The 72,089-nt window shown below is 33.8% G+C and overlaps 2 protein-coding genes across 2 annotated transcripts in view; both read right to left on the reverse strand.

Moving 5' to 3' along the window:
* Nucleotides 1-1,968, reverse strand: part of LOC129233002 (uncharacterized) — a 21,549-nt gene extending 19,581 nt beyond the window's left edge. Inside the window, exon 1 of the mRNA XM_054867082.1 lies at nt 1,865-1,968. Coding sequence (XP_054723057.1) covers nt 1,865-1,873 — 9 coding nt within the window. The 5' untranslated portion in view covers nt 1,874-1,968. The remainder of the gene's footprint in view (nt 1-1,864) is intronic.
* A 10,198-nt stretch (nt 1,969-12,166) lies between these two features.
* On the reverse strand, nt 12,167-36,255 carry LOC129233000 (uncharacterized). The gene is made up of 4 exons (XM_054867080.1): nt 36,200-36,255; nt 30,307-30,404; nt 20,460-20,539; nt 12,167-13,310 (listed from the first exon to the last, which is right to left on the reverse strand). The coding sequence occupies exons 2-4, from the start codon at nt 30,313-30,315 to the stop codon at nt 12,509-12,511; spliced, it is 891 nt and encodes a 296-aa protein (XP_054723055.1). The 5' UTR covers nt 30,316-30,404; nt 36,200-36,255; the 3' UTR covers nt 12,167-12,508.
* Between the last annotated feature and the right edge of the window lie 35,834 nt (nt 36,256-72,089).

The following is a 72,089-nucleotide window of genomic DNA, read 5'->3' on the forward strand; positions in this document are numbered from 1 at the left end:
AGGATTTGAGAGCTGCACCATTCTTCAAAAACTGATAATTTTAACATTCAACAAAAAATGTGGTGAAAAGAAATTTTAAAAACAGTTTAGAAAAAATTCAGAGGAGGTTCAAACCCTAGAAACCCGCCCCTTAATGCGGCCTTGAAAGTATTACATAATATTACATGATATAATAAACCATATTCTAAATACATTCTACATTTTTTCCTATTTTTATTGATGAATGAATCACTTCGATACAATCGAAAGCCCGATTTTACGTCCTCCGAATTTACGTTTTTTCTGCATTTAAAGATTTTTCATCAAATCCCGTCGACAGATTTGCTGCTACTTATTTCCCGTATCACATGTTTTTTAACCCAATCCCTCGAGAATTGTAAAATCGGATTTTCACTCACATCATTTTTAGATAGTTTCTAAAACAACTATCTTAAACATTAGATGTCGTGATATTTTCAAAATAAATATTGGATACATATCATCCTATTAAATACAGTTGGCTCTCTGTTGAACGACTTTCAAGGGACCACAAAAAATTGTCCTTAAGTAGAAAGCGTCCTTAAATAGAATGCTTTTAACACTACAGTGGGCCATTCGGGACCGTGAAAAGCCGTCGTTAAATAGAGCAAGTCGTTAAGTGGAGCGCCGTGAAACAGAGAGCCAACTGTATCATGGTACATATCAATCGATACATATTGGTGATCCCTGGTTTGCATACAAAACTGTGGAATGTGACGTAGAAAAGAAATCAAAGAGTTTGTGTTCAAATTGAAAATGTAAGGGAGGAAGAAAAAGGTTGATAAACTGGAATTTAATTTTCAGCAAGTGTCGTTTCAGCGAGTCTCCACACACAAAACGTAGGTTTCATTTCAAAATACTTTCTAACGCCATTTTCTTTCCTGCTCTGAAGATGCCTGCGTTCCATTCAAGATAATATCTGCACCCCAGAGCCAGACTGAACTAACAGGGGCCAATCCAGGATTTTTTTCTCCGCTACCTATTTTTGTGAAAGTATTGCATCATTCTATTTTTGTGAAAGTTTTTTTTTTCCTCAGCATTGTTTTTGTGAAATTTTAGGCGCATCCTAAATTTTGTAAAAGAAGTAGTGGAACAAGTGAAATTTTAGTTCGAAAAGTGTAAATGTCAGCTAGTATTATTTTTAACCTAAAAAGTACTAAAAATACCATCATAATTTCAGCTTAATGGTCTATGTGCTGTGTACAATATAGGAAATTATGAGAAAAAAGGTTCCTCAAAACAGATGTTTAAAAGATTGCGATAGTCTTGCTTTGGAGTGAAACAGCTAAAATTTAGTTAAAATATTACAAAAAGGTTTCTATTTAAGCAATCGTTCACATAAACCTGCTTATAATTTTATTTTATGAGTACATTTTGTTTTAAACAGAGAAACAAATTTTATTTTAAAATGCGAATTTTTGTGAAATTTTCGACGTTTTTGTGAAGCTACTGATTTTATTACTTGATTTTTGTGAAAGTATCGATTTCAAAATAAGATTTTTGTGAAGGTACCGAAAAATGGTAGCAAAATCCTGTATTGGGCCCTGACTGAGTCTAAAAATTGCGATTTTCCGCTCATTAGTGCATTGTATGTGGAAGCCTATTCGGTATCGAGCCACGTGAACGTCATTCTTTTCAAAAAACTCCTTTTCATTTTTTTACCAATTTTAAAAAAACGCACGCCCCATCCTTTGTATGAGCCAGAAAAAGTTTTTCCTCTCTCCCGTTAAATGACCATAACGTGACTCACGTCCTTCTGAGGTACAGGCATTCCAAAACATTGGCTTACCTTGGCGTCAGTTCTGTTTTTGAAAGAAAAAATTCAAACAAAAGTAGTTTCACTTACGGAGTTCATCTTTCCTTAATTTTATTTCTTCACTCTTTCCAAGAATTAATTAAATATCTTCTTTTGTTTTTACTTCCCAGTGCCTGCAATTGCAGTTCCTGTAATTAGAATCAAAAGATAGAGCATAGGTTATGTATTCAAACAGATTTTAAACAATATACATTATCCTATTCGCAAACATTTCAAAAAAATAAATTCCTCCCAAATCAAACATTTTAACTCAACAGCACACAAAAGTTTCATATCGGGGAGTCCGAAATTTAAATCGGAAACAAATTGCGCAAATGGCACCAACCGCTGCAGAAGGGCAAAAAAGGAGGCGAGATAAAATAAAAAACAAAGGAATGAAGATTACTGAAATTAAAACAAAGTAAAAGCTAAAAACAGCAGAGGCTGAAAAAATAATTCATTCATAAAAACCTAACTAAATTACCAAAGTTAGTTCAGAATAAAGCTAGAAAGAGAAAAATAGAATAAGAGTAGGAAAAAATAGAGAGCATTGAGAAGTTCTGGATTTCAAGTAACAGTTGCATTATCCCCCTTAAAAATAAAACCTCGTTAATTTCTGTTAGTCCAGGGGTTCTCAACCTGTGGGCGGCCACCTCCCAGGGGGTCGCGACATTACCCCCACATTTAAAAATATGTCATTGCACAGTTGAAAAATTCAAATACATAGGAGGAAATAGAGTAGCATCAATTCTCGAACGCAATGGCGAATCAAAACCCTTGTGCCTAAAACTATTTTTTGAGAAACTACGTTTTGTGAGAAAATATCAAAAACAGAACAAAATGTGTCAAAATTATTTTTTTTGACCATTTAATATTTAGTAAGTTACCGCCCTATAGCCAGGGCTAAGGCAGAAATACATGAAATACACCGCCAGCTCAGTCGATTCCAGCCGAGGACAACAGTTTCGTAACCGAACCATTGTTTCGGTCACTCCTCTGGTCAGTGCTTATTCTATATCAGCTACCAGTTTGTTTGGCACTCTTGGCTTCCATGAGAGGTTTTCCACCTCCAGCTCAGTTTGTCCTATGCCGGGCTGATGAGTGCTAGTAAGCACGAAACTGCAGTCCTCGGCTGGAATTGACTGAGCTGTCGATGTATTTCATGAATTTAATATTTATTCAGCGTGACCAATTCAAGTATCAATATATATGTAACTTATTTATGCAGCTGACTTTAATCTAGTTACGTAAAAACTAAATTCTTCATTAAAAATTTCAATTTGTATACAGGAAGGTTTTTTTCCCCATAAATCAAATTTTTTGACATTTGTGCATGTGTGCAAAATAAAGTGTTCAAAATAAAAATTTAAAAAATTGACTTAAATACAATGAATTATAATTTTTTCTAGTTACAGAATGTATTATATTAACAATATGAACTAAAAACAGAATAGCACAAGTTTTATTATGTAAGTGTTTAGTCATCAACTTCTTGTTCTTTGATCCATGATTTGAAAAAAAAATTTTTTGTTAAAATATCATGCAAATATTATTTGCAAAAACTTTTTTAAAAATTAAGCTTTTTTTCTTTTTTGCACCTAAATATTGCACATTTTAACAACATTCCTTTGTTACAAATGGAACTAAAATTAGTTGTCTTAGTAGCGTTGTGAATTTCCCTTTATCATACGTAACCAACTGTTACATATAAGGAAGTTTTTATGTAATAGTTATTGGCAATTTTTTTAAGTAAAATATTTTTTAAATTAAGATTTTGGAGAAAAATATTATCAAATACTCATTAATTAAACCTCATTAATATCTATATTTATGCATTGTGAATATTGCAGTAAATACGAATTGATTATGTTAAAAACCACCGATCCAGTCCTAAACCAGTTTCGGACAGTCCAAAAACCAAGCCCGGTTAAGTTGACCGATACCAATTGAACAAGATTTGTGAAAACTTTTGAGCTTGTCCCAATTAATTAATCAGCACAGAACTGCATACATATGATTACATTATACATTTTACTAGAGACGTACTGAGTAGCCGAGTACCGAGTACTCGGCCCAGTACCGAGTTACCGAGTACTCGGCCGACTTACCGAGTACCGATTATGCTTTAAGAAGAACCACCAACACACATGTGATGAATTTTGAACTTATTGGAATAGTTGTATAGACCTCCTGGTCCATATAACAGTTTTTAAAACTAAATTCCTGCTGAAATTTAATTACGCATTATTTAAAAAATTTTGCATATGTCAAAAATTTTTACAAAAAAAAATTTTCAAAATTAAAAATAAATAAAATAAAAGGTATGATTAATCAAGTTGGAATTAAAACAAATTATACCAATCTATTATACTTCTAGTCAACCAAACATAAATAATTTTTAAAAGCAAATAAAACAAATGTGCAGGAACAATGCAGACACGTGTTTCTGCGTTACAAGGAACGTCTTTTTCAGCGCATAAAATGTGAGCTAAAGAATGTAAAGACATTCGACGGAATAATCCGACTTTTGTCGGATGCCCTTTAAATCAACGAGCTAACATTTTGTGCATTGAGAAAGGAATTCCTTGTAATGCCAAAACACGTGTCTGCACTGTGCTTGTAACATTGTTTTATTTCCATTTACTTTTTAAGCAAAGGTACTTTTATATTTCTTATAACTAATTTTTGTTTGTAGCAAAAATACATTTTTAATATACAAATTCCATGTTTCCTACACTTACTTTCTTTGCACAATTTTTAATAAATAAGTTTTATTAACTTTGGGGACATTGAAACAAAGATTAATTCCATTGAAGTATTACAAACTTTATTATTCTTAAAATTTAAATTTGACTTGTAAATGATTGCAGAATATTATATGTGATTGCATTTTTTTTTTATAAATTTTAATATCTGTCTTAGACAATATTCAACTTTTTGCAGCTACTCGGTATTGGCCGAGTATCTGATCAAAATTGGGCCGAGTACCGAGTACTCGGCAAATTGGCTCAGTAGGCCGAGTACCGAGTAGTTACCGAGTACTCCGTATGTCTCTACATTTTACAATCTACTTTTATTTTTGATTCAACAAAAATTTAATTATTATTTATGAATTCATTATAAAAAAATATTAACATACATAAAAAAGAAGAAAAAACTGATGGCTGAAGTAATGTTATTTATTTATTTGTAATTTTATGTTTTCCTTAAATTTTCTATAATTTTGAATATATTAACTATGTATACAACGTTGCAACAACAACTTCTTTTATGTGTTGATGCTTTTCTCCTTAACCATTAGTGCTTTTAGATAACTTTTTAATTTTCATTGCATTAAATGGCTACTTATAGTTAAAAAACAAATTATAAGTGCTCCTAAATTATCCTGCTGACCAGAGACTACCCTTAATATTTTCATGTTTAGTTTGCATAATGTAATTTTATGAACAATAGTGTGATAGCGGGATAAAAAATTGGAATGAAATTTAAAAATTATTTGAGAAAATAATTTCTCTTAAGTGGAGAAAAATAAATAGTCTCTTAGTAATGAACTTACGACTATTTCTAAAGTCAAAATAAGAGAAAACATATGATCAAGAAATCGGCAGAATCAAAAATAATAATTGTGACTAGCCGATTAATCGGCATATTTACTTATCGGGGCATCCGTACTTCAAATAAACTTTCAGGACTTTGAACGAAAATATCGATTTTCCATATCTGGAATTTGTTTTTTCCCTATGACTATCCAGGATTTACATGACCTGTACGAACCCTGAGCAGAGCTTACAATGCTGCAAAATGTCAAAAAAAAGAAATTTTGAACAGCTAATCACCTTTATGGCTACTACAGGAGCCCAAACTGAGGGCATTCTGTTCTCAAGCATTCTGTTGGTTTTGCTACTTGCAATGCTGCACTGTTGACTAAACTTGAAATCCCGATTTATTAAGATGCCAGAATCAATAACATTTTCTGCCTGACTAACGACCGAACCCTCTGTAAACGATAACTTACTACAGCAGTTAAAAACAATCACTCGTTTAAACATTTGTTATTTGAGGGGAGGGGGGATTAGGAATAATCTGTGAGAAATTTATGGCCTTCTCAAATTTAGCAGCATTAGATTTGGGAAAGTTGATGTCAAAAAAATAGCGCCACACACTTCTACTGAACGGGACACGAAAGCAGGGTCGTCGAGTGCTACGACGGGCCCCATGTCAGTTTTGGTCCCCCTTCTACCATTTAAATTTATAAAGTTTATACTATTCCGATCCCAGATCATCAGCCGGGTCCCTAGTTTCTGATTAGGCTGACATAGCCTCTCGTCGGCCCTTCAAGAAAGGCACGGGAATAATGAATGAACTTTGTTCCAACAATTCCAGCTTCATGGAATACAAACGAAACAAAAAATAGAGTAATTAGAGAGTATTAAAAAATCGTACCTTTGGAACTCCGAATTCGTACTTCTTTGATTTCAAGAGACTACGTTCTTTCTACTTCGATGCAACGCTCGATTTTAGTCCAGACTTCGAAATTTATCGTTCGTGCTGCCATCTAGCGAACAACTATACAAGTAGTCAACAAAAAAATTCTTCTGACACAATTTGGAGATTTCTTTTTTTTAACGCTTATTCCTTAAAACAATATCAATGCTTTTTAAAAAATACTAAATAGGTTAAAAGTATTGTTTACGCTGGAAAAAAAAGGAAAAATATAATTTTGTCTTATATACATGATTATTTACATTAGATAGCGCTACTTAATAAAGGAAAGGTAAGAAGAAATTTATTTTTTATTTTTTTTTTAACATTTACTATAAATGGATGAATTTATTTATTAATATTATTTTTTAAGGACAATAAATTGCGTTGATGATTGCTACGATTCTTAAATTGAATAATGCATAAATTTGATAAAATTCTAATCGCCACAAGTTGTTATAAATAATAAAGTTATTCAAAGAGAAAAAAATAAGGCGTTATACATTATTTTTCATTTGGTATATATTGAATAACTACATTGAGCATTCACATGAAATAAACTTTGCATATGTAAGAGCTATTATTTGAGGGAAAAAAATAATTTTAAATAGGACAAAATGAACAGAAAAAAGTGAACGTTCTTGGAAACGTTCTTTGATGAATTTACGTCTAAGATGAATTTCATCAAAGATTGAAAAGCAGACATTATGTTACGTTTATTTTTAAATGAGTAATTAAATAGCTGAACTCCAAACAGAGAAATATCCAATCCTATTTATTATGCTTAATTTCATTTAGCATCTTGTTGCATATATCCTTTGCTAGTTCTTTTCTTTTTTATCTCATTGCTATAATGATGTTTTTTTTTATTTCTGTTCAGTTTCAATTCACTTCATTTAACAACAATATGTGTGTGTGAATCATTCTTTCTTCTTTTCGTGAAATTGTTAAAAAAATAATATTTGTTTGTTTATGATTTCTTCTGATAAAAATACTCTGACTTTCAAATTAATTCTTCTGAACTTATTTTAAACATCATGATTTAAAAAATTCAACTGATTTAAATCAGGTTGATGGGAAATTTTGACAAAATCTTATATTGTAATATTTGATTATCGTACATACTATATCACTTCTACTTTTTATAATGTACGTTTATTGTAACACTAGAAGTATCCGCACAGGGATGCCCTTGCTAAAAATTTAATGGAAGTCCGATGAATTAAAAAAATTGACGCCCCCTTACCCTCTGATCTGAAATAATCATTTTTCTTTGCATAAAATGCATACACACCATTTCAAAAAAAAAAAAACTATTAAAATTTCTTTGAAATTTCACCAAATAAACAAAAAAAAAAAGACATCAAATAATATCTTTCAAATGCAAAAATAGTTCCGCAACAAGTAATTTTTAACTCCTTGTTCGGGAATTTATGTGAAATTTGGGCCTTATTTGGAATAAAAAAAGAACTATTTATCGGATTTTTTCGAATTATAGCCTATGTCACTCAGTAAGAAAGCACCTTTCACATAGTGAAGGAATTTTTCAATTAGGTGTAGTGGCTCCGGAGATTACCTCGAACATATAAACACACAAAAATCCGCCCTCTCTCTTTATAATATTAGTATAGATAAGGTTCCACCCAGATTTAGCATTGTTTATTAATACGCAAGTATCCAAATATTTTATTGCTTTATTATACAGTATAAGAGGAGATTATGTGTATGAGGGGGGGAGGGGGGCATCTAATAAATTTTGTGTCCAGTGTCTTCAAAAACCATAGTCGGGCTCTGCAGAATTCTGCTTATTGTTATTGAAAGTGTAATGCTTAAAATGACATAAAAACGAACTTCAAACTCAATGCAAAAGTTATTTTATTATTACAAGTTAAAGGTAAACAACGACATATAAAAAGCACAACATTTTCGTTAAATATTGTAAATATGTTAAGGAGCTCCGTTTTTAGCGCCAAAACATAAATTCATTGATGTGAAGAAGATTTGAGAGATACCAGGAGGGTCCTCAACTGATTTTTCCTTGTAACCCTGAAACTCATGTTTACCATTATCTGCAAAATTATGCTTTTTTAATATTGATTATAATTACTCTTCAGCCCAAAAATTTGTGAGTTCTTGATGTTTAAAGTTTTATTTCCACAAAAAAAGGGTTTATGGAATGTTTTTTTCCACCTCTAAATGTTTTATTTTGAATCACATTTCCTATATTTTGAGTGGAAAAACTTTTCCAACCGGTTATGAACAAAACAATCCGAAGTTAAACATAAAATCTCTTGAGTTTAGGAATACTGTCAAACACACCTGAAGACAGGGGCACTTGCCCATAGTTGATTTTATTTTGCTTTTTTGCCCCTAACTTTTATTGTGGAAAAGATATTTGGCCTTGACATGCCGATTCTAAATACATGAGCTATAACACGGATAAAAAATAAAAAAAGTAAACTGAAATGCTCAGTTAGGAGGGTTCCCTCACAAATAATGTCAAACTTTGAGGGTGAGGGTAACAAAAAATGCGACATCACCGTTTTCTGACGTTATTTATTTGGACAGGCCGTAACTTTCAAAAACAGTGCACACCTTGCTGCACTTGTTTCAGATTTTTTTTAGCATCTGAAACGAAAAAATAAAATAGAAAAATCGCAACTCACCATTACAATTTCTTTTGCAGAGAACTCTATAGTCTATTTTTAGAAGGCTTTATTCTTAGATTTCCACCATTCTCAACCGACTTTATTTTTAACAGGATGACAGAAACAATTTATGCTTTCTATCTCTTTCCGCAACCATGAGTTGATACGGAAACTGTTTGACCAGAAAACTCGTGGGGAAGAGAGTTGGTTGCATAATGCCTCAATTTAGTATACTATAATCAAATAATCAAGGCCAGACTAAGGCATGGGCCATGGCACCAATATTGGGGGGGGGGGGGGAGGCACCAAATCTGAAGCCAAAGTTTTAAAAAATGGAACGAATTCAAATTGCACCATAGCCAGGGTTGGCAAATTTCTGCCGAGGCGATTAAAACCACTGGTAGAAACCAGTTAAAACTGGCATGGCAAAAACTACTGTCTGCCACATTTGTGGCATTAACTGGCAAAAACTCACAAAATGCCAAAAAAAAATAGTTGTTGACATTCAATAGAAAATGCATGGAAAAGATAATGAATTTGTTACCAAAGCACAATTTAATTACAATATTAACACAATTCAAAATCAAATGTTACATTGCTTGGCCCCTGCATTTGCCTCTTAGAAAAGATGGTTTCTAAAATCTAAACACTTTCTCGATTTAATATGCGTAAATGAGAAACTTCAGCATATTCTTGCAACAGAAGAGCTAGCAGGCAATGCATCAAGGAACAAGCAATGTTCGTGATAAATAAGTTTGGAGAAATAGGGCCAATTTGTTCCGCAAAGTTTTGACACTAGGTACAAAATCTATGCTAATATGGGCAAGTAAAATTCTGCCACTTTTTTCTTGAAACTCATGATAATTTCAATCACAAAGCAATTCAGATGAAACATATAAGCGAGCAAATTACAATCAGTAATGCCTGTTTAATTCTGTATCGCACTCCTCTTTCCTTGTGATTTTCCGTCCTTTGTTAGACTAATTCAAATATTACGAGCATCTGCAATTGAAAAGTTCCCTTTCCAAACTAAATCGTGGGTACTAGCACAGTATTTATTTTTTTAAAATATGAAAATGTTCAATTCTTTAGTTTACTTAAACAAATATCTTTCAGTAATTACTTGAGGTATTAAAGATGTTTTTAAGTTTTTGCCAGTTTCTGCCGGTTTTTACCGGTTATAACCAGTTCCTGCCACTGGCACGGCAAAAAGTAGTTTCTGCTGGCAGAAAGCCAACCCTGGCCATAGCAAAGCCAAATATTAAGTCCAGCAAAAAAAAAACAAAAAAACTTGAAATTCACAAATCCCGAAACCACTCCAGGCTTAACCAGGGTGTCCACATAAAGGGAGGGAGGGGTCATGGGGTAGACTGCGGCATTTAAATTGCTAGGAGGGTATTTTGAAGGGGTTTTTTTCGGGGGGGGGGGGCGGGGGGTAGGGCTCCCCTAACATTATGCCATATTTTATTGCATTTTAAATGTTTTTCAGAGATATTTTTGATATTTATGTCTTATTGTTACCAGGCAAAAGTTTGACAACAACATACGTATATTATAATACTTTCGTTGAAGCAAACATTCCCCCATTTAGAGTGAAGTATCAAAATACTTTATTAGAAGTTTGTATAAGTACGGGTGGGGGGGGGGGGGGTTCATCGAATGAAGTTCATGCCCAGTATCCTCAAAAGCCTTAGTCGGGCCCCGACTATAATTATTAAAAGGCATTTGCAGAAATATCATCTTCTCTACCCCTAGCTAGATGATGAAAATGACACCAAAAACAGGAAATAAATATTTACAAAAATAAAATTATTCTTTAGAAAAAAAAAGAAAAAGTACAAACACTAACGAACTTAAGAAAACTTATTGACACTTATGAGTATTAGGAATAGAGGATTAAATGCAAACCAAAATTTTACAAAAAAGAAAGAGGAACCAGATTCTGCCATCGAAAAACAATGTGTGTAAAATCAATGGAACACACAATACACTTGTGCACAATCTATTTTTCCAAAACTATGCTTGATATTAACATTCAAACTCCCGCATATTCGTTAGACTTTTTTTTTGTTTTGAGTGTCAATTTCTTGAGAAATTCGGTTTAACAGATAGAAACAGAAACAAAAACAAATATTTGTTTTATTTGTGGCCTGCAGTAGTTATGGCATTCAGCTAATAAAACATGAGCTTTGTGACAAGAGCAAGAATTGTGACACTTTGAGACAAAAGGGGGCAGGGGGCCAAATTTGTAGGGAAAAAATGCAGCACCACCTATGGACAGCCCTTTTATGGACTTAATAGGGATGGTTGTTTCTGCCAGATGGTGGGAGAAGGGGATACGCTAAAAGGCAGGGACAGTCCCTGCCACTTTTTGCAAATATGGAAAAAATATTTATTTGGCACGCAAAGGTTTTGTTTTTACCACATTTAACTCTATTCTTCAGACGATAAAATTTAGCTGCGAATATCTAATGCCTCCTTGAAACGGTCATCTATAAGTCAAATTTATACTGTTTGATTAAATCTCTTTTTCTAGTTAGTACTATAATTGCAAAACATTAGAAAGGATAGAGCAAATAATAACAGGTTCATACTGTTTCAAATTAAAGACATCAACAATTAAACAAATGATAGTCTTAAGGATTAAGGAAAACAATTATTTTGTTTCAGAATGAAAATAACTCTATTTCTTATTTAAGGCGACCAAGCCATAATCAAAGCTATGAGAGGACAGCTCCACTAGCTTCAAAAGCCCTCCGGTTAGGTACATCACAGTTAAAAGCTGCGAGGACGTTCTGCATATCTCGTTCACTCAAATAAGCTAATATGTCGTTCAGGATCGTTCCCGGCAAAGGAGGGAGACTCCCGAACAACGTTTCAAAGCATTTCAGACAGGGAGCCCTCACGATTCTCCTCCTTTCAGCCGTCTTCACTTTGAAGTCGATGAAGTCTGCATAATTGGGGAAGTCCCGCGCAAAACCACCCCCGAGCAACGCATCCCGGAACTCCGGGCTCTCCAGATAGTCGGCCACCTTCCCCACATGCCTCGCCGCAACATCGTAATAGGTGATATTGTGACTGAGCACTTTCGTCTCTTTCATTCGCCGGATCTCCGAAAAACATTCTTCCATTCTTTTCTTGCAGATCTCGACTCTACGGGCATTCCAATCCTTCCAATCCACCGAAATGTCCTTCCAGGCAATAAAAGAAATGATCATCTCAGCCATGCTATTGTCCCCGCAGTTTACGAAGGCCAACTGCAGAGGAGAACTTCCTCCCTTATCTATCGTGTGAGGATGCTCGCCGTTAAACAACAGGTTTCTCACAGTACGTTTGGATTTTCTACTCGCAGCGTAATGCAAGGCGGTCCTTCCATATTTATCCTGCAGGTGGTTTCCATCCTCAGCACCACATAAGAGTTCCGCAGTGTCCTCCCGGTGATAATCGATAGCCAAGTGGAGCGCCGTTTTGCCTTTTTTAGTCTGAAGAAGGGGATCTGTCCCTGCTGCGAGCAGCAGTTCAACAATCTCTGTGAAGCCACCTTGTGCAGCCTCGTGTAGGGCAGTCATTCCGTAGTTGTCCCGTACGTCGACCAGGTCCTTCTTGCTCGCCGAGAGAGCAATTCCTTCCCGTTCCGCCGCATTCGAAGTCGATTCCTTTCCCGAACGAAGAGTTTTCCGAAGAGGCCCCGAAGACAGAAGTTTTCTAACAATAGTTTGCATTCCAAATTTCGCAGCAAAATGCAACACAGTCCGTCCATCGTCATCCCGAAGAACGTTTCTATCGTCGGCATCGCAGATGACTTCTGCAATCTCCTTCTTCCTTGATCTAATGGCGATGTGAAGCGGAGTCCAGCCCCAGTCATCCTGAAGATGTCATTAGCCCCTGCAGCCAGCAGCATTGCCACCATCTCTGTTAAATACCCATGTTCCGCATGATACCCAAATGCCGCCTTGTGCAAGGCCGTCTTCCCGAATTCGTTCTGTATGTCTACGAGGGGCTTTCGTCCATTGGCGTCTCTTGGATTAATGTCAGTGCGAGCTGCGAGCAACACTTCGACCACTTCTAGGAACCCATACTCCACAGCCACATGTAAGGCAGTCCACCCTTCATTGTCCTGTATCTCGAGAAGAGGGTGTGTGGCTCCGAGGTGGCTGCTGGACCAAGCTGCCAGCATCATTTCAACAACTTCTGCAGATCTCCGCCCGACAGCCTCATGCAAGGCGGTCCGCCCTGCCTCATCTCGCATGCCAAGGTCTTTCGGTCCAGCCGTTGAGATTGCCAGAGTTGCGCACCGGTCACTGCATCGGACGGCGCGAAGGAGTTTCATTTCCCCAGACACATCGTGACAAGCTTCCACTCTTTTCCTAAAGACAAAATGGTTGTTTTTAGAAAGGATTGAATTCAGCTCTCTCACTTTCTTTTTTGATACAAAAGCAATTTATGAAGTTGTATGGTTGAGAAAATTAGAAAATTCCAAAAAAGAGAGGCCCCGAGGTAGAACAAAAAGGTTTCGTTCAAACCTTCGACACTAGAAAGACGACGGGGCCCCGTTGACCTTGTGCACAGATTGTTATTCAATAAATCGAACAATAATTAACTGAAAGGAAAGGAACTTTCTATAATATGACCGTATTTGATTGCTTATTTAATCATTTAGTCTTAGCCCATTAGCGCAGCCAGAAATATTTTTGGAGGGGATTTTTTGACCAAAAATACCTTCTGGAAAGGGTTTTTTGATTAAAAAATAACTTCTGGAGGTTTATTTTTTTTAAATCAAAAATTGTTTCTGAAAGGCGTTTTTTGATCAAAACAACCCTTTCATATGCATAAACTGCGGCACAAGAATTTGCATTTATGTTAAAAGCAATAGGTGAGGGTGTTTTCACCCCAAACCTGCAATCTCCCCCCGCTTTGCTGCACCACTGACTAGCCTCATAGAAGTGTAAATATTGAACCTTGTACCTAGAAGGACGAAAGGGGACATATTCGCCCCTGACGTATTTTGCATTACGAAGAGAGAAAAGTTTCCTCACTCTTGCTTACTGTAGCATGAAAAATTGTTTTATTCCTTTTAGTTTCATTTATATCTTCCTATTATTGTGGTTGCATGGAATCCAAAATGCGAAATCATAGCGACTGCCTGCACACCAAAGGGTGGGAATCTCTTTCCCAAAGAGATACAGTGGAACCTCCATACAACGAACTTCCACACATCGACATTTCCTATATATCGAAATCCCAGCAAATTTCTATGTTCATTACATAGAAATCTCTATAAACCGAAAAAAATTTCGAGACATTCGTAGATTTTGATTCAATTTCAGGCTGCTTGTCTCGTGAAAAACGAAAATTAGGGGAGAAAATTATGTTTACTAAAGGTTGCTGCGAAATTCATAAGGAATCTGGGGTTGAGGGCTGTGTAAATAGGTCGTTGTTCTGTTCTGGAGTTCTCAAATTCCCTCAAGTTTATTTCAAATCTAAGTTGTGACCAGTAACACTGTAAAACCTGTTTCAAGTTATTTCTTTTGTCTGTTGATTATCATTCCCAGTCTTTTTAGCTTCAGTAAAAATCATTCAAGTTAATATTTTTTTTAAAACTTTTCTCTCGATTACATTGTCAAAACGAAACAACCCTAATGTTCCGAATCAAGTTAATTACCGAAGAATGACGATGTATAAAGGCGCAAAAATGTAATTTTTGTAAATATTTTAATTATTAACTTTCGTTTAATCCGATGCCCTTATAAATTAGAAAATTGGGTCTCATAACATGAAAATTAGCTTTAATCTTAGTGTTTTAGGAGATTTGTACGATAAAATAAGATTGTTTCTCTAAGTCGAAATTACTATATATCGAATTTTTTTCGGCAATTTGTTACTTCGATATATGGAGGTCCGACTGTACTTACATTTTACATCTTGGCATGCACAGTGGATGCCGGTTAGTTGAACAACCAGTTAATTGAATCAACCGCTTTAATCAGGGTGTAAACCCTAAAAAAATTTTTAAAACTTCCCTCACTTTTCCAGGTTTTCCATGCCCCAAACAAAATTCTTCCATGTCATTTTTTAGAGGTTAGTTTACGTATTTTCGCTATTTTTTTAAGGGTTGACTGTGCTTATGTCACATTTTATACACCTTACGTTTATATTACTGTTTAATGTGAATTTCAATTACATCCATCCATCTTTAAAACAGACTTTGTTTCTCGGGAAACTTTTAAGCTTTCGTTTTCTGAGAAAATTTCAGATTTTTTAAGAAATTGCTTCATTAAATTGTTAAGCATCAAATACCTCTCATTATATGTATATTTTTTAGTTATTTCAAATTGCATGAATTTTTGAAGAAATTAATTTTACTAAACTGCAAAAAAGGAAAACAAATCCTTCGAAACTGGTTATCATTTTTTAAAAAATTCCAGGTTTTCTACATACAGAAGTGAATTTACCTGACATTTCCAGTACAAAAAAATTCCTTAACATTTCCATGTTTTCCAAGTGGATAGACACCCTGTTTAATGAATCAAATCGTCAAAAACAGAACAAAATCCAGCTTTATCGAATCGGCCGCTTTATGCAATCAAAACTGTTTGGAGCAAATGGGATTCATGTACGCGGCGGCCACTGTAGAGACAACATCCAGGGGCAAATCCAGGATTTTTTTCTCACTACCTATTCTTGTGAAAGTACAGTATCAATAATCTATTTTTGTGAAAGTTTTTTTTTTTTATTAGCATTGTGTTTCGGATCTTTCAAAGGCACATTCTACTTTTTGTTAAGAAAATTAGAGCAATTTAAATGGTTGTTAGAAAGGTTCAACAGTCGTTTACTATTATTTCAAACTTTTTTTTGGGGGGGGGGGGGGCAGGGCTAAGAGGTAGGGAAAATACCATTGTATCTCAGCTCAATAGGCTTTGTACTGTGTACAATTCAGGAAATTATCATCCCCCAAAACTGCGTAAATGCTATTTGGCGAAAAACAGCAAAAAATGAGTGTAATACTATGAAAAAGTTGTTACCTAAGCGATTGTTCATATAAATCACCTTAGCATTTCATTTTATGAGTAAACTGTTTTAAACAGAAAAACAAATTTTATATTTTAAAATACAGATTTTTGTACAATTTCCAACTTTTTAATATTGTTTCTAGAATGTGCGAATTTTCAAAGTTAGTTTTGTCACGCTGCTGATTTTATAACTTGATTTTTGCGAAAGTACCCATTTGAAAATAAGATTTTTGTGCAGGTACCGAAAAACGGTAGTAAAATCAGCCTGTGTTGGGCCCTGACATCACAGAGATTTTTATGCATTCGGTCCTTATTTATTCATTAGATGAGATGTATGGGGGGCTATGGACTCATTCAGGAAGAAATTCACCAAAAATTTACTGGGAAATCAGGACGAGGGCACACTGGCCCCTTCAGTCTTTTCAGGTGTACCGTCATTTTCAATCTTTCTAGCAGTGTTGCCAGATGGTCAAATCCACATTTCCCCAATTCCCTTCCAAATTTTCCCCAAACAGTGATGCTTTCTATCAAAATTCCCGAAATTCAAAAATTATTTTTTCACTAATATTTTCATAAAATGAATCGACTTCCTCTGATATTTTTGTCTCTTGAAAAAAATTTTTCTCCCCAAATAGCCAAATTTTCTTATAAAATTCTCCAACTTTTTTTTCTTCCCATTTCTGCCTTTTTTTTGTCTTTATTTTTATCTTTTTTTATCTTTACTAATAATAAAGCTGAAAGTCTTTCTCTCCGGATCTCTCTCTCTCTCTGTCATTATCTCTGTGACGTTCATAGCACCAAGACCGCTCGACTGATTTTCATGAAATTTGGCAAAGAATCAGTTTGAAGCATGGAGGTGTGCACTTCTAAGTGATTTTTCACAAATTTCATTTTGTTCTTTTTCTATTCCAATTTTAAGAACATTTTCCCGAGCAAAATTATCATAAGATGGACCACTAAGTGACCAAGTTATCATGATGTGGAACTATAACGTGGGCAAGCCAATTGGCGAGAAGTTCATCCTGCATTATTTGTAAATATACAGGGGAACCGAAATACCCTTTAATTTTCTACTACGGGCAAAGCCGTGCGGGTGTCACTAGTCATAAATACAAGCGCCTGACCGAGAGATAAGAAATAATCAAATATTTTTTCTACTCGCATTTACGACTCTGCTTCTGTATGTGCATATAAACTATGATTTTTGTATATATTTATATATATCCAAGAACATTCTTCATCACACTTATTTTTGCCTGTTTCACTTATCAACTAATAACTCACGCAAAACTATTAATGCAAATTCCGTAGCATAATATTCCACTTAATACGAAATGCGAACTCCAAAGTTGAGCAAAGCTAAACCAACGCTGTTTGAATGTAACTACCAGACGTCAAGACGCAAATTTAATCACAATTATTTTTTTCCCCGAGGTTTTATTTTTCCCCCCAGGTTTTCCCCAAGAAAAAAATTTTCCCCAACAAATTCCCCTCAAAACCCATTTTCCCAAAATTTCTCCAGAGAGCACCAGATTTCCCCGAAATGGGGAAATTACCCCCAATCTGGCAACACTGCTTTCTAGTGTTAAATGTGAATTTCTGAAGAAAAAAAAAGAAAGAAAGAAAACGCTCAGCTGAAGGGTTGATTTCCAGCCCCTCACAGGAGGCTATCGCAAACGAGTAATGTGAGATCAGAGCCAGGATTCTGTTTCAGAGGAGGAGGGGGGTGGGAGTCCTTACACTAAAAAGACTGTCACATTTGTCAGTTTTCATTAAACCGCAAATAGAGTCGACTTCATTGAAGATTATGCTGATTTTTGAGAACTATGATTAGTGATCATATAATACCGATACATGGGTATTTTTAAAGGGACAAACAACCTCAAAATTTATGCTTCATAGTAATACAAATAAAATGTGTGTGCTTAATTAGAACACAGAAATACTGATGTGTTTCTACAAACAATAGTGCTAATAATTCCTTAAAATTCAAGCAGAAAAAAAGAACAACATTGAACTAGTTACTTTCACAAGGGTTCCCAAATCCTCCCCCCCCCCAAAAAAAAATCTCAACGCCTTTTCCTTTTTTCATTTTTAGCTATCGTTTTAATTTTATTTATTTTTTAAAACAGATTGTTTTCTTGAGTATTTATTTATTTTTAGTTACTTTATCGTTATTTTATTAGAAAAGTTATGAGCTATGTCAATAACATACACACACAAAACCTAAATAAATTAATGAAATAAAATATAAACAGATAAGAAAATAAAATAAACAATTTAAAAATCAATCAATAAATAAATTTAATAAAATCAATAAATAAAAATAAATTTAAAATCCCAATGTGTGGGACTTGACTAAGATCAGGGTTCGAAATATGATATTTTTTGAAAATATCCGATAGTTTGATATCTATCGGATATTTTGATATATATCCGATATTTTCAACCAAAACAAACTCAAGTCTTCAAAATAGTAAATGCATCGTCAAATCGCTCTTTATTTTCTTATATTATTATTACAATATGTAGACTTAAAATTAAGGTTTCTTTCATTATTTATGTCTAATATTTCATTTTACATTTCCATCCATTTTAATGGAGTTCATTTAACATCTTCTATTAGCTACTTTTACAGTTGTATATGATTCAGAAATAATAATATGCATTAGTCGGTGCACAGTGTTTAGACATTTTCTTTTTTTCTGAGCAATGTTTAATATTTAATTAGGCAATTTTACTATGAATTAAAATTATTACATTACTAATAATTTTTTGAATATAAAATACAAGTAAAAAAGGAATATTATATTACTTTGCTATATTAATGATGTATAAATACATCATAAAATATAAAACATAATTTTTTGGTTATTTTTTAGAAAAATGAACAATATTAATATGATTTACGTACTTTTTTTATTGAAAATGTTGTATTTGGAAAAATAAATATAGAAAATGTCAAAATATCATTATATTTTCAAAATAAATATCGGATATACAGTAGAGAACCAATTATCCGGGAAGTTTGGGACCATCGCTATCCCGGATATCTGAATTTCCAGGTTTTCTGGATCGCTAAAAAGCGCTATTGGCCGTTTGTTTATAAAACTTAAATTACTGTAATAAATAGTAATGCAGATTAAAATAAGAAGAAAACAGTTCAGAAATGCTGTTAAATATCGAAATATTAAAAACTATTGGGAGAGTGCAAAAGTTCGTGCGGAGTTGCAATAGATGGCGTTAGAACGGGCGTAACGTGTTGTCATTAATACCACTATCTACGTAAGTCAGATCGTTGGAAAGGTGACATGTGCAGCTTTCATTCCAATCAAAATAATTTGTGCAGGTACAAACTGCTTCGAGAAAGATTACTTTTAAAATGAGTGTTGATAAAGTGCATTTACGGCATGTCATTCTTTACGAGTTTCGGAAGGGAATGAACGTTGCAGCAGCCGTAAAAAACATTCAAGACGTTTATCAAGATCAAGCACCAGCTAAACGAACTGTGGAAAAATGGTTCGCAAAATTTCGTTGCGGAGATTTTAAGCTGGAAGACGAGCCACGCTCAGGTCGACCTTCCGACATCCATGACGACGTTTTGCGTTCTTTAGTTCAGAATACTCCGCGAATTTCAACAGAGGAAGTTGCTACAGCACTTAACGTTGACCGATCAACCGCTTTTCGGCGTTTAAAAAAAATCGGATTTGATTTTAAGCTCGATGTATGGGTGCCTCATTTGTTGACCGAGAGCAACAAAATCCAGCGAATTTTTGCTGCCGTATCTTTACTCGGGCGGCGCAAAAACGAGTCGTTTTTGGATCGATTAGTGACGGGCGATGAAAAATGGGACCTGTACAACAACGTTCAGCGAAAACGCACATGGAAACAGGCAGGTGAACATGGTGACGCAATGGCAAAGGCCAGTTTGCACCCGATGAAGGTGATGCTCTGTGTTTGGTGGGATTGCAAGGGTATAATTTATTTTGAGTTTCTCCCCGCCGGCCAAACGATCGATTCGGACAAGTACAGTCGTCAATTAACTAATCTGAACCGAGAAATCAAACAGAAACGTCCGAGTTTGTCAAATCGCAAAGGCGTAGTCTTTCAACAAGATAACCCTAGACCACACGTTTCAAGACAGACGCTACGCAAACTGAACAGCCTGAAATGGGATGTCCTAACTCATCCACCGTATTCTCCTGATATCGCACCATCGGATTATCACTTATTCCGGTCATTGCAAAATCATTTAAATGGAAAAAAACTGGACTCTTTGAATGCCTTACAAAACGTCGTGTCTTCGTTCTTCCAATCTAAACCACGCAGTTTTTATGATCGAGGCATCCGTATGCTGCCAGAACGTTGGAAGAAGATTATAGACAACGATGGAAAATATATCATCGATTGAATAAAGAGTTTTACTTGCCTAATCACTGTATGACTTTCGTTCACAAACTCCGCACGAACGCGATACTTTACGAGGATTCATCGGCAGATATTTACCTGGGAGGTTCTTTCTCCGAATCTTCGGATTGCCGTTTCGACGTTGACGGCAGCTCGCGATTCGCTCCACAGCCATCTCCCTGGAAAAAAGAGAGCTCTTAGGACAGACAACGTGGCTCACAAATCAAACCCTAGTCGAAGGGGTAGTCGGAAAAGGACAGTTCCTTTCGCTGTAATAGAGAGTTGCCCTTTCTTGGGCGGAGGATGTGTCAGTGTTGCCAGATTGGGGGAATTTTCCCCATTTTGGGGAAATCTGGTGCTCTCTGGGGAAATTCTGGGGAAATGGGTTTTTTGAGGGGAATTCTTTGGGGAAATTTTTTTTTCTTGGGGAATCCTGGGGAAAAAGATGTTTTTTTCATATTTAAATTCCCATCAAGAAGTAGTTACATTGTTTGTATCAAACAGCGTTGGTTTTGCTCTGGTCAACTTTATGGAATTCGCATTATGTGGAATATTATGCTACGGAAATCGCATTAATGTTCTGCGTGAGTAACTAGTTGATACGGTAAAAATAAGTGTGATTCTTGGATAAATATATACAAAAATCATAGTTTAAATGTACATACAGAAGAAGTCGCAAATGGAGCCCACAAAAACTTCTACGTGTTCTGCACGAAATGTCTTCTTGTATAGCCAATTATAGTAGGTATCTGCAGGGGCACAACCAGGGGGGGAGCACAGGGCCTGTGCCCCCCCCCCCAGAACGCAAATTTGAACAATTATCAAAAATAATCTTTTTTTTTATTCGAACGAAGATGGACGCGCTTTGAGAAAACGAAGTGGTTCTGAAGTAAGCAGGGATTGTAGACAATAAGACAATTTTATAAGTGTACATATGCAATGTGGGAATTTAGGACTCATCAAGTGTAAGTGATTTTATTGACTATTTTTTTGTATTTTTAAGTGATTTCATGCCATTTTAAGGTGTTCCTTTTTTTTTCTTTCCTAGAATGATTTTAAAAATGTGAATAGTTTAGAGCTTTTGGTGATAAAAATTCGTGTGCATTTTGATTTATTTCATTAATATAATAAATGAAGTAATAACAAGTATTGATTTCCATTTATTAATTTGAACATCTTACCGCCCTACTGTTGTTTCAAGTACTTTAAAGTTTACTCTTAACGTGATTTCAATTCTGGCATAAGACCAATTCATGTTTTTGCAACAGTTTTTGAATAAATTGCAAAACTTACACAATTTTAAGGAATTTTACTAAATAATATTAATACAAATACAAAAGTGACGACCAGCAACAGGCTCTCGGCCCAGCTAGACTGGTCCTAGTCAGTTTACAATCCCCAGTGAAGATCAATGGCCCTCTTAAAACTATCTACTCCCTCGCTCATGACCACCTCTTCCGGTAAGCTGTTCCCAGGTTCCACTACCCTGCTAAAATGATAATTTTTTCCTAACGTAGATGTTAACCTGAGATTTAAATACAGTCGACGCTCGATATAACGACCATCTCCGTCCCAGAGAAAAAGGTCTTTATAACGAGTGGTCGTTATAAGAAGTATAATTTTAAAAAATATACACAGTCATCATGCATGCCCTGTTGTTCCATAAAGAAATGGTACTTTTCAAACATTCCAGTTAAATGCCCAAATTATTTTTATCATAGGAATTTTTAGAAAAATCGTGTGCAAAATACTATGACAGGATATTAAAGAACTTTTTAAGTAGAAAATATAGAAAGGAAAATGTTACACACTTACAAATCTGCTACCACTACACTTTATGAAGATAAAACCAGAAACAGACGTTTGCCTTTTTAGCAGACGTGATTTTTGCAAAACATTACTTTCCGTTTCAGATATAGGTGATAAATTGTGTTTTTTTTTTTTTTTTGCCTTTCAAAGAAACATTTAGGAATCTGGAAATTTCTCGATTTTTCCTCCCATTATTTCTCTGTGCTAGTTGTGGTGAATGGTAATCTCTCCCCCCCCCTCTCAAAGTTGGATTTGACATACATTGAAAACTTCAGGCAGATGTCCGTAAACAATAAACAAGGTCATTTCAAGCTACAAATTTGTTTTATTGGAAAGAACACCAGAAATAGCGTCCGCTGAATTCGGTCGTTGTATTGGATTAGACGATACAGAACGGTCGTTATAACGAAGGCGAATTAACGTAGAGTTCATAGGAACAAAGTTGGGACTTTTACCACTGGTCGTTATAATGGGACGGTCTTTATAATGTGTGGTCGTTATACTGAGCGTCGACTGTAGCTTAAAACAGTGACCCCTCGTCCTGTTTTCAGTGCTGAACTTCGGCCCCGTAACATCTTTCATTTTAGTAAATTTAAACAACTGAATCACGTCCCCGCGATCTCTTCTTTGCTCAAGACTGTACATTTTAAGCCTTCTAAGCCTGGAATCGTAGTCCAAATGAGAAAGTCCATTTATTAGTCTTGTAGCCCCCCTTTGAGCCCTTTCCAATACATTCATATCTTTGTTAAAATAAGGAGACCAAAACTGAACAGCCTACTCCAAATGAGGTCTTACCAAACTTCTATATAACGGCAGAAGAACTTCTTTAGATTCATTTGAAATAGATCTATTGATAAACCGAAGCATCTTATTATTGGCTTTGTTACTAGCAAAGCTGCACTGTTGGCTAAACTTTAAATCCTGACTTATTAAGACCCCCAGATCAGTAACTTTGTCTGCCTGACTAATGACTGAACCTTGCAAATAATAATAACTTGTACACATATATAGTAATAATAATAAATATGTATTGATGTAAAGAGAGAGAGAGTGCTGATAGAGTGCTGTGAAAAAAAAATTGTGCCCCCCTCCCCTAAAAGTATTTTCTGGTTGCGCCCCTGGGTATCTGTCGATCCTTGTACCGTAAAAATGAAGCTGTGAGTAATGAACGAGGAAAATTGTCGCTAAAAAAGAATTCAACCAAATGTGTATCTTGATGGTGGGTAGCGAATCATGTGCTGGTTCACAAAATACCTCACTGTCAGTCTTAGAATGGGAAATTACTGACTTTATACATTACTAGCAGTACCTGCACAGCGATGCCTGTGCTGAAAATGTAATGGAAGTCCGTTGAATAAAAAAAAAAATTGACGCTCCCTCCCCCTCTGATGTAAAACGATCATTTTTCTTTGTATAAAATGCGTACACACCTTTTCAAAGAAAGAAAAACCTATTAAAGTTTGTTTGGAATTTAAAACTTTTCGACAAATCATTAAATTAGATTTACAGTTGTTTTAAAACTCTATTTAGCCAGTGAAGTGGTTTTTATTTCAATTTAAAATATTTCGCCAAATAAACAAAAAAGACATCAAATAATATCTTTCAAATGTAAAAATAGTTCCGCAACTCCTATTGTTTATGGCCAAACTCGCCCAGCAACCACGCTCTTATAATCTGTCTAACGAAAAAAACAAAAAAAGCAAAAAAAAAAAAAATCCAGTGGAACATTTAAAAATTGTCAGAAAATAAGAAGAAAAGGTTGTACATTGCACTCGGATAAAAACAAAAAAAATATATCAAAACTCGGAAAAATATCAAAACTTTCTTTTCTTCCAAAACAAATTCGCAATACAATGAACTGATTTTATACATTATTGATATCGTTGCTACAGTATTTACTCAGAATCAAATATTTTTAGTAGGTTTTCACTCCAAAGAAACTGAAATGCTTCGGCATTTAAAAATGTACGGGTTTTTAGTCATTATCTTTGACAGTAAAATTTTTTTTTAGAATGGAATGGATTATGTTAGAGGACCAGGGGCTTCTAATAGGGCAAGAGGATCTGTAATAAGTTATAGTGCATCGAATAACAAGAATAAAGTATTAATAATGAACATTAAAGGATAAATTGATTACAGAATACCTTTAAATAATTTAGAGATTCATTTTTATTTTAAATCTCATAATAGTTTTTATTTAAACAAGCAGTTCTTGTGGGTGGTTGTATATATACATATTGTAACAAAGTCTGTAAATAGTAATTATTTTTGTGATTAATGTGTTGTAATCTAGCTAAATTTGGCGTTTATTTCATTTTTTTTATCTAAAATTATCTTAGTAATGTAACCCGTAAATAGCTTTTTTTGATGTACATACCACCCCATAACATTCGGCTGAAGTATACGGATCCCCTCATTTCTGAAGATAAAAATTTGTGAATGGAATAAAAAGAAAATATGAGATGGTCGTAGAACGGTCTGCGATTTTCGGGAACATTCGAGAGCACTCTTCGGGGTTTTATAAATAGCCATGCGGCAAGTTCGAAGTCAGTCTCGTTTTAGTTTTTGCTTGTGAATCCTGCAGCGGCACGCTGGTTGTTTTGTGAAGCCCTTCAGCTGTATTTTTGCGTATTTTGATGTAAATACGTGTTTGACCATTGAGTGGTGTCAATCGATATTTGCCTAATCGCTATGGTTAATTTAGCAGTTGTTAACGATATTTCTTGTATATAGTTGTAAATAAATCTCCTGCGTTTTCTCAAGAACTGTGTCGTCATTTCAAGAAAGTTCGAAGCTGCATCAACTCTTAACAATATATATATACAGCAATTTCGGATTTAATTGTAGTTATTCTCATTCATCTACATCAGTGTTTTTTCTGTAAAAATGCAAATTAAAAAAATCATTTCATAATGCTGACTTTGCTTAGGTTAAGCCCTGAAAGAAACTAGCATAGCACAGACGATTTGCAACCCTTGAGATGAAAATGAGTGTCCCTATAAAATTTTAAACTTGCTCAGGGTTGCCAGGTTTGGTTGTTATCAGGCTTTTTATGGCTAATTTCAACCACACTCAACTGAGGGTGAAAAATTCAATTGCAGATATTCGGCTTTTTTTTAAAGCGAAACCATTATTTGACTGTTGCACTTTATTCTATTTATTCATTTTCTTTTTTATATTTTAAATAGTTTTTCTTACTTTTTTAATCCCACATCTGCAAGACACAATATACAAACTATATATCTAATACTCTATACAAATGTCTTGACACGGCAAGAAAAAAAAACGATTGAATTAAAGTCTCAAGTTTTCGGTTGTTTTTAACTATTTGCCTCCCCTAAGCAACACCTCACATTTCGCTTTTTTTGAAGTAAAGTAGCTCGTATGATCATAATTATCGTGAAAAACTTTCGGTGAATTCATTTCTCCTCGCTTTCTCCGTTTAAATATTTCCAGCCTGATAAGACTATTAAACAGTCAGGCAGACATACTGTGAATAATATTACAGGAAAAAGTTTGCTTTCAAATATCATGTGAGAATAACGGAATTTTTATAAAAATATAAACACTTTTCATGATGCACTGAAAAGGACAAAATAACTTTCCTGGGTCGGAAAGAACAATTTAAGTATACCTGTAGTTTTCAATTATTCCGAGGAAAAGATTTCACAAACGAAGAAAACTGCGGCTCAAGTCAAATTCAGAATTTCTCTCTTATATAACTAACTAGTTTTCAATCATAAATTTGAGTGTTGAAACACGCATATTTTCCTTAATGGGAAAGTTTGGTTTGAAATGTCCCTTTCCAGAACTGTTTTTTGAAAACCATGGTTAAAATTCATTGTAAAGGCCTCGTTTTAATTTCTTACAAACATTTTACTTGTACGCAAACAGAAGATGGCAACAATTTTTTTAAAAATCATTCATAGTTTTCCGATGTTTTGCCGGAGCATCGCGTCATTTTGACATTTTATCCTGCATTTGTTTTGTATCACAAAGCCAAAACTTGAACGATACAAAAATTTTGTCTATTTGTGTGTGCGTGTGTATTACTGTATTGAGAAAATGAGTGGTTGGTGGATTTTTTTTAATCAGTGATCATCGTCTACAGCGCTCTATTCCTCTTTGTGTCAAAGATCTCATCCCCGCAAACTTACAGCGCATTCGTTATTTTTCAATTAACAATCAAATTGTTCACTATAAAATATTTATATGGCCGAACAACGTTTGCTGGGTCAGCTACTGATCAATAAAATTTTATTTTGTTCATATACAGTCAGGGTTGGCAAGTTTCTGCCGAGGTGGTTAAAACCACTGGTAGAAACCGGTTAAAACCGGCATGGCAAAAACCACTTTCTGCCACATTTGTGGCAGAAACTGACGAAAACTCACAAAATGAAAAATTAATTCTTTAAATACAACAGAAAATGCATGGAAAAAATAATTAATTGTTAAGCACTGTAATTTTATTGCAAAATTATCACAATTCAAAATCAAATGTTACATTGTTGGGACCCTGCAATTGCGTCTTCGAAATCTAAACTAAACTTCTAAAATCTAAACAGGTTCTCAATTTACTACGCACAAATGAGAAACTTAGGAATATTCTTGAAACAGAAGAGCTAGCAGACAATGCATCAAGAAGCAAACAATGTTAGTGAAACTTTCATCTATTGTATTACTGGTCCACCATGTAGTAACTGGGGTTGTGGTAAAAATTTGACTAGAAAAATAAGTTTTGAGTAATGGGGCCAATTTGTTTTGCAAAGCTGTGACATTAGGTACAAAATTCTAGGCAAGTAAAATTCTGGCACTTTCTTCTTGAAGCACATGACATTATAATTTCAATCACAAACAATTTAGAGGAAGCATATAAATGAGCAAATTACAATCAGTAATGCCCGTTTAATTCTGTATGTCCCTCCTCTTTTCTAAGCTCTCCCGTATGATTTTTTATCCTTTATTAAATTAATCCAAATACTATGAGCCTCTGTAATTGGAAAGTTCACTTTCTGAACTAAATCAAGGGCACTAGCATTGGATTTTATTTTTTAAAATGATGAAATGATGTTTAATTTTTTAGTTGACTTAAACAAATATCATTTGCTAATTACTTGAGTCATTAAAGACACTTTTAAGTTTTTGCCCGTTTCTGCCGCTTTTTACCGGTTATAACCAGTTTCTGCCACTAGCACGGCAAAAAGTAGTTTCTGCCGGCAGAAAGCCAACCCTGTATACAGTAGGCGCCGCTTAATGTGATCACGGTTAATGTTATCATTCGCTTAATGTTATCAGGATCACGAAGTCCCGGAACACTTGTACGTTAACCCACGTTTTAAAACTCGCATATTGTAATCGGCGTCTTCATTTATTGTTATCACTTTTTCATAAACTTTCAATCTTTTCCCCGTTTTTGTTCCTCAATTAACAGAAATACATAAGCAAACCCTGACGAGACTAACATTCTGTGTAGAATTTTGTGGTTTTCAATCACTGGGAATGAAGCTGCAGAAAGTTCGCCCCCAGTGACCACAAACTCCCCCTAAGAAAACTTTCTTTTGCACCCAAAAAAATTCAGTCGCTGGACATGGCATTGATGTAGGACCTCTATTGTTGCCATTACTTCGTAAACTATTAAAGAATTGTGTCGAGATTGAGAACAAAGCAAAGTTAAATTAAAATTTAAACAACAAACAAAACCATGCTGGAAAAGATAGAAAAGCTGAATGTGCTTTGAAACTGGTTTACGAATGTCGGGGGAAACGGTCATGTTTTACTTCTCTATTTACTATGTGATTAAAAATTGCATAATTTAGCTTTAACTTTTTATAATTCAGATACTTTCATTCTGTTAATTTAATAATTTGTAATTTGAAACTGCATTCAGTTGACTCATTGTGATTTGAATTTGAGGTTGCCAAAATAAATGCATCGTAATTGGAAAAAAATCATTATTTTGTGTCTCCTGGATTCTTTTCGGTTATTGTTATCGGTCGGTTATTGTTATCGAATTATATTTGTCCCAACGTGATCACATTAAGCGGCGCCTACTGTATTTTGATGATTTTTGTTACAATACTTTATTTAAATGAGGGGGTGCCACTTTACGTACGTAAAAGATATAAATGCTAAAAATGATGTAGCTATTAAATTTAGAAGGTAAAAAATGTGATGGGAACACTACATTACCCCTGCTAAATATTTTATGTCTTTTACTAACTCAAAAGCACAGATGCTACACATTCGAATATACGCACCCCTTAACTTAATATTTTTTGACACCTTTAAAATATGTTATATAAGAGTTTGAGACTTTCAAATTCAAAAAATTTGGATGTTCTTGTGTGTTTTATGTATTCAAAATCTGGAGGAAAACACTGTATTGCTTTGAAAGAAATGATATTCGTAGTAGCTACAGTAAAAATAAATACTGCAGATAAAGCAGGATTTGAGAGCTGTACAATTCTTCAAAAAGTTATAATTTAAACATTCAACAAAGAATGTGGTGAAAAGAAATTTTTAAAACAGTTTTGAAAAATTCAGAGGAGGTTCAAACCCTAAAAACCCGCCCCCAAAATGTGGCCTTGAAACTATTACATAATATTACATGATATAATAAACCATATTCTAAATACATTCTACATTTTTTCCTATTTTTAATAATGAATGAATTACTTAGATACAATCGAAAGCTCTATTTTATGTCCTCCGAATTTACGTTTTTCCTGCATTTAAAGAATTTTCATCAAATCCCATCAAAAGATTTCCCACGATTTTTGTTTTTCAACCCAGTCCTTCGAGAATCGTAAAATCGAGTTTTCACTTACATAATTTTTAGAAATATTTCTAAAACAACTATCGTAAACATTAGATATCGTGATATTTTCAAAATAAATATTGGATACATGTCATCCTATTAAATGCAGTTGGCTCTCTGTTTAACGACTTTCAAGGGACCACAAAAAATTGTCCTTAAGTAGAAAGCGTCCATAAATAGAATGCTTTTAACACTACAGTGGGCCATTTGGGACCGTGAAAAGCCGTCGTTAAATAGAGAAAGTCGTTAAGTGGAGCGCTGTGAAACAGAGAGCCAACTGTATCAAGGTACATATCAACTGATACATAATTGAGAACCCGGGTTTGCATACAAAAATGTGGAATGTGACGTAGAAAAGAAATCAAACAGTTTGTGTTCAAATTGAAAATGTAAAGGAGGAAAAAAAAGGTTGATAAACTGGAATTCAATTTTCAGCAAGTGTCACTTCAACGAGTCTCCACACACACAAAACTTAGGGTTCATTTCAAAATACTTTTCAACGTCATTTTCTTTCCTGCTCTGAAGAAGCCCACGTTCTATTCAAGATAATATCTGCACCCCAGAGCCAGACTGAACTAACAGGGGCCGATCCAGGACTTTTTTCTCCGCCACCTATTTTTGTGAAAGTATCGCATCATTCTATTTTTGTGAAAGTTTTTTTTTTCTCAGCATTGCTTTTGTGAAATTTTAGACGCATCCTAAATTTTGTAACAGAAGTAGTGGAACAAGTGAAATTTTAGTTCGAAAACTGTAAATGTCAGCTAGTATTATTTTTAACTTAAGAAGTTCTAAAAATATCATCGTACTTTCAGCTTAATGGTCTATGTACTGTGTACAATATAGGAAATTATGAGAAAACGGTTCCTCAAAACAGATGTTTAAAAGATTGCGATAGTATTGCTTTGGAGTGAAACGGCTAAAAATTAGTTAAAATATTACAAAAAGGTTTCTCTTTAAGCAATTGTTCATATAAACCTGCTTATAATTTTATTTTATGAGTATATTTTGTTTTAAACAGAGAAACAAATTTTATTTTAAAATGCGAATTTTTGTGAATTTTTCGACGTTTTTGTGAAGCTCGGTATCGAGCCACGTGAACGTCATTCTTTTCAAAAAACTCGTTTTCAATTTTTTACCAGGTTTAAAAGAGCGCACGCCCCATCCTTTGTATGAGCCAGAAAAAGTTTTTCCTCTTTCCTGTAAAATGACCATAACGTGACTCACGTCCTTCTGAGGTGCAGACATTCCAAAACATTGGGTTACCATGGCGTCAGTTCTGTTTTTAAAAGAAAAAATTCAAACAAAAGTAGTTTCACTTACAGAGTTCATCTTTCCTCGATTTTATTTCCTCACTCTTTCCCAGAAGTAATTAAATATCTTCTTTGGTTTTTACTTCCCAGTGCCTGCAATTGCAGTTCCTGTAATTAGAATCAAAAGATTCAGCATAGGTTATGTATTCAAACAGATTTTAAACAATATGCATTATCCTATTCGCAAACATTTCAAAAATAAATTCCTCCCAAATCGAACATTTTAACTGAACAGCACATGATGAGGATGTACTTACTCATCCTCTTTCTGGCCTGCCAAGTGACTACATGCTTGGCGAGTATGCTTTTGATAAGCCATATCAGGTTATCTTTCCTTCTAGGAGTGACTGGAGGGATGTTACCTTATCTCATGGTAAAGATTGCACTCTCTGGTACACCGATGGATCTAAGATGAATGAAAGGACTGGGGCTGGGGCTTTTTGTCCCGGCGATGGTATTGAATATTCCTGTCCTCTGGGCAAGTTTACTTCTGTTTTTCAGGCTGAAATTTACGCTATCCTGGTGTGTTGTGGTATTTGCCTGAGTCGTGGCTATAGAGACCGTTGTGTTCATATATGCTCTGATAGTCAGGCTGCCTTAAACGCACTCAAGAAGGATGTTATGACATCCCACATCGTTTGGGAGTGCTATAATTTGCTCTGCAATCTTGCAAAGCTGAACAAGGTTACCCTTTGCTGGGTACCTGGACACTCTGGAGTGCAGGGAAATGAAAAGGCCGACTATCTTGCTCGGAATGGTTCTGATATCCCTTTTGTTGGCCCTGAGCCAGCAATTGGGATTTCGAAAAATCTTATTAGAACTGCTGTTTTTGATATTTTTGGTAAAAAACAGTATAATAACTGGCGCAACCTTGATGGACAGCGGCAGGCGAAAGAACTTAATAGAGGTTGCCCTAGTATTAGGGCAAAGGAGCTCTTAAGTCTGAACCGCAACAGCATCAGAAGAGCTATTGGCCTCCTTACTGGTCACTGTACTTTGAAGCGGCATCTTACTATTATGGGCGTGTCTGATGACCCAATTTGTAGAGGCTGTCGCTTTCATGAGGAAACTGTTGCACATATTCTGTGTGATTGTGAGACTTTTTCTGCCTATAGGTTTGAACACCTTGGCCGCCACTTACTTGATCCTTGGGAAATCTATGACATTCCCGTTAAATGCCTGCTAATCTTTGCTACGGCCACTGGTCTTTTTTAAGATTTTTGTTTGGGGTTTAGTACAATAGACCTCTGGTCGCAGTGCTTGGCTCTGCTGAGCCCCCCTCTCTTTCATTTCATTTCATTCAAACAGATTTTAAACAATATACATAATCCTATTTGCAAACATTTCAAAAATAAATTCCTCCCAAATCGAACATTTTAACTAAACAGCACACAAAAGTTTCATATCGGGGAGTCCGAGATTTAAATCGTAAACAAATTGCGCAAATGGCACCGACCGCTGCAGAAAGGCAAAAAAGGAGGCAAGATAAAATAAAAAACAAAGGAAAATATGAAGATTACAGAAATTAAAACAAAGTAAAGCTAAAAAGAGCAGAGGCTGAAAAAAAAATTAATTCATTCATAAAAACCTAACTAAATTACCAAAGTTAGTTCAGAATAAAGCTAGAAAGAGAAAAATAGAATAAGAGTAGGAAAAAATAGAGAGCATTGAGAAGTTCTGGATTTCAAGTAACAGTTGCATTATCCCCCTTAAAAATAAAACCTCGTTAATTTCTGTTAGTCCAGGGATTCTCAACCTGTGGGCGGTCACCTCCAAGGGGGTCGCGACATTACCCCCACATTCAAAAATATGTCATTGCATAGTTGAAAAATTCAAATACATAGGGAGAAATAGAGTAGCATCAATTCTCGAACGTAATGCCGAATCAAAACCCTTGTGCCTAAAACTATTTCTTGAGAAACTATGTTTTGTGAGAAAATAGCAAAAACAGAACAAAATGTGTCAAAATTATTTTTTTGACCATTTAATATTTAGTAAGTCACCGCCCTATAGCCAGGGCTAAGGCAGAAATACATGAAATACACCGACAGCTCAGTCGATTCCAGCCGAGGACAACAGTTTCGTGCTTATTAGCACCGAACCATCGTTTCGGTCACTCGTCTGGTCAGTGCTAATTCTATATCAGCTACCAGTGTGTTTCGCACTCTTGGCTCCCTTGAGAGGTTTTCCATCTCCAGCTCAGTCACTTTCCTATGCCGGGCTGATGAGTGCTAATAAGCACGAAACTGCAGTCCTCGGCTGGAATTGACTGAGCTGGCGATGTATTTCATGTATTTCTGCTTTAGCCCTGGCTAATGGGCGGTAATTTACTGAATGAAATTTATCCAACGTGACCAATTCAAGTATGAATATATATAACTTATTTATGCAGCTGATTTTAATCTAGTTAAGTAAAAATTAAATTTTTCATTAAAAATTTCAATTTGTATACAGGAGGGGTTTTTTTCCCCATAAATCAATTTTTTTGACATTTATGCATGTGTGCAAAATAAAGTGTTCTAAATAAAAATTTAAAAAAATCGACTTAAACGCAATAAATTACAATTTTTTCTCATTACAGAACGTATTATATTAATAATATGAACTAAAAAAAAATAGTACAAGTTTTATTATGTAACTGTTTAGTCATCAACTTCTTGTTCTTTAATCCATGATTTGAAAAAAAAAAATCCTTAAAACATCATGTAAATATTATTTGCAAAAACTTTTTAAAAAATGAAGCTTTTTTTTTTTTTTGCACTTAAATATTGCACATTTAATAACATTCCTTTGTTACAAATGGAACTAAAATTACTTGTCTTGGTAGCGTTGTGAATTTCCCTTTATCATACGTAGCCAACTGTTACATAAGGAAGTTTTTATGTAATAGTTATTGGCAATTTTTTTAAGTAAGATTTTGGAGAAAAATATTGTCAAATACAAATTAATTAAACCTCATTAAAAGCTATATTTATGCAATGTGAATATTGCAGTAAATACGGATTGATTACATTAAAAACCACCCATCCCGTCCTAAACCAGTTTCGGACAGTCCAAAAACCAACCCCGGTTAAGTTGACCAATACCCCCCAAAGCAGAATACTTGACGATGTTCTGCAACATAAAATCATTTGACCACAATTGTTCTGCAAGTACTTCAAGCATTGCATACACAAGCAAATCAACGTGATCTTTTCCACAAATCGGGAGCCCTAAATCAAAATCCTTTCATACAGTTTTTTTTTTTTTCAGTTTTTATAGCTTCACCGCTGCTATGCATTTCTGTAGAACCTAAACCGATTGAAATTCTAGAAAAATATTTTACATGCTGTCTAAAATGCATAAAAAGAGCAAAGATACAAAATTTTCTAAAAATCTGAGCCCAGGTGTCAAACCACGTTCTTTTGTTTTACATGGCATAAAAGATAAATTAAAATAATGTTAATAAATAAATAAAATACTGAAATTATAAGTAAAACGAGACGAATTAGGGTAGCAAATAATGAAACACTTCAAAACATTCTAAATAACTGAAATATTTTCAGGATGCAAAAAGATTGAATTCTCAAACAAGACACGCAATTTTCGTCGATGGACGTTGGCATGTATCCAAAACATACGTTTATGGAGGCAATTGCAGCGGATGAAGGTCGATTGAGAAAAGAAAGAGAGAACCAAAAACGCTAGAAAAATCAGAATCTTTTCAGATTTAAAATATGAAATTTCTGCAGAAGCTGCAGATTTTCTACAAGTATTTTCCAGCTCAAGATAGAACTTTGCACAAATTCTGCAGATTTCTCTAAGCTCAAAGTAAATCTTAAGTTCTTGAAGATGACTTATAGAATTCAACATTTTTTGCGAGTTTTCCGCCGAATTGTTGTAATTTCCTAGACTTTTAGATTTTCTTCTAATTTAAAGAAATCTACAGAATTTGTGCAAAATTTTATCTTGAGTTGGAAGATATTTGCAGAAAAACTGTAGTTATTTACTGCAGAAGTTTCACCGAAATCTGTAGAATTTCTGCAGAAAATTTGTCTGAGTTTTTCTCTCACATTTGAGCAGAATTGTTCTGCAGCTCAGGCATCTGTTCTGAGACGTACGTCGCAAATTTAGTAGTATTCTGCTTTGGGGCCAATACCAATTGAACAAGATTTGTGAAAACTTTTGAGCTTGTCCCAATTAATCAGCACAGAACTGCATACATATGATTACATTATACATTTTACAATCTACTTTTATTTTTGATTCAACAGAAAATTAATTATTAAATATCGTAACAACAAAAAAAAATTATTTTTGAATTCATTATAAAAAAATATTAGCACACATAAAAAAGAAGAAAAAACTGATGGCTGAAGTAATGTTATAATTTTTTTATTTTAATTTTATGTTTTTCTTTAATTTTCCATAATTTTGAATACATTAACTATGTATACAACATTGCAACAACAACTTCTTTTATGTGTTGATACTTTTCTCCTTAACCATTAGTGCTTTTAGATAACTTTTTAATTTTCATTGCATTAAATGGCTACTCATAATTAAAAAATAAATTATAAGTGCTCCTAAATTAGTCTGCTGACCACAGACTACCCTTAATATTTTCAAGTTTAGTTTGCATAATGTAATTTTATAAACAATAGTGTGATAATCGGATCAAAAATTGGAATGAAATTTAAAAATTATTTGAGAAAATAATTTCTCTTAAGTGGAGAAAAATAAATAGCCTCTCAGCAATGAACTTACAACTATTTCTAAAGTCAAAATAACAGAAAACATATGATCGAGAAATCGGCAGAATCCAAAATAATAATTGTGACTCGCCGATTAATCAGCACATTTACTTATCGGGGCATCCGTACTTAAAATAAGTTTTCAGGACTTTGAACGAAAATATCGGATTTTCCATATCTGAAATTTGTTTTTCCCCCTATGACTTTCCAGGATTTACATGACGCATACAAACCCTGAGCAGAGCTTACAATGCTACAAAATTTAAAAAAGAAGAAATTTTGAACAGCTAATCACCTTTGTGGCTACTACAGGAGCCCAAACAGAGGGAGGAACACAATATTGCAACTAAAATTACAAGACTGAATTTTGCAGCACGGTACAAACGTCATCTGGTCACTGGTCCACTACAAAATTTTACAGCTCTAAACACTTTTACTGGTCCATTTTATATCCTGGTATAAAATAATGAAAAATTAAGAGTATGACCGAAAACAGTGTCACCGAATATTTGGTTTGGTTTAATACAAACCAAATTCCGAAACCAAACAGTTACAACTATTCGACAATAAACAAACACATATTTTCCCATGCAACAGAAGAAAGTTATAGAAAAGTACCAAAGTACAAAAATTATGATCAATGTAGATTAAATCCAATTCACTCAAACATTAAATTTAAATTATGTTGCTTTTGACATCATCTCAAATATTATGACACATTAAACTCACTTAAAGTTTTACACCGTATGAAACATGAATTATTTTTTAAAAACAATCAAAAAACTAATCATTGTAATGAAAGTTAAGCGATGATAAACTGTAGTATATTACTAAATATTCGATATTTGGCAAAATACGGCGTTTGGTGCATCTCTAATACGAATATCAATAAATGCTGTTTAACTTATAGTTTCGAACTAAAATGCTAAGTGATTCCATTATTTTATGAAAATGAAATGAGAAAAACTCAGAGACAGAATAAGATACCGACGGAGCCAGTCTTTTGTTTAAAATGGCGCCGCTTCTTTTGTTCGAAGTGACGAGAAACAGACAGAAATCCCAAGTCATTTTTGTAAAGAGTTCTTATAATTCTACCTGCGTAGAAACAACAGATGTAGAACATGAAATAAATTTCCAATTTGGGGGGAGGGAATAATTATAAAATTGTACCTTTAAAAATCGCAGTAGATTCACCTTTGGCAGCTAAAAAGCACACGTTTGGTTAGAGACCGAAAGATTTTGAAAGCGTCAGGGTGAAATAGTGCAATATTTTCGCTTTTCTACTTGATTTTCTTATCGTTCATGCTGCCATCTAGTGGATAAATGTATGAATATCGATCAATAATTATTATAAAAATAAGGTTGCAAAGCCCTATTAATGGAGGCCCTCCTTCTTTCTTTTTTTTAGTATTCATTTATTCTTTATAATTAGCAAAAATATAAATATTCGAATAATTAAAAAGGCTAATAATTTTGTTTACGGTGGAAAAAAATGAAAAAATACTTTTTCATTTACATGCATGATTTTACATTAGATGGTGCAATCTTATAAAGGAAAGAGAAGAAGAATGCATTATTTTTGGCTACTCTTGGTATAAATGGGTGAATAAATAAATTTTCAAATTCAGTAATATTTTAACATGATAAAATTCAAATCGTCTGAAATTGTTAGTAATAGTAAAATTATTCAAATAGACAAGAATAAGGTAGAGCATTATTAAAGTTTTTTTTTTTCATTTGCGTTATTCTGAATAAGTAAGTATATTGCGCATTCACATGAAATAGACTTAATGTATGTAATAGCTACGATTCATGAAAACAGTAATTTAAAATTGGACGAAAAAATTGCAGACATTGAACGTTCTTGGGAATTGGTATTTGATATATTTTGGAGGATGTAAAATTAATCTTCTGAACAAAAAAGTTCATGTAACCTCAACTGATGAAAGTATTCAGTCAATTTCACTAAAAAGTATTTTAGAAATGAAAAAAAAAAGCATTAATAGAATTATTTTCTTTCTATTCATTTACTTTTTACAATTAGCATTCATATGAATTAATGACAGGTGAAAAATAACTTCTTACAATAGAAAAAAAGTTATTAAATTAGTTTGTTGATAATCATATTTTTAAAAAATGAAAATGGTGCTGAAAAATGTCTGTTAATTAAAAGTGAACAACGAAAATTTTTGAATGAAAAAAAAAATTCAAATTCGTTTACAGCAAATTTAGTGATGAATATATCAGTTAAAAATATGAGTTTAAGTTTTACATCAACTACAGACAAAAGCACTCAAATATTTTACTGTGCAAGACTCTCATATGTGAAACCCATTTTCTATGTTGAAGTTCTATATGCAAATAGTTTGTGATAATGATAAAGGTTAGAAATGACTACTTAACATCAGGGATTGTGATTTTTTAACTTTTTTTAAATCAAAAAATTCGGATTTTTTTATTTAGATTTTTTTTCAGTCTTGAAACATTTGTAGATATCAATTATCATTATTGATCTTTTAGTGCAAGTCCAGACGCATAGTTCATAGTAAATTTTTATCATAAAATGTTTGTACATTGTGCATAGCAATCTAGAATGTTTTCTAAGTCCCTTCACTCCCCTTTTTCACGCAGTTTTCAAACAGAATTTTCTCTTTTTATAAAAAGAAAACTGTCACACATGATAATAGAAGTTTTACAATGACAATTAGAAATCCTTTCGTACAAATTTCGTTACTACTAGGTTTCAACTCTAGCTGGTCTGCTCCCCCCCCCCCCCCCCTTCAACAGCTACTACCACCAATCATTCATTTATACTTCTAGGAAACATTGGTGCTACTATATTTCCTAGAATCATAACTTTTATACTTTTTTCAAGATAAATTCTTAAAATTTGACAATTTTCTTATCAGCTCAGAGTCGACTAAAGTTCTGAAATAAATCCAATTGGGGTGAATAAGGCAATTGTTAGTTATTTAATGAATTAATACTTAAAATGATTGAATAAGTAAACGAATTGAACTATGTCACTTTACCCAGCATGCACTTGACTAATTTAAGAAAACGTTTAAAAAAAAAGTTCTTGACTGACAACAAAATATTAAAATATGAGCACCATTTTTTATAATTCTAATTGTTAAGATTTTTTAATTCTCAATGTGTTCATAATTTGGAACCGTACAGCGCTTTCGATTTTGTTAATACTTATTGTTAACTGCTTGACAATCTTACTTAATGTTAAGCAGTGTTCGTTGATTTTAATCAGCTTGATTTAAGTTATGATAAAAATCATGATTTAAATTAAGTAATTTAGAAAAAAAACCCGTTGATTTAAATCAAGAAATTGTTTTAACAAAAATCATTGATTAAAATCAGTTGATTTTATTTTTATTAATTAAATTTGTATTTTTAGAATGTATTGCTCTAAATTTAACTGCACTGCATTATACAATCTTAACTTCAACTGGCTAAACTACATAGATTATTCTTGCAATATTGCTTTTATTCCAAAATTGCACTTCGGTAAAAAGTATATATAAAAAAATTGTATTTTTTCTTATACACAATTACTTTAAGTAAAGTAATTAAGTAAACCTATTAAGTAAAGTAATTGCTTTAACACATTATTTTACACTAAAAATGTACATGATGATGGAAACCTTATTATTAAGCCAGGGGTGCCCACCAAAGGGGGGGGAGGGTCATGCCGCAGACTGATCCATTGAAATTTGTATGGGGGTTGTTTTTAGGAGTATTTTTCTCAATTTTGTGGAGCTCTTGTTAAGGGGGGGGGGGAACACTTCGTGACATTTAGGGAGGGAGGTGCACTTTTCCTTTAGAAGGAGGGGCACCCCAGATTAAGCAAAGCGTCAAACAAAATCGCATCTTATCTAAACGTTATAACCTATTTATGAATCTTAAGAATTTATTGATATATTATACTAATGCTAATTTTAAGAGTAAGCTAAAAGGTTCATCAGTTCAGGCTGGTTTATGATCAAGTTTTAACAATTGCCTTATTCACCCCAATTAAGTCTATTTCAGAACTTTTGTAGACTCTAAAAGCTGATAAACATAGAAAACTGCCAAATTTTAAGATTTTTTCTTCTAAAAAATATGAAACATATAATAATAGGAAATAGGGGTACCACTGTTTCCTAGAAGTATATAGTTGAAGGATTGGTGGTAGTAGCTGGGGGAAGGGGGGGGGGCAGAGCAGCTAGATTTGAAACCTAGCGGTTGATAGTCAAAATTTGTTCTGAAGGATTTCTAATTGTCATTGTAAGACTTCTATCATCATGTGTGGCAGTTTTCAGTTTAAGAAAAGAGAAATTTATACTTGAAAACTGCTTGAAAAAAGGGGGAGAAGAGACTGGGGGAAAAATTGTAGATTACTATGCACAATGTACATGTACAGACATTTTATGACAAAAATTTATTATGGACTATGCCTCTAGACTTGCACCAAAAGTTCAAAATAAAAATTCTTATTAACCTTTTTTTAAATTTTAAAGTTAAATTTATTTTGAATCATACATTATTTGTGTTGAAACTGGTCTACTTATACCTATCATTCAAACATAGCTACTGCCATACAATGCAAATAGCTAAAAAGTTGCTGTTTCACCTATTGTGTAGGAAGTATATTATGTTTTTAAATGTAAAGTAGAGTTGGTTGGGGTAAGTGGGACCCCTTTTGAGAATAGTTCGTTTTTGAAAACTTATGCATAAGTTTTGAAGCAAAAAATTTTAAACTTATTGTCTTTTTTTATCTTATATATTATTAATAAACAAAAGTTCTTCATTATTTTCTAAAATGCTTTAAATATTCTTAACGATTATATTTTTTAAAAAATCGGACGGGGCTCTCACTTACCCCATAGTAAGGGCAGGGGCTCTAGTAGTTCTGCCGCCCTAGGCGATATTGACTAGTGCCGCACCCCAATCACCCCCATTGAGTAATAATTATCATAATATAAAATAATAATATGGGTTTTGCATATCCAAGCTGTGGTACGCACTTTAAGTTGTCTTTTTCATTAATAAAGTAGTGCATCTTATATCACTGAAACGGATGTTAATATTTTCAAAAGACTTTTAAACCACGCAATTTGCCGCCTCTAAAATTAAATTGAATTTTCAGTTATATTCCGAACTATATATATATATATATATATATATATATATATATATATATATATATATATATATATATATATATATATTCTTTGCATGTCCAAGCACTGATACACACTCTAAATTATTTGTACTTTTAGCCTTGAAGCAGTAAATCTTATGACGCTGAAACAGATTTTCATACTTCGATATTTGGCGCCCCTAAAATCTGCCACCCAAGGCGGCCGCCTACCCCAGGAGCCGGGCGTGAGTAAGGGGTAAATGGGTCACCCCCTTTAATAGGGAAGTTTTCGATTTTTTAATTTTATTTTTATATGATAGAGTAACGTGTATGAACATCATAGGTGAAAAAAATTTTGCGATACGATAAGTAGTTTTTTTTTAAATTAATTTTTAAAGTTCAAGCGCCTGTGACGTCAGATGGCATAGGAAGTGACGGCATGCGCCTTCCGGTAGGGGAGAAGCCGAAAGTCACGCATTCGACTTCAAAGACGAAACGTAAAAGGCTTATCTAATCGCATTTAACTCCTCGCGTTTCTGGAACATTAAACCTCTCATCCTCTCGGAAATATTCGAATATCCTCATTGATGTCACATGAGGAAGATTATTTAGATTGTGCTTTAACTAATCCGGTCTCCATTGTGTGTTCAAAAGGATTATTGAATTTTTAAAAAATAAAAATATCAGCGCGCTCAAAATGTTCCTAGCGAAAACAAGGGATCTTCGGCGGAAGGCTGCCCATTCGCGCCCTGTGACGTAGGCTAGTGACGTTTCAGAAGCGCGCACTTTTGCGCGTGGATTTTTAAAAATTCATTAAAAATCAACCACGGTGTTTTAAAATTCGGCGATGGTGAATTTTTTAGTTTTGAGAGATCAATTAACAATATCCAATAGCCAAAATATGAACATTTAATAGGTTGCAACTTCCCTATTTAAATTTAAATGAAGCAAATCTAAAAATGCGGTGCGGTACATTTTTAGTGTGAATTATATTTTTGTAAATGCATCATCCACTTATAAGATATTTACTGTCTTTTAAATCTGTATCACGGAAAATTTTAAAACGAAAAACAAAGCAAGTTTGTTTGTGAAATTTATTGAAAGTCTATAGGGACATATATTTTACTTTTACATATAAAGGTGTGTTTAATGGACGTTATACAGTTGATTAAGATCAATTTGAGTAAATTTGCCAAAATTATAAAATGAAAAAAATAATTGGAAACACTAAATGACTGCGTCTTTGTAAAAAAGAACCATTATCGTTTCATCCTCAGTAATTATCCCAACATCATCTGCACAATGCCAAGAAAAAGTGTCACTATTTCTATTCGTTCTTGAAAATTCAACACTATTTTTAATTTGTATCATCAACTTCCAACATTAGACCTACTTAAATCGAACGTTTCACAAATACATAATCATCAGTTTTGGCAATTTTTAGCTCAACTATCAATTCCTATACTAAGTCGTCATAGTTGTCTTTTATTTCAAATACTTAACTTACTTTGTCAAATATTTAATCATAGTTGCTCTTTATTTTGAGACCCCCATTTTTTTATAGGGGCCCCAATTACCCGATAGTGAGGAGGTAGATATAATACCCACTTACTTAGTAGATGGGTATAATACCAATTACCACGCATAGCAAAAATGTACGGGGTAAGTGGGACCCCTCCTCTTAAACACTTATTAATAATATTTTATTCAAAAATTCTTGTTGCTGTATGAACTTTAAGTTATACTATAAGTGAAAAATTAACTATCATAAAAATAATAAAAACTAATCTTGAAACACTTCTTTGAAAAATGTTGCTTGGACTCGCAAAAAAAAAAAAAAAAAAAAAAAAAAAAAAAAAAAAAAAAGATTTTTTTTTTTTTTTTTTTTTGACTAAGTGCTATGACTTAGAAAAATTTCACGAATCCCAAATATGTGCTAAATCAAAGAGAGTTTGAAGAGTTGTTTATCCATATTTCAGTTTTAGAGGGGCGACTCACTTACAGCAGTGACCCAGTACCCCAACCAACCCTAATCTACAAATGTTTCAAGATTTAAAAAAAAAAAAAAAACTGAATAAAAAAAAAATCCGAGTTTTTTGATTCAAATAGAAAATTAAAAAATCACAAACTCTGATGTTAAGTAGTCATTTCTAATAACCTTTATCATTATTACAATAAAAATATTTTCATGTAGAATTATAGCATAGAAAATGTTTAACATATGAGCGTCTTGCAGACTAAAAGGTTTTATTGCTTTTTTTTTTTTTTTTTGTATTTGATGTAAAACTGAAACTCATATTTTAAACTGATACGTTCATCACTAAATTTGTTGTAAACGAATTTGATTTTTTTTCCAATTAAAAATTTTTGTTGCTCACTTTTAATTAACTGACATTTTTCACCTTTTTCACTTTTTAAAGACATGATTATCAACAAACTAGTTTAATAACTTTTATTCTATTGTACATAGTTATTTTTCACCTGGCATTAATTAATAATGAATACTAAGTGTAAAAAGTAAATGAATAGGAAGGAAATAATTCCATTAATACTTTTTTTATTCATTTCTAAAATATTTTTTACCGAAGTTTATTGAGTACTTTCATTAGTTGAGGTTAATTTAATTTTTTGTTCAGAGGATTAATTTTACATCCTCCAAATGTAACAAATACCAATTCCCAAGAACGTCCAATGTTTGTCGTCCAATTTTAAATTACTCTTTTTATGAATCGTAGCTATTACATATCCTAAGTCTATTTCATGCAAATGCACAATGTATATTTATTCAGAATAACCCAAATGAAAAAACGTTTAATAATGCTACTTTATTCCTGTCTCTTTGAATAATTTTATTATTACTAACAATTATAAGCAATTTGAATTTTATCATGTTTATATGTTACTAAATTTGAAAATTTATTTATTCATCCATTTACACCAAGTGTAACCAAAAATAATACATTCTTCTTCTCTTTTCTTTATAAGATTGCACTAAAGTAAATAATTATGTATGTAAATGAAAAAGTCTATTTTTCATTTTTTTCCATCATAAACGCTAAATGCAACCTTTTTAATTCTTCAAATATTTATATTTTGGCTAATTATAAAGAATAAATGAATACGGAACAAAAAAGAAGACAAAATTAAGGGCTTTCAACCTTATTTTATAATTAATATTGATTGATACTCATACATGTGTTCGCTAGATGGCAGCATGAACGATAAGAAAATCAAGTAGAAAAGCGAAGATATTGCACTATTTCACCCTGACGCTTTCAGAATCTTTCGGTCCCTAACCGAACGTAAAAGCACAAATAATATTCTTAAAGACTCTTCTTCTTCTTCTTCTGGCGCTTAGGCGCGGTGATGTGATGAGGTGTGGATACAGAGTCCCTACTCTCCACTACGCATGATTAGTATAATGGACAGTATTCATCTGACGTCACTGCGGGTCAAAACCCTCACTGCAGTGCATTGTGGGAACTGTAGCAAACGAAAATCCGATACTACAGCGTATAATAACACTTGCTTTTGTGCGGCTTATAAACTCTTCTTTCTATTTAAAATGGGAGGTTTTTTAATTTTTTAACTAAGAAAACGTTGTAAAAGAATGATGAAAGATTCATTTGATAAAAACTACTCTCTTTTTTTTATCGTATTTTCATGGGTTTAAGCCTGTTTGGTTCCTTATCAGAAAAATGGTGAAAACTCGAATTCTCTTTTTATTTTTCCCTTTTCTCGGCATTTTCCATGCAGTCGTAAGTCCGTATGAGCTCTAAGCATGTTCATTATGTGCATGAAGTCCAGTAATCTTTTAAAAAAACGAGTTTTTTTAGCGCTACTGACACTACGTAATTGGTCAAAATACCCGCAGACGGACAGCTGATGGGACCGTTGCCAAACCGTGAATAAGGTCCATTAGAGAGGGATAATCATTATGAGAACCTTACAAATGAATCCGAATCAAATCAGAATAGATCCATACACATTAAGGCAGACAAAGCGAAAGAAAAAAAAAAGTAAATAAAAAAAAAGAAAAAGGGACAACAAAGAAGAAAACCAACAAAAGAAAAAAACTGAAACCAAATGAAAAGAGGGAAAAAGTATAAGATTACAGCACATGTGAGGCGAACGACACAAGTCGTCGGCCGTAATGAGGAAACCGAAGCATCTCTTCATTACAAAAGGATTCAATAGGATTGGTGTAGTTTCTTAGGAACGGGATAATGTTATCACGAAATACACTGTGTTTAGGGCAAAAAAAAAAAAAAAAAAGATGAATGAAGTTTTCGGCCGTGTTGCACGTAGAGCAGTTAGGGGAATCAACTTTCTTCATTTTGAAAAGTTTGTCTTTCGTCAGGAGCGAATTAGTTAAGATTCGATTCAGAATTATTTCTGTTTTCCTGCTTTGTACCCAAGGTATTTGTTTCTCAATTGGTAGCACTCTGTTCTTGAACTTGTTATAGTGTTTGGAATTATTCCATGTGGAATTGCGTTCAGTTTCACTTTCGGAGTTTAAGTAGTTCCTTATGTCTTTGTGTGTGCAAATTGGGATGATAGGAGTTGATGCATTATTTTCAGCCTGTTTTGCTAGAGCATCAGCCATCTCGTTATCTGGAATTCCAACATGAGCTGGTACCCAATACAGTTCGATTTTGTTATGCTTGGCGAAAGATTGTAAAAGGGAACGAGTTGAAGTTATTAAAGGATCTTCGTTATTTTTGGGGTTATTCAAAGCTTTTAAAGCGCTTAGACTATCGGATAAGATTATTGTTGGTTGGTTTGTTACGAGAAACTTAGCATTATACCATATGGCAGACATTTCCGCAGTGAAGACTGAACAGATAGGAAGGATTTTGAGTTTTCTTTCGACTTTTGATGAACTATTTTATATACCGATTGCAACATTGTTGCTCTTAGATCCATCTGTTGCCCATACCTGGAAATTTTCTTTGCTCTCCTTAAACATCTTAAAGTGAGATATGATCGCGGAGCTAACCTTCACGGTTTGGAATTCTTCTTCTTCGGTCCGAACTATTAGTTTTTTGGTACTGAATCTTCCAGATAGGTTTTTTTTTTAAGTATTGGGTTTTCTTTTAAGTGATTCGTTTTTACTATAAGTTCGAAACATTGCCTAATCGCACTTTCAATTTCATTTTCCTTGTTTCCCTTCTGTAGATTGATCGTGCATCGGTAATTCTTGGTTTTTCTTTTGAATAGCTGCTTGCAAAAGAATTGGACAGATTTCCAGTGAACTCTGCGTTGTGTCAGGTCTATTTTTGATTGGAATCTGATGAGGTCATTTGGTGCAAAGTTGTTTGTGCCTAAGGCAATTCGGATGCCCGTATTTATGATGGTGTCCATTTTTTTGTAGTTTCGTTTGCTATCCTTCGTTCTAATAATTATGCCGTAGTCTAGTTGTGGTACCAAAACCTGTTTGATAATTGTGACCAGACATTTATTGTTTAGGCCCGTGTTTCTGTTGCTCAGCCATTTCAAGGCATTTAATATTTTACTTGTTTTATATTCCAAGAGTTCGATGTGTTCATTCCATCTTAGATTATTTTGCCATGTTACGCCCAGTATTTTGTGATTCGTGTTCCAGGAGATACTTTTATTATTGAGATAGAACGTTTTTCCATTCTTTTCTTTTTTAGGAGAAAAGTCAATCAAGCTTGATTTTTGCGTTGAGATTGGCATTTCGTTATCATCGGTCCAAGCTTGTAATTGTATTAAGCATTCTTCCAAAGATTTTTCTGCATCTTCTTTTTTTTTTTTTTTGTCATAGACCAAGAGCGTTACATCATCAGCATAGGTAAAAATTTTGGCATTAGTGATATATTGTCCTAAATCTGAGATATACAGATTGAAGAGCAGCGGGGATAAAATGGCACCCTGTGGCAATCCACAATGAACACTACGCGTGTCAGAGCACACTCCCCTCCATTGAACAAAAATTTCCCTTTCGGAGAGAAAGTCCTTTATCCAAGTAATTAGTTTGATATCTAATTTTAAATTTGATAGCTTATTAACCAATTTTGTTATTTTGACATTATCATATGCTCCTTTAAGATCCACACTAATCGCATAGATAAAGTACTTTTTTTTGCGGCATATTTCAATGTGCTTCAGAAGGTCGTATAGGAATTCATTAGTGCTTCTTTCCGCTGTGAAGCCATAAATATAGGTGGGTAAGATGTTTCGCTTCAGAACCCATGTATTGGTACGATTCAGCAGGATTTTTTCTAAGATTTTGACGGTGGTTTGGGTTAATGCTATTGGCCTGTAGCTGTCCACGAATTTGGGGTTTTTAGATCCTTTTTTTATGGGGATAAGTTTCGCCATTTTCCAAGCTTTGGGAACAATTCCCGACCTTAAGCTGTTATTGAATAATTGTAGTAGGGAGTGTTTACCTATTTCTGGTAGAAGTTTTATTGCTTTAATCGTTATATCGTCGGAACCCGGGCTCTTGTTTTTCATGTATTTCAATGCATTTTCCATTTCATCCATGGAAATTTCAGATGTTAGATTATCTGTGGGAGCACCTTCTAAGGTTATTAAGGGTTGTGGATTGTCTTCATTTTTATTAGAGAAATGTTCAACAAAAATATTTGCTTGTTCAACTTTTTCTGTTACCCAGTTTCCATTAACTTCTAGGATTAGATTATTGTCATTTACTGTATCCGTTAGGACATGTTTGATTTTTTTGATTGAGCTGAAAATTTCTTTTGAATTTTTTATGTTATAGTTGTATTTCTCCCAAAAGGTTTTTTTTGCTCGTTTTACGGCTAATTTAAACATAGCTGTTGCTTTTTTCATTTTAATCCAGTTATCTGTATTTGGTATTTTTTTTAAATTTTTTAAGCTTCGCTTCTATGCGCTTTCTTTTTTGCGCACTCTCTATTAAACCATTTTAAGCCTGGGTTTTTATCGTAAAATTTTATGGTTTTTGATTCTGCAATTTCTGCTGCTTTCATTGCGTTAGTTAAGTCAACCGTTTGTTGGTTAATATCTGTATGATAGGTCATTTCCATGAATTGTTTTTGTAAATTCTTCGAGACTTGTGTCCAGTTCGTATAAGTTTTTGTGGTAACTTTTGTTCTAACTGGAGTGTCGGTTCTAATTATAGTCGGAAAGTGATCGCTCTGCATCAAGTCGAGTCCACGAAAAGGACATCACGATTTCTTTGCTAACTGCAGTTAAGTCAAGAATACCGTCTTCCTTACCTCTATTGATGTGTGTTGGGGTTTTATCATTAAGTAGTATTAAATTTGAGTTTTTAAGCCAATTTCCAATTTTTGTCCCACTGGGGGTAGAGAGTCTGTCCCCAAATTCTTTAAATCTGTCATTGAAGTCCCCGGTGAACACTGACCTGTCATTTTCTAATTTCCTAAGTTGGTCAATAATAAAGTCATTTAGGGAGCCTGGTGCTCTATAACAATTAACAATATCATAAGATCTCTTACTATAGACGACAGAAGCTACTAAAATTTCTAACCCTGTAAAGGAAAAAGTATAAGACAAATGCGAGGGAATATCTTTTCGTACATATGTACACAAACCTCCTCCTTTATGTGGGAAGTTCTTTTCCACACCATAACAAATATAATTGGAAATAAAAGGTAGCTTACCTACTGGAAGCCAGGTTTCTTGGATGCAAATAGAAACCGGGTTGGTCCAAGCAATAAAAAATTTAAGAAAATCCAAGTTGGCAAGGAGACCACGAATGTTCCAAGAAAGGCAGAAAACAGCACCGGGCGAAAAGACAGAAAAGGAATTAGTATTCATCTGGAATAATAATATCAGGATCAGGCTCACAATTATTGACGTCGTGATTATTGTCGAAAGGAAGAGGGCTGAGTGGAAAGCCGTATGGTTTCCCTTCAATATCGGCAACCTTTGATTTGATTTGGCTTATCTCTATTTCAATATTTTTAAACCAGGAACTTTTGAGTTGTTCTTTTACGATTTTAAGTTCTTCAACCACTTTGGCTAGATTCTCCGTTAATATTTCTATCTCTTTATTCTTCTGCGTGATAATTTTTTCGAGGTTTTGGATTCTTGAAACCTCCGCTGCAGGCAAAGTCTGCGTTTTATTTTCACTTTGGGCCGACAATCCTTCGGCAGCCACCTTAGCCCAAGATTTTTCTTTTTCGGTATCTGGATTATTAAATCTTTTCGCTATTTCTTGATAGCGGGGGCATGTTTTACTGGTGCTGATGTGATTTTCTCCACAATGGAGGCATTTAGGGGTTGCTTCACACGATTTGTGGTTTCCCCCACATTTGGGGCAACGTGTTTCGCTCTTGCAGTATCTCCTTATGTGTCCATATCGCATACAATTGTAACAAATTTTTGGGTTCTCTTTGTAGCTTTCTAGTCGGTACCGAATGCGTCCTACGTAGACGTATTCTCTGGCCGTTTTTCCCAATTCCTTTAGGAGGATTGTAGTGGTGGGTTCTGCAGAGTCCCGTTTGGTAAAACGTATTAGACTGAAAACATTTATTTGTTCTTCTTTTAGTCTTCCTGCAAGGTAGTCTAAACCTATGTCTTGGCTCACTCCTTTTATTACGTATTTGGTAGTTATCGGTTCTTCTACGAGACGCGAGCTGACCTCTGCATCATTAAACTTCTTTAGTTTGAGCAGGTTGCAGGTTGTGTCAATACTTTTAGTGCATATGACCAGATTTTGGCTGCGCGTTATCTGTACAGTATCCTCTTTCTTTGTAATTTTTTCAACTGCTTCGTGGAATTTTTTTGTTTTTACTAATCCAATTTGGCTATTAATACCAGAAAGTAAAATTTTTGCTTCCTTGGCTCCATTATCGAAAGACAACTTTAGCTTCTCATAAATGGGCAGGTTTGTTTCCCATACAAGTTCATTTTTTTAAGGGACTTATCTTTAGGGTTTCGTTGGGAACTATCTTCACTCTTACGTTTTGAAGACCCCATTCAAAAAGAATATGAGCCTCATCTGGAGGACACAAAAATAAAGCGAATAAAAAGTGCAGCTAAAACAAGCAAAAGCACAAGGAAAAAACACAAGTAGATAAGGAAGGAAAGAATTTCCGAAATGGCGAATGAACACAATCCACATTGAACACCACGCGTCCCAATCGACCCTCTTAAACACTCGAACTGGTTTTTGAACCAAAGTTTACATTTCTTTACATGATAGAAAGAAATTTATTAAAATGAAATCAAGTGGAAAAAAACATGACCAAACATGAACCAAGCAAACAAAATACATTACACTATATTAATACCCTGTTCGCACTGCAACATTTGATCCGGGTTACCGTTGATCCGAGTTAAAGTTAACCCATTTCTCTTTTCTCACTGTTCGCATTAGCTACCGCTGATCCGGGTTAAAAATACTCTAGAACCAGTTTTTAAGTGAGAAAACTGACTGGTGTAGAGAGTATTCTAAAGTTTGTTTTGGTTTTGCTTTTCGCTCGAAGTTTGCTGCTTAATATGATGCACTCGCTTAATTTGAGAAGTGTTAATTCTTTGGGCAAAAACGACAGTTCGTGGAGTATAATGTCTGATGAAGAGTGGGCGAAGAATTTTCGCATCGGGAAAAACTTGATGCTTCCCTGTGCGAAAAACTTATGTTTATTGGCCGCCAGGATACAAATTTTAAATACTGCATACCAGTTGAAAAAAAAGATACCGTTATACTTCATTATTTTTCCCAATAAAGATGTGGAGTTAAGGAGGCTTTAAAAAATAGAAATGAAACAGTTTTTTACACATACACTGAATATACACTGTTTTCCTAGCACCGGTAAGATATTTTAATATGGACCTGAAACAGTGTGATCATCAAGCATAGCTGCAAGAATTGCATTCATTTGAAATCAATACAAAAGACTTTAAAAAATTATGTGCACTACAGAAAAAATAACATGAAAATGAGGAATTTTTTTTCTTATTTCTTTTTTTTTTCATTGATAATAAAAAACTAGTTCGAATAAGCGTTTTTGTGTTATGCACGAACAAAAACAAAGAACTAAATAATTAGTAGCCCAATTCATAGCGAAAAATAATAAAAAATAACTAAATGCAAAAGTAAGATTTCCATACATATTTCTTCGTTTTAAATGTGCAAAATAAAGTAGTAGTGTAATTGGTAGCCTAAATTTAAAAAAAAGTGTGCATACACAAAAGTTTATTTCTCCCCAATTATGCATGATTGATTATTTGCATCGCACGAAAGAGAGAAAAAAAACAAAAATCACAGTCATGTTATGATTTATTAATACATGTGATTTAATAAATTAACACGTAAGAAACACAGATAAAAAACAAATAAAAAAAAGAAAATTAATTTGAATTCTGAAATTTTGAATTCAAATTATGTTTTTCGCAATCACGAACTGAGACAGGACCCTACTCATTGGAGTTATTGTTTCTAGAAACGGCTCCTGTCCCCCCCAAGTCTGCCTCTCCTCCTGGGCGGTTACTTGTGCATAGTTGTGTGTGTGCGTAGACCTGTGTGTATGCACGTAGGCGTGTGAAGTCGTGTGTGTGTATGTGTGTGAACGTGCGTATGTGTAGGACACGGACGCCTCCAACCATGAGAAGTGGGTAGCTCAAAACCGGAGCAGCCGCGCGGCGCCGCCAGCAGAGGACGGTGGGCGGTGGTGCTGCAAAGGCTTCTGGTCCAAGTTGAAAAAGGCACGGACACCAAAAACGGTCAAATGAGAACAATAAGCAATCGTGATTGCTCAATATTGACACAAACCTATAGAGTTTCATCAAGTTTCCAATTTTAGTTTTGATTTCCTCCGTACTGCGGATGATAACAAACAGCGACATTTCTTTGCTAATTTTTTCAAAAATCAACCGATTTCTTTTTGACTTATTCAAATCGGTTACGTTTTCTTTCCACATTTGGATCAGGAGCTTTGTCCATTAACAAATGAAACTACTTGATTTTTTGTTGCATGCTTTGCTGTTTAAAGTTGATAGAATTTCTTGAAATCAGAAATAACATTAGGACTGCAGCCAGGCTCTTGATAAAATTTAAAACTGTCTATCAATTCAAACTATCTTTTAAAAACATTCTGCAAAACCCCGCTGCACTTCTCCCAAGTCTCATATCATGGCCAACAGCAAAAATGTCAGTGAGTTAGAGTACCACAATGGTACTAGCACGTTTTTAAATTATATTTGTTCCTTTTTCAACATTATTAGTTTGGAGAATCTCAAAATTTGCGAACGTTTGTTGCTCGACCAGAGGCTATATCCGCCTAGTCAAGAACTATGGCCAAACTTTGGAATCTGAGAAATTATTGAAGTTTTATTGGGACCAGGCGACCAAACTGACAAGGGCCCACTGGCTCTCTGCGGCCATGCACTTTCCAAAAAAGTAGTTATACAGAATTAGTTTCAATAATGTAAAACATTTTGCAAATTTAGAAAATTTCCTGTGAATGGTATTTGCCTCCTCGTATGTATTATCCAGAGCTGGCTAATTTCGCTCTTTTCTAACCAAGTCCATTTTCCTTGAATTTTACTTCCTAGTTAATGTTTAGCTTAAATTACTAAATTTTGCATACATTAAGATAATGCAGCATCAATCGTTAAATATTCAATATTTCAGTTCCTGTATTCTATCTCAGAGGCATATTCAACTAGATTGTGTTCGAATTGATCAAATTCTGTCGACCAGTTGTAGCCACAAATTTACTTTTATGTGGGGAAAAATAAATTTCTGGCTGTGCTAATGGTAAGTACAATTGATCGTATTTGATTTCATCTAATTCTGTTACAGTTGAGTATGCCCCTTAATCTAACATTTGAAAAATCGTTATCGATTTCGTTCATTGTGCCTTGTTTCGTTAGACATTAAGGATAATAAGAACCCCTATAGCAAAAAAAAAAAAAAAGATTAAGAGGACTGAGACAGCACTGAATTAATTCTGAAATAAAATGTAAAAAAGCTTTTCTAGCTGGTCCAGTAAATGCATCAGTAAGAGTCTAAAGCTGCTTTTTCCCCCTTATTCAGCAAGAATGTATCGCTGTCCCATTTCTGCCCTACAGAAAAAAGATATTGGAGAATATTCTCAAATCAATAAGTGATTAAAAATAAGTTGATACATAATGGTTTCCAACAAGTAACAAATGGTACTTTTTCATGAAGAATCACTAATGATGACTAATTAAGGCAATTGCACTTGTTGCGATTTGCAAAGTAACGATTCTGTCTCGACACATGCTATTATCCTTCCTTCAGCAACATCACCACCGTTAGTACTTAGCAGGAAAAGCTTTATCTTTCTACTTATTTACTAATAATAAAGCTGAAAGTCTCTCTGTTCGGCGGATGTCTTGATCTCCATGACGCGCATAGCGCCTAGACCGTTAGGCCCATGGCCGGATTTGGAAGTGTGGAGGCCCCGGAGCAACGAAGGAGTGGAGGCCCCTAATCAAGGTTCGAAAAGATCATATTTTCGAAAATATGCAATACTTCGATATATATCCGAATATTTTGATACATACGTATATATCCGATATTTTCGACCCGTGAAAGTTAGGATATTTTGTAATAATTTTATTGTGGGGGCCCTTTGTTGTGGAGGTCCCGGGGCAGTAGCCCCACCTGCCCTCCCCTAAATCCGGCCCTGGTTGGGCTGATTTTCATGAAATTTGGCACAAAGTTAGTTTGTAGCATTGGGATGTGCACCTCGAAGCAATTTTTCGAAAATTCGATGTGGTTCTTTTTCTATTCCAATTTTAAGAACAAAAATATCATAAGATGGACGAGTAAATTACGAAATTATCATAACGTGGAACCGTAACACAAGCACAAGCCAATTGGAGAGATACGAATTTATCATAATGTGGAACCGTAACATGGGTACAAGCCAACTGGCGAGAAAATTCACCATACATTATTTGTAAATATACAGGCGAACCAAAAGACCTTTTAATTTTTCTATTATGGGCAAAGCCGTGCAGGTACCACTAGTGATTAAATAAAAGCTCTTTCTTTAAAAGTAGTTTTTCTGCTTTTCAATATTTATACAGTAAGTAGATTAAAATACATCCCTTTTCAAAAAAATCTCACAATCCGAACGGGGTGCGTTTGATTCGGATAATTGTAGTTGTACTGTAATTTACAAATTTTTTGATCTTCTAAATGCAGTATATGTTCTTAAATTCTGGTATTAAACATTTTGTGTGATCCATATTTCTAATTACCATCAGGGCCGTCGTTTGGGTGAGGATACCGGACCTATAGTACCGGGGCCCGGAGCTTTGAGGGGCTTGCATGTCATAAAGCTGTTTTTCAAATAATAATGTAAATAATTCCATCAAAAAAGTTATGCTACTTTCTAAAAAAAAAAAAAAAAAAACTTGCATTGCATTACCATTTCTCGATAGTATAAATATAAATGAAGTACTCTTGGGCAACGAAAAAATAGCAAAAGTTTTTGAGTACAATGGGGGCATAATTTCTTAAAACTAGAGTCGCATATGGTATCTACTTAGAACTGATCGAAGCAAAAACCAACCTGATAAACCTAAATCACCAGAAGCGAATACAAAGGTGGTGGTGGGTAGAAAAAGACAAATGTAATATGTATGTGTGATAATAATTTCAACACTTCATTCAAGGATATTTCTATTTATCTTACAAGTGCCTGAATCATGTTTTATTTTAATTTTTACAAAAAGAACTTTTTATTTCGAAATCAGATCATTTTCCTTGGTCCGTCCAACTTTGCCTTACTGAAAATTCATAGTTACTTTGCTTACCTCAGACATGACAAATTATCCAATTTTTACACAATAAAGGTACACTATTTGTAAATATATTTTTATGCTAACTTCAAATTACAATTTTAAAATTTACATTAAAATTTAAATATTCAGTTATAAGCAAGTAAACAATGCAACATCACATATGAATGCAATTTTAAACTATTCATCTTGAAGTTCTTAAGTGTGTGATGGAGATTAAATTAAGCAAACGGGCATAAAATTATGCATTGGGGGGATAGGGGCTCATGGGGGGGGGGAGGATTAAAATTGGCATTGGGCCGCATTTCTGGTAGCGGCAGCCCTGATTACCATCAAAGTTTTAAGGAGTCAAAAGAGAAAAATTTTTTTTTATCGAAAATGGCTTGTTTTCAATTTAATACTGGAAAATGCAAAGGTGGTATGGTTTTGCAGTAAAACTTGGTTTGCTGCATCTTGCAGATTATGAAAAAGGTTATTCCGCTGATGAGTGTCCTTCATTACACTAAAAAATATTTAAGGGTCCTAGCATTCAGTCTCCGTCTAAAGCGACAAAAATCTGTCTTTTGAAATTGTTCGACGGAGGCATATAATCAAGATACTTTCAATCTAGGAATCATCTCACAACTTGTATCTATGGATATACAGTGAAAAAAGTTTAACATGATAACTCTTAACAGAAAATATGGTTAACACGAAATGATATTGTAGTCTGGATAGAGTACTGTGTAATTTAATTCAATTCTTTTAACACGAAAATATATTTTGGTCCCTTCTCTCAGTTTGTTAAACTTTTTCACCGTATTTCAAAATCTAATTTTTCCCCCTGCCAGAAATTTTTATAGTCTAGCACGTCCAACTACTTTTTCATGTCACAGGAAAATGTAATAAAGTATAAATCCAGATCCTATTAAACTGAACTTCGTGTACTTCAAACAGTCATTTAGATGTACATACTGTATAAAAAAAAAGTGAAAAAATGTGCTATGTATTTTGTAGGCCTTTATTATGGTGTCAGTAACAGCAAGTTGGGGGTGATTGTAATTTTTACTGTGTACAGTACAGGTATCTGGTCTCAATTTATAGTTCATTTTGTTTAACTATTACTATCATTAATTTGGACAACCTGTATCCTTTATTAGTCCAGATTAATGAGATTCTACTGTATATGCGGTACGAAAGTACTAAAAAAAATGATGGCAAGTAATTTCAGCGTTTTGGCAAAAGTTATTACGTGCATTAAAAATAATTGGCGAATTATTGGAATAAATACATGTTTAACAGTTGTCAATAAGAAATTGGGGGTTTGTAAAATGATTTTCGCTACTTTTAAAACTGGAAGAATCTTGTAGTATTTGATGAAACTTTTCTTCAGAAAAAAACGAACAGAATTTTCTGTCAATATGTACAAGGAATGGAATTCAAAAAGAAATAAATGACATATGAAATTTCCATTTAGCTTGAAGCAAATAAAAATGAATCGTGTTCATTAACACCAACACACTAAAATACTTTTTCAACAATCTTAAATGCCGATCTGAAATGTGAAATTTCAAGTAGACATTTTGTCAGTAGTTGAAAAAAAAAATCAAAATGATTTAAAATTTAAGACTGAAAATACACTTTTCCCATATTGCTCTACTGGCGCTTGGTGCGGCGGCCATGCAAAATGTAAACAAGTTTCGCGGCAGCTCGAGATCACGTGATCCGATTTAACTAAGATCAGAGGCTTGACTCTGTTTGCCAAAGTGGGTTAAGTTAACTCACTTTCCGACGAGGGTTAAGCGAAATCGTTGCCAAAGATAACTCACTAAACTTCTTAACCTGGGTTAACTTGTCAGTGCGAACAGGGTATAACTCTATAGGGGAGTCGCAGCACACCAACGAGCAGGCCCGGATCTATAAATTTTAAAGCCTCTGCAAAAATTCTGTAGAGCCCCTACTGAGACAATACACATATACAGTGTATATTTGTATTGTTAAGTCTTAGTGTTATTCTTTGTAATTTTTTTTTCTCCAATTTCTTGGGCCGTTGGGAGCCTTAAGGACAGCGGCCCTCCCGCACTGCATGGTCTGCGAACCAGGTATAGCTTACACACTCACATTGTGCCATTTTCAAAAACTTCAGTGTGCCATTTCTAAGGGGTAAACTCCAAGCTGGGCTGGCGTCCAACAAGAGAAATCCCCAGCGCATTGCACCTTCACGTCCGAGTATCACTTACGACAATGGACTGCCGAGCCCAGTAATACGGGGCCCAGTCCTCTACTTCCCTTCGTGTGGTAAAACCTAAGGATACCCGTTGAAAGATGGGGTAAGGTGGAGAAAAGTAACGAGTAACTCTATAGAACAGTTCCCAAAAAGTGGGTGCAGCAAAGACATGGGAGGTATCCGAAAAATCCTTGACACAGTTTAAAATTGATCGAAAAATTTCATCAGTATTCCGTTTGCGACATAATACTTCACCTGTTCAGGAATTTTTTTTGTGACATGGAAAAGAAAAAAACTAAGTAATCGCTGTATCGTCACATGATTTTTTTTTACTGTGACGATACAGCTGTCAATGTAAATTGCTTTTTTTCCTCCTTTTCTTTGTTTTTTTTTTTACGATTTTATAAAAAAATTCTTGAGCTTGTGGATCATTATGGCACAAACCGCATATTCATACAATTTGTTGCTTTTCAATGCATCTTTTAAATGTGTCAAGGACTTTTCGGACATACTATAGAAATCGACTGAGGTGCCGTAAGGAAGTTTTAGTTCTTCAACGGCTGCCACGAATCAGCAAAGTTTGGAAACCCCTGCTATAGAACACTTCTGGATAATCCCTGGTGGTGAGCCCGAGTGAATTGGTCGCTCTATTCGAACACGACCCCAATAGATTCTACAACACCCCTTCAATTCAAAAATTTCCAAAGCATGTAGTTCCTTTTCAAACTTCAACCTTCATGTGCTGAACTTATAAATCACCTTGATTGCTCCACCCTTTTCCCCAACCCATTACCATAGCACCAGAGTGCTTATTCACAGACACAGCGCTACCGGTGGGCGGAGCACCCAAATCCCTACACTCGAAAAGGTCAACCGGCATGAAAAAAACATCGTCCGTTATGTCTTCCTCCAATCACGAATTTGCTCCTAGCACTGCTAAAATATATTTTCCCCCATCACGACACAAGGCTTCGGATGATAGCCACAGACATTTCCCTGTTAAGAATGTGTGGATGTGTTATGTATGAAAGTCTTATGTTTGAAAGATATGAAAAATGTATGAATGTGTAAAACAAGATAAATATCTTTGTGCTTAAAAAGTAAAAATAAGAAATAACGTGTAATTGCAAAAAATTGCAAACTACTGCGTACACGTGTTTCGTGCTTACAAGGAACCTCTTTTTTAATGCAAAATAAATGAGCTTATGGATGAAAAGATCTCCGACAAAGCTTTTGTCGGATGTCTTTTCATCCATAAGCTCACTTATTCTGCAATGAGAAAAGAGGTTCCTTGTGACCCCGAAACACGTGTATGTAGAAAACTGCAATTGTTGCACAATTGTACGCGGCGATTCCTTATTTTTACGCATGAATGTGTGTTTGTACAGATGGTGTGCGTTAAGAGTAATGTGTGTATGTTTCTACAAATAGTAAAGAAACCAAATAGTGCTATACATGAAATAAATTATGAATGAATAGAAAATTAATGTAACGGAAGTATAAATGAGTGAAAATGAATTAAGTGATTGCATAAGATATTAAAATGTACTCAAATAAATGTATCAAATGCGTATGACAGAGTGTAGTGTATGTCGGTGAATGTAAATTGCGTATGAATCATGATTTACTTTTTGTAAGTTGTTGGAAAACGCGCGTGTGTGTGTTAAAGTGCATACCCCCTCCACAAAAAAATGTCCATGGCTATGTTGAATAAACGCTTAAAGCGTTAAACTTTCCTGCGTTGATCAGCAAACATTAAATTTAAATACGAAAACAGTCTGAATTGATTAAGCAGATATAGCTGTTACCAAACAATAAAAAAAGAACATTAAGAATAAGTTTCAGTATTTTGCTTAAAACACCAAGATTCAAGTTACTAACTTCGAGAAAATATTTATCGCTGAAATTCTGTAAGAATTATTTTTTGCTCAGCAGCCAAAGAGATTTTAAGTTCAAGAATGAAGAACACTGATAGTTTTTAATGCATGTTAAATATACAATACACTCAAAACTTACAAAACATGCAAAAAAAAAAAAAAAAAAAAAGATGGGATGAATTTAATGGTTCTTGAATAAATAAATGTTATTCACTGTTAAAATTTACAACTAGAAAGTTTGAAAGAGCTAAATTCAATAGTGGCTTCTGAGTGAGTTACATAAATAAAAATAAAAACCTATAAAGAATTTCTGTGAAGAATTTAATGCTTTAATTATTAGAAATCATTAAGGGGTTACAGTACCTCAAAAATGATGAAACGATCAAAAAATTTTTTGTTGCTTATTTCAAAACTAAAAACAATTCTGAACACAGGGGAAAAGTTTCATTGCTTTAGTTCAAATATTTAAAAAGTTATGAGTGGTTTTAGGCCATGCTCGCTATATGTTCTTACGCAAAAGAAAAACTTTAAATTGCTTTTTCTCGATGATGTTTTTTTTTTGTGTTTTCATGTCATCAGAATCCCTAAGGATTTTTTCTATTAAAGATACAGCTTAAAAGTAATATTTTTTGCAATTGGGAAAATATATTTGATAAAACTGTGCATTGGATAAGCATAGTATAAATTACTCAAATGTTTAAAGCATGTTAAACCTTTAAAAACCAAATTTTTTTTAAAAAACTGATTTTTTACATAATTAATCAGAGAAGATTTTCTAATAAACTCATAAGCAAATGAATGCACAGATTTTTAAAGATGATTATAATGATCGTTTAGCAAAAACTTTTTTTTTAAATTAGAGCAAAAATCAAAAAGCCTGAAAGATTTTAAAAAATTGAAATTTTCCTCAATTTTTTGAATTTTTTAAAAAAGTAGCCAATATTTTGTAATTTTGAAAATAAATTATTGATCACGAAAGAAATATAAAATTAAGTTAAATTTAAAAAACATGTTTGTTAGGTACTGTGACCCCTTAAAAATCCTTTTACAACGGAGCTCTAGGAAACCAGTACTTAGCTATGAATTTGCGTAGTGACTTTCAGCATTTGTTGTATGGTCAACACTTAAGAGTGCGATAGGTTTTCATAAATTCTATCTAACCCTTTGTTTTAACAAAAACCTGCACTCTTGAATGAAAACCTGAATGCTGAGAACTCCAATTTGACCAAACCCTAATATTTCACCTTCTCATGTTTTCTTATCGAAGTAGGGGAACTTGGGGCAAAGTGAGATGGTTAAGATTGCTGTATTTTTTTCAAAATGAACAAATCGGAAATTTGTTTTGAAAATTACAGTAACCAAAGTAAGAACATTGTATTTTAGAATAAAACTTACGTTGAAGTAGTTTTTTTTTTTTTTTTTGCAGGAAATTTGAGTTTTCAAAAAAAAGGTGGAAAAATTTGTTTTTTCCCCATGGGGCAAAGCTAAAAATAAAAATGGAACAACGTTTAAAAGCACAAAAAGGATAAAAAAAAGTATAAAAACGCAGACATGTTTCGGAAGCAATAGCCTCCTTCCTCGGTGCGAAATGTACAAATGAATGAAGGTCAAGGGAGAGTTTAAATTGCGTAACCGGAAAACCATTGACCAATCAGCTATCAGCGAGTGCTGAGGCAAAATATGACGGATTCTAACATGTAAGATTGAATAAGATTGGAGACAAATGCGGAACAGCAAAAGACTCATTGCAAAGATTATTTAAGTTTTTATGAATGTTAAAGGATTCCAGAAAATCTAATTCACCTACTGTTGTAGGTAGGTGATGGCTTCCGAAAAGAGAAAATTGTGCCCTGTGTCCCAACAATGTTTAGCAATTGAAGATTTGTTCAGTTCCTGTTTTCTAACGTGGTTTTCATGTTTTTTCAAACGAAATTTAAGTGAACGCCTTGTCTGTCCCACGTACTACCGATATTACATTGACAAGGAATGTGATATATGACCCACTGATCAAGTGGTTGGATTGGGTCCTTCAGTTTGGAAAAAGAAAGTTTATTTATGGGTCTGTAAATGACGCGAAAGTCAAATTTACTGAGAATTCTAGAAATACGAAAAGAAATTCTTTCATTTGTACATTTCGCACTGAGGAAGGAGGCTATTGCCTCCGAAACATGTCTGCGTTTTTATAAACTTTTTATCCTTTTTGTGCTTTTAAACGCTGTAGAGAGTTAAGTAAATGAAACAAACTTTGCCCCATCCACTATGCCCCGGATGTAATTGACTAATTGTACAATTTGTTTGAAATACAAATAAGCTTTATATTAAATAAATTAATACTGCATTGAATATTAGAAGACCTCAATTAATATTTAAAATGTTAATAACAAGAACTTTATCATTTTATAGTAACAAATAGAATCTTCGACTTAAAACACAATACTACAATATAAGTATAATTTTTTTAAAAATTGTCTGTATTGCCAAATGCTTTAAAGCTAAAAGCAGAGTAAATATTTCACTATTTCACTTTGCCTCACGTTCCTATACACCAACCTAAAACTAGTGGATTAAAACTTGAAGATTGTGGACATGTGTTCTTTTGCACTTAATAAATTTCGTACTATTCATTCAGGATGTCGCCTTTTGTACAAAATAAAAACTACAAGACGGTATTGTTACTTTTTGATCAGAAAGTCAAACTATACACTTAATAAACTAGGGTTTGATCCGTTTGGGCTTCTTGAGAGTAGGTAATTCGATTAAAATCATCTGAAAGATTCGGAAAATGTCATGAGTTTTTCAAAAAAGTGGATAGGTTACCTTTCGATAAATTATACCTCAAATGTAATGAAAAACATGCATTCAAAATGGCTGACCGTCAAACAACCGTAAAAAGCAACTATGTAAATCCTTAGAAAAATACAAGTACAGAATAAGAGAAATATTCTGTTAATTACAATGGCTCCCAAAAATGTTCGTACATTTTAAAAATTTGTAAACCCAAACTCCATTGGTACTGGATTTAAATATGCCAATATTTTATCACATTCTCTGTCATTCTAAATAAAACCCAGGATTAAAAAATCTTAATTTTTTTGAAATGAGACCGAAAGCGAAAAGACAAAAATAACACGCCACAAAAGTCGTCGTACACTAAAATATTTCCGGAAAAAACTCGCGATTAAAATCATCCACTGTCTTTTCATTATTGCATTGTGGTGACACTTAATCATTTTGCTTTATTTTTTTTCTTATGCTTTTTTACTCTGTAATATCCAACTTATTTAACCCCTTCAGTCGGAATTATGAAATATTTGATCAAAAATTTTGATATTTGATACACAGTGTAGGTGAAGGGATCTTCTAGACAAAATTTTGAGTTTGTAGAAGAAAAATTAAAAGAGTTATGGCACGTCCAATATTCCAAACTTATATTTTTGAGATCAATGTTTCATATACAAAAAACGATAAAACTTCATTATAAAATGTTCTACAAACAATTATAAAACATAATATAAGCGTTTGAAACGATTAACTAAATATTATATATTTTTTTAAAAAATCAGGAAAAACCTCGCTTTTCAGATGAAAATCCATGGTTGGAAAAATGAGCCTTATATGTCAGTGTTGTCAATCCCAAAAAGAAAAATTATTTCACAGATTATAATAAGTAGAATGTAAATAGTCGACTGCAAAAAAAATCAACTAATTAAATCAATTATTAAATGATTAGCAGCTGGTCAAAGTGGTTGTCCGGTATACCGGACACCAGGTCTGAAGGGGTTAAAAGTTTCTCATATTCCTAAAAAAACGAAGACCGCTATCCTAAATGTTAGTGTTTTTCATCGTTGTAGTGGCAAATCGTTACGAAATATCGCTAAATTAGTTAAATTATACCATTTTACAGTGCTGTGTGTGATAAAATGCTTTTGAGAAAAACTGGATCAAAACCAAGGTAAAAAAGGGTCAACAAACAAAGTCAACAAAACGTGATAAAGATTCATAATCGGAAAAACAGTGAAAAATATGTGTGAGTGCTGTAAAAGTTGTTACAGAATTTAAAGAAATGTTTTGCTTTTTAATTTAACTTTAAACTATTCGTGTAGTTCTCGGAACAACTGGATTGCAGAGGCACTGTCTGCCCGCAAAACATTTTTTGTTATAGTGCGGAAAGCAGAAATCTTAGGCTTTCCTTCGCAAAATAAATGAGTCCGAAATGTTTTGGAATAACGTATTATTTACAGATGAAAGCAAATTTAACAGCTTTGGTTCCGATGGGGCGCTTAATTGTAAGAAGAAAAAGCGAGGAAATATATTCCAAGAACTTAGTTGAAACAGTTGGCGGTGAAGACTATTGTGTGGGGGTGCAGTTTAGCACAAGGAATTGATAATTTGGTATTTATAGAATGAACTATTTAGTTCATTCAAATATTTTAAAAGACAATTTAAAACTATCATTCCAAAATTTGGGTATTGGAAACTATTTTTTTAAAACTAGATAATGATAAGAAGCAGATGGCTTACAACGCTTGCAACTGGTGCAGCTGTAACAGTTCATAACTTTTAGAAATACCACCTTTAAACCCAATTTAAACTCAATAGAACACATTTGGAGAAAACTGGGAATTAGAGCACGAAATCAAGACATTAAAATGAAAAGCAAACTACAAACAATGCAATGATCGACAAGTGGATGAATGCTGACTCTGAAATTAAAAAAAAACCTAATAAAATCTATTTGCAGTCGTTTAAAGGCTGATGTGGATGCTAAAACTACTATTTTATTCAAATGTTCGAATACTTGAAAAAGTTCTTGATACTAATTGATTGTTAATGTCTTTAAAATCAATTTCTATTTAGCAATTAAAATATTTCTATTTAGTAATTAAAATATTTCATGTAGTTTTGTTAAGAACGAATCATAGATTTTATAACACATTCCCAAAGTATTAATTTTAATGGAAAGAGCCCTATTTCACTGAAAAGGATAATGGCACGAAAACTTTTGTGAGCCACTGTATACCAAATGAAAATTCAATCTTATGTTACATCTTCTTGTTAGACCAATTTATCAAAGGAAGAGCTTTTTTTTGGGGGGGGGGGGGGGATCAGTATTTTAAAAAAAAAGGGTATGAAACTTTGCACCAAGTGGTATATGGAAAATTTTCGGTTGTACAAAGATACAACACTCATTAATAAAAAGTCACCGGAAATTCCTAGCTCTTTGATGATAAACTAGTATTGTAGCAAAATATAAGAAGTTCAATGAAAATTAGTGCGACTTCGATAAATATTAGAAGATTGAATTCTTAGTCGTTAACCAATGCCAATTTATGAAGCATTTAAAATCACTTAATGAAAGAAAGTTTCACGACCGCTGAAAATTATAGGTCATCAAAATAAAACAAATCAGTTGCAAGAAGTTAATCTAAACATTGCATGAAATTTCTTATAAAGTTTTACTGGATCGAAAAAAGCTCATCCAAGTACTTTAAGCAAAATACTAGACAATGCAAAAAGAGGATAGTGCTTAATGAAATTTTGTTATAATATTTCAACGAATATCGACGTATATCTCCCCCCTCCCCTTACGATTTGAAAAGCTTCATTGTTATGGACTGAAGCAGCGAGTTAGAACCAAAACAATTTAAAAATTCTATTGATAAAATCTGATAAACTTTTTAATCTGCTTAATCAATATAAGATTCTCTTAAACATCATGCATTAGCAACTGAGTGTAACTATCTATTTTACAGTTTTAAGAAGTTAATACGCTTTTAAACATAAATGCAGTTTTTTTTTCTGTGCAGCGTTGAAATGAAGTTTGGGTATTGCATTCCCCTTTTAAGTGATAAAAATACATTAAACACACTTTTAGTTTAAAAACTGCACATTTACCCAAGTAAGTGACAAAATTAAATTCAAATAAAATGTTAAACATTAAAAAAAAATACCTTTAGCACTCAGAAGCTGCTGGGAGAAGCTGCTTTTATCACAACTCAGCTGAGGGAAAAAATGGTTATTTAGCGAAAAAACAAATCAAATGCATATAGCACTAAAAGAGCAGAAAGTTATTTTATAAAGGAAACATCTTAAGACAGTCTCCGTCCCTCCCTCACTCCCGCTGTAAGAAATAACTTAATCCAAATTAAGGAATTCTTACACTTAAAAAGGAATTTAAATTAGAGCATCAAAAGCAACCACTGAATTTAGAATTTAAAAAACAGATTTATTATTTTCTTTTGAGCTGAACTTTGTGCGAAAGGCAAAATGTTCATATTGACGGACTGGCATTAACTGAAATTTCGGTAACTATCATGGTAAATTGAGTGGTAATAAAGAATATTTTTTTCTCGCATTCATATCAGATTCAATACCTGAGTAACCCCACAGATATTTCTCAAAAACTGAGGTCATTCTCGAAAAAAGGGTACAATGCCATGTCTGAGAATTTGGAGTTGTTTCGAAACCCATTTTAGAAGGTACCGCTAATTATATTTTCATTGATTCTCTGGTAAACTGTTTGTAATCAAGCGTTCATTGTTTGTTCATAAGTTATTTGTAAAAGGTTCCAAAATACAGTAAAACCTGTAAAGTTGACCACCCTTGTAAGTTCACCACCTGTCTAAGTTGACCGCTATTTAGAATTAGATCTCTTCCACATAATTAAACCTCTATAAGTTAACCACCTGTTTAAGTTGACCACTAAAGTAGTGCACCGCAAGTGGTCAACTTACACAGGTTTCACTGTACGTTTGCTTTGGAGCAAGGGAGAACGTGAGTGATAGAACAAAGAGTAATAAATACTTCTCCTCGTTAAGGAGTTAAAATGTGATTTAAGATAGTTCTAACATGCAACAATACAATTTATAAGTTACATAACAATTTTCTAAACATTAAATTACATCACAACTTTCGAGAGAAATTCCCTGATTTTTTGAGCAATCACGATTGCTTATTGTTCTCATTTGACTGTTTTGATGTCCTATCATTTTATTTTCCCACCGCCACACCATCACCGTCGACCGGGTCCTCACGATGCTGCTCCCTATAGCGAAAGCCGTCACCAGGTTTAATCCATGTCCTACACACACGTGCATACATACACAACTACACACACCTACACACATACACTTAACACATACACCTACACACACAGAAAACATACACACAACTACCCACACATTCATGCCTGCACACAGACACAAACATATATGCTTACACACACATACACGTACTCCACCCCCCACGCACACACATTCATACACACAACTATCCACACACTTATGCCAGCACACAGACACAGGCCTACACACACATACCCCTACACACAACACACATACCCTTCACACACAAACACACATGCCTACATACACACACTCGTGATTGCGAAAAACAATTTGAATTCAAGATGTCAAAATTCAAAATGATTTTTTTTTTTTTTTTTTTTTCAAATAGATGTCGCAACATTTTATATATTCCGCATTGTTCACTCATTTACAAACATTTTCAAAACTAAGCAGTTGCACTACAACCTCGTTTATTAGAGCTAATTGAGACCACTAGTGCCTGAATCTGAAATCTTTGTTAATAGAAACTTTGTATAAAAACTTATCAGGAATCGCAATTTTTTACAAACGTATTTACTAAAAATACAGTAGAATATGTTTAAAAGATGAAAATAAACATCTAAAAAGTAATGTTTTACAGTTTAAAAGCTGAAATAGAAAAATAACGGGTAGTAAGTTTTAAAAATGCAATTTAATTTCTTTACAATGCCAAGTTATGTATCGAAAGAAACATTTAAAAAACAAAATTCCTGAAAATATTTTTTATTTTCAAATTAAAAATTCATCATTTTATAAAACTTACGTTATTTTTTCTAAATGTCCGTTACATTTCTTCGTAAAAGTGCCATATATCTGTAAATAGCGCCAAAGAGAAAAAAAGGCTTCATTATCGGCTCGGTCCACAGAAACATCGGTTAATCGAGTTTCTATTGTACACTGAATTTGGGCATACAGTAAAACCTGTGTAAGTTGATCACTCGCGGTGCACTACTTTAGTAGTCAGCTAAAACAGGTGGTCAACTTACAGAGGTTGATTTCTATGACAAGGGCTAATTCCGTGCCTGAAAAAAAGTGGTCAACTTAGACAGGTCGTCAACTTACAAGGGTGGTCAACTTCACAGGTTTTACTGTACTTAAAAGACTAGCGAGGGACGGTACAGATTTGTTTTTCCATAAAAACATTTTAAACATGTTTTTCTTACGCCCAGAGAGCAAAATCCGACAGTGGGGGCCTAGTTTTTTGCAACTTACCAGTTCTAAAAAGAGGCGGGGGTTTACTCGATTGAAAACTGGCATACAATGAATGATGCGGAAGTTTTCGATATTTCAATTTTATTTTTATATGATAGAGTAACATGTATGAACATCATAGGTGAAAAAATTTTTGCAATACGATAAGTAGTTTTTTTTTAAATTAATTTTTAAAGTTCAAGCTCTTGTGACGTCAAATGGCATTGGAAGTGACATCATGCCCTTTTCCGATAGGGGAGAAGCCGAAGGTCACGCATTTGACTTCGAAGAAGAAACGTAAAAGGCTTTTTTCCTCGCATTTAACTCTTCGCATTTCTGGAACATTAAACCTCTCATCCTCTCGGAAATATTCGAATATCCTCATTGATGTTACATGAGGAAGATTATTCAGTTTGTGCTTTAACGAATCCGGTCTCCATAGTGTGTTCAAAAGGATTATTGAATTTCTAAAAAATAAAAATATCAGCGCGCTCAAAATGTTCCTAGCGAAAACAAAGGATCTTCGGCGGAAGGCTGCCTATTCGCGCCCTGTGACGTAGGCTCGTGACGTTTCAGAAGCGCGCACTTTTGCGCGTGGATTTTTAAAAATTCATTAAAAATCAACCACGGTGTTTTAAAATTCGGCGATGATGAATTTTTTAGTCTTGAGGGTCAATTAACAATATCAATAGACAAAATATGAACATTTAATAGGTTGCAACTTCCCTATTTTCGTGCACCTTATAAAACATAATTAAAGGAACTAAATTGGAACTATCTCGTGTCTAGTTATCGAATTTAATATAGGATTTTTAAATTAATAGGTTTTTTAAAAGCATTACTACCAGGCAATTAAATTCTAAAAACATTTATTTCTCGCACTTATGCCTTTTTTTGTCAGCTGTGCAATGCTTCAGAGGCTTGATTTGCCTAGTAGTGGTGCTTTCAAACCTATTGCAATTTTAAATTCCCGCCAGTGAAGATTGGCGTGAAAACCTAGGACCCGATTACGGAAGTTTGGAACCAAACGATAATGTAAGTGAAATGAAAATGAGACTGACGACACCAACAAGCAGAAGCCTGAAAAAGACAGCGAGCAGAAATCCGAATCTCGTAAAAGACATCGAGCCTGAAGAACAAAGCATGCTAAGATACGAAAACTAGTCTGAAAGGGCCGTCAGTTTAGATAAAATCAGTGACGAAGCCAATTTATTAAAACCAATTACAGTACCCGCCACTAATAAAATCACTGGATTATAAAATCAGCCGCTTTTTAAAATCAAATCTAGAAGAACAGAATCATTGCAATATCAAAACATGTTTAAACCATTCTTTAATGAAATCACTATCGCCGTTTTATTAAATCAAAATTTTGGACATCATCCGTAAAAAAATGATAAAGAAGCACCAAGTGAAGGAATTGGTCTCAGAAGACGAGGATATCTCAGCGCCACATTTGCTTCTTCAATGGATGTCAGAAAAATGCTTGATGATATACGATGCACTTTGGAGCAAAGAAGAAAATATGTTGAACGTTGCAAAACATTTTGTAAACTCTCAAACGATATCGAATCTTTACTCTCCAATTCTGTTAACCAAACTGCAATACGCCAGTATTTTAAGTCCCTTGAGTAAAAAAAACCCCTCATGTTTAGTTAAAATGACAACTGTATTTTGAAATACTTAAAACAAAAATAAATAACTTAATTCATTTCGTTTTTTAAGGTAATTAAACTTCAAAACTTTTCATTTTTTAAATATAGGTGTGCCGGTTTGTAAAATCAGCCGCTTTATAAAATCAAATTTTCTGAGAACGAATGTGATTTTAATAAGCGGCGGGCACTGTAATATTTATATCGAGGCCATCAAGAAACATTAAAGAAATTTCACAAGTTTTATATAGAAGAAAAAAACATTTTGAATGCTCATCTCTTGCACGTTTAAACAATAAAATCAGAAAATTTAAAGAAAAATTTAAAAAAGACTGCTGCCCACAGTCGCCTTCCTCAATTTTTGTCATACCAGTATCTTATTGTTCAGTTTTAAATAAATTGTTATATTTTATGTTAGTAAAATGGTTGTTTCCCGTTAATTACTCCACAATCCGCTTCTGGATCAACAGTTATCGGCCTTGCGTACACCAAATATTTTCACTATCCGCTACTAGCACATTTTGCAATGTTCCCAAAACTATTAATTTAGGAGATTTTAAATGTCTTAAAATACCCTGGTTTGTTATATTATGAACATTGCAATGAATTCGTAACATAGAATACAGAGAAATAGAGTTTGAAAAAGTGTTTTTATTTGAACCTAAAAGACTAAACGAACTGGTTCTACTTCACTCTACTGGTGCGTTAACGTTTACCTTATAGCAATGAATATTTTTTTAAACAAGAAGTTCCGTCTAGAACTGAACGAGCCTACTTTCCCGTATACCCATACTACTTTCTAGTACCTGATCAATATTCTCAAAAATAGCTAAAATCGCAAATTGTTTCAAACATATTTTTTAATATTTTAACTTGATTTCTAGGAATAAAATATTCCTAACTCATCTAAAAAATTAGATGTGTAAAAAAAATAAATAAACTAACAAATAAAATAGCAGCACCTTTTAAACGAGCAGCTAATACACTTTTTTCCATTAAAAATAATTTAACAGCTTACAAAACGAAAAAAAAATCTTTATACAAAAAGGGCTACTTCTGTCCGGATGTCCGGGGTAAACTTCAAAACTACTGAACGGATTTTAATTTTTTCACCATTGATAGCTACATTATCAGGGAACAACTTACGCTATAATTTATTGCTTAAAAACTTAGTTTAAAAACGTCGTGATCGAAAACTGTAAATGTCATGAAATTTCCACATCAAATGATTAAAGATTAAACCCATTGTTTGGAAAATTCGTTGCCTAACAGCACCATTAACAGTAATCATAATTTAAATTTTGAATCGTGGCCTCTCTGGAGCAAGCATGACATTTATCTTTATACATAAAGGGCTACTTCTTTCCGGATTGCCGGGGTAAACTTCAAAACTACTGGACGGATTTTAACCATTTTTCCACATAGATAGCTACATTATCAGGGAACAACTTAGGCTATAATTTATTCCTAAAAAACTTAGTTTAAAAAAGTTATGGTGGAAAACAATTAATTTCATGTAATTTCCCCATATTATGATTAAATATAAAACATTGTTACGAAAATGTGTTGTCAACAACAGCAATATTAAGAGTAATCATAATGAAAATTTTGAATTAAGGCTTCTCTGGGGCAAGCATGACATTTACTGCTTTCTTAGGAATTGTATCCCCATCTTTATACATAAATGGCTACTTCTGTATGTATGTTCGGAATAAGCTTGAAAACTTCTGGACGGATTTTAACCATTTTTTCCCCATAGATAGCTACATTTTCAGGAAGCAACTTAGGCTATAATTTATTCCCAAAGAACTTAGTTTAAAAAAAGTTATGATGGAAAACAATAAATATCATATACATTCCTTATTAAATGGTTAAATGTAAAACCCATTGTTACAAAGATTCGTTACCAACCACAGCAGTATTAAAAGTAATCATAATGAAAATTTTGAATCAAGGCTTCTCTGGAGCAAACATGAGTTTAAAGTCATTTAAAGATTTGGAAACTCTACTTTTCGCACACTTAGGGAAACATAGTAGAGAGTTTTTTTTTTCTTTTTGTGTGTGTGTGTGTGTATTATTTAATTAAATAACGCGCACGGTTTTTTAGTGATCTTTGTTAGTTCATATTTTGGAAATTCTTCAAATTTTTATGTGCCTAAATGTTATGCTTTCGTTTCTAACTGAATACTATTTCGTTCTTTATGCTTATTGCTATTTTACTTTTATGGGTACGGAAGCAGCTCGATTTTTAATCACGTCAAAGCGGTGTGTTTTGAGTTCTTTCACCTAAAACAGAAAACGAAAGAAAGTAGCGATTGTTTCTCACAATTATTACTGAACCAGGCAAGGCCGGGTATTTTTGCTAGTAATTAAAATAAATAAGCTCATTAAAATAAATACATCATATCAACAAAAAAAAAATCGTTTCTTTTTCCCCTGTTGCCCAAAAATATTTTTTTAAATGAATTAATGCACTTACCAAAATAAATGAAAACAATAAAATGTCAACTTAAAGGAATAATTTTCATTGTCAAAAAAAGAAAAAATCGTCTGCGCATATCTTTACGTAGAAACATAAATGACTTCGAGTTCATCCGCCGAAAACTGAATACCTAAATTAAAACTTTAGCACGAAAATTAAAACAAGTCATATCAACAATAATTATTTCACAGTTAAAACCATAGCTGTGGAGTCGGAGTCAATCTTATTTTGGGATAAAAGAGTCGGAATGGAATATCCAAGAATCGGAGTCAGTCATTTGTCATCCGTGTATAATTTTTTGCCAAAGCTACGAAATCAGAGTCGAAGTCGGAGTCCGGTTAATTGTCCTGCACAGGAGTCGCAGTCAGGTGCCCCTAAATTCTAGGAGTCTGACTCTGGCGTCAAGAGCTATTTCCAACAAAATTTGCTTGAAGTAAATCCGCTTTCAAGTACGGAATCTACATTGACTTTCAGTTTCCCCGTAGGCGCTAATGTTAAGGGATTTGAACTGTTCAAAATTGAACAAAAAATAGTTCAAATAAAAAAATGAAATGTAGGAATGAGGTGTCCTCGCTGAGATCTTTTAAACAAAAAAAAAATGTTCGAATCGTGCTATTCACTCAAAAGTTATTAGGGGGGGACAGACAGACTTTTTCCCCATCTCAATACCCTACTTTCCAATTTTTAATTTTTCGATATTTATTTAATTGATTTATTTGACTTTTTGTTTTTCGCGATATTTTTAAGATGCATTAAGCCTTCTTTATGCTTTTTTTCTTTTTCTAACTTTTAATGGGAAAGTAGGCTAAAAAGTGGTCCCGATTGATTGTACTACAGACGATTTTCAACTTCTCTTATTAAAAGTTACGAAAAGTCACTGCATACGTGACGTGCACATAAACTGTAGCACATATTGATTACGCTTAAATGAAAGAAAACTAGCACGTTGATAAAGGTGTTATTTATACCCTCAAAATTTGCGTTAGAATTTTTTTTTTTACTATTAGTTTTTTTTTTTTTTTAATTTGTAATATCTACCAAAAATCGTTGGTTTAATCATAGTTTCGTACTAATTTTTGATATCAGCAACTTGATGCATTTGTTCAATCATGTTACTAGCTCGTCTTAAGAAAATCATATTAAACTGAACTTGGCAACACCTTCACAAACCTACCCCTGCACAAAAGCTACATTTACAGAAAACTTGAATTTGTATTATCCAGTTGCCAAGTGGTAGAAAACTAATGGTATCCAGCAGTAGAAAATAAAGCTTTTTTGGAGCAATCACGATTGCTTATTGCTTTCATTTGACTGTTTTTGACGTTCCTTTGATTTTCCCCACCGCCACCCTATGCACCATCACCGTCGACCGGCTCCTCGTAATGCTGCACCTCTAGCGAAAACCGTCTCCAGGTTGCATCCATGTCCTACACACATGCGCATACATACACAATTACACCTACACACACATACATAACCTACACATACACAAATACATACACACACACTCATATACACACAACTACCCACACACTCATGCCTGCACACAGACACAAACACATATGTCTACACATACATACACCTACACACACTCACATACACACCACTACCCACACACTCATGCTTGCACACAGACACAAACACACATGCCTACACACAC

Source organism: Uloborus diversus, unplaced genomic scaffold (assembly GCF_026930045.1).
Source record: "Uloborus diversus isolate 005 unplaced genomic scaffold, Udiv.v.3.1 scaffold_149, whole genome shotgun sequence".
NCBI lineage: Eukaryota > Metazoa > Arthropoda > Arachnida > Araneae > Uloboridae > Uloborus > Uloborus diversus.

Bases quoted from the DNA above. Each gene is read 5' to 3' on its own strand.
- LOC129233000 (XM_054867080.1), bottom strand. The intron at 13,311-20,459 runs GTAAATATCTGC...TTTTGTCTTTAG, and splicing joins TCGGAGAAAGAACCTCCCAG to GAAAAGAGTGGAAGCTTGTC.